Consider the following 72,089-nt stretch of genomic DNA (forward strand, 5'->3'; position numbering starts at 1 on the left):
TCATAGGTGGATAGAGGAGAGAACATATTAGTGTTGGACGCAGTTGGGCTGTTTCCGAATCAGAGACTGATTTCTATAGAAAGAATCGAAGAACTGTTTTCTTACTTTTGAAAGTTCAGGGTTTTAAAAATATTCAATACCAAATGCAGTTTAAACTTGATTTGAATGTGATTGTTGGTAAAAAAAACCATCTGTGTGTTGGATCCAATGGGGCTGTTTCCGAATAAGAGAGCAAATTCTGCTAAGAATCGAAGAATTAAATGTAGTTGTTGTTGCTGGTAATTAATGAAGCTTAGATTTCTTTTAGTTGTTGACATATTGGCACTAAAACTCTTGACCCATTGTGGGAGCCGGTTTTTTCCCGTCGCTCTCTTCTAGAAGCGCAGGATCACCACATCGGATTTTTTAGAGTGGGAGTGTTTGTTTGTCTGCATTACTTGTGAACTCGAGATCGAGGTCCGGATTTCACAAGAAGGAGAGTTTCCTAGTCGCTACCTAGGTTAGGGCTTAGGACCTATGTCTGCTTTTCTGATGAAACAATAATAGATATCCGAAATTCATAGGAGAAGCAGTAACCAAAATTGTACTCTAGGTCTGGGGCCTAAAACCCGTAATTCTACTCTGTTTATTAAGGCTTGGTATTTATAGAAATCTGTGTAAGGGATATGGTTACATTCGGGGAAGGTGTGAGGCACCCCTCATGCCCAGGTAAACTCAGTCTCTTGACTTGGTTTCGCAGCTTAAAAGAATTTTATTAGAAATCTTTTCTTTTTGTCCTTTATTACAATTAGGCTTAATTCCTGCACGTAAATGGAGTGGATTTGAAAAGAAAAGAATAATCGGTTTGGGCACTATCCGGCTTGAGGACGTCTACTGCATATTTCGATTCCCTGGAGGATCTCAGGTGTGACCTTAATCAGGATAGCTAAAACAAACAGAAATGACAAGATGTGAAGGAAAGAAAAAGGTGGGTTTCTGATTCCCTCCATTTGTCCAAAGTCGTCGGAGCACCAGTGCTCTCGTCTCTGTCTCTTTTGTTTATGGTAGGACCGGAGATATGGTAGGACCGGAGACAGAGTGGCGGGATAAGGAGAGGGAACATAGCTCTATTTACAAAGAGAGGTACGGGATTTCTGTTACAGGACTTGGGCAAGAGGAGCCCTAGATCCTATAACTACCCTGCACCAGGTTTTATAACAAAAATGCAGAAAGCTGGAAATATATGTAATTTTACCAAAGGTGCGGGTACGTTCCCGAAAATTTGGCAGAACAGCGGCGCTAATTGAATGATGTAGCTCTGGGTTCTCTGAAAATTCAGCAAAACAGCGGCGCTAATTGGATGATGTAGCTCCGAGTTCCCCGAAAATTTGGCAGAACAACGGCGCTAATTGGATGATGGAGCATCGGGTTCCCTGGGAATTCGGCAAAACAACGGCGCTATTTGAGTAAGATAGCTCCGAGTTCATCGAATTTCGGCAGAACAACGGCGCTAGTTGGAGGGTGTCGCTCTGAATCTTCGGAAATTGGGCAGAATGCCGATGCCCAGTATGAGCTCCCTAAGAATTTCTCTACTTTCTCTCTATTGGATAAAGAAACTAAGGTTTTTAGACAGAGTTTACTTTGAAAATGGTTGGAAAACAGAGAACCAGAGGTTTTTTTTATCTAGAAAATAACTTCTGAAAAGGTTAAATTGGGCAGAATGCCGATGTGTATACCAACTTATTGATGGTCTCTTTGTCTTCTGAATACCCATTCTTTGTTGAGAGCCCCTTCCCTAAAAGAAGTTCCTGGACTTATGTTGACGGCATTGCAACTGTCATCACTGATGAGGTACAATTCTCTTTTGTCTTCAAAAATCTTTTCTATGTATGCTTCTTCATTCTACTACTATGCTACGTTATTGGTGCTATGTTTACTTAGACATGATACTCGTTGTCACCAATAGTGCATTTTGGTGATCAGTCCAATCATTTAGCACCACAGCTTTCGCATCTTTTTGGTGACCCATTGTTTTGTCGGGTGTGTGCATAAAAATTGGTGGTTTACCTTAGGTCTTACTAATTGCTCTAGTGTAAACTGGGCTAGTTGTTTGGACCAGTGTTTAAAAACGCGGATGTGACGCGGAATGCGGACAAGAAAAATCCTTGTCAACTCGGCGCTGATGTGGCCAAGAACGCAGTTGACGCGGTCAACTTGGTCCTAACTCGGGAGAGTCAAAAGAGTTTTTATTGACTCTACAGGGCAAAACACGGAACGCAGATGTGTGCGACGCGGAACGCGGCCAAGAAAAATCCTTGTCGACTCTGGCGAGTTCCTTGTCGTGTCAAGGAGTTTTTAAACACCGGTTTGGACTCCTTTTGTTCAATAACTGATTTCTGCATTTTTTTTAAGCACTTCATGTGTTGGACAAGCAAGAACAACCGATAGGAAACATTTCTTGAGTTGAGTATTGCTTCATATTTTGTTCTTGTCTGAGTTGTACTAATACTACAGTTTTGTGCATTATTAAAGACTCAATGTATCTGTCATTTTTCACTCCTCTATTACAATTATCCGTAACCAGAACAGAAACGTTGATGTCAACTGCCCATTCTTCCAGGAAATGCTTATGTATGCACTTTTTGTTTTATAGTACATCTTATCGGACCAGCAAATTGTGTGTGAATGCACAGAGTTTGTATAATAACAGTTGCATGATATTTTTTCCGTAAGTAGTTTATTTGATCCTTGTTAAGAAAGTGATTCTTCTTGGTATATATGATTTGATTTGAACTTTTGAAGGAGGGTGTTGAACATACACATGAGGCATGTGTATCTTTGCCCATTGTTAAGAAAGCAGAAATAGATTAATAAGATAAATTATTGGTCAATAAGACAATCTTAAAGATGTTGGATGGGTAATCATCCAACAAAGATGCCTTTTGGTAAGAAGAGACACCTATATCGAAAGATAGATAAATGGGAATAGATAGATTGTTGAGATGAAATTTTTCATTTTGTTTAATTTTTTAGCTACTAAAAACAGGTAATAAGTTGTAATGGGCGTTAAGTTCTAGGCAGATAGATCTGTTGATCACTTGGAAGCTGAGTCGGCCACCAATAGAATTGCACAGAGCGATGACATTAACTAGAAGACTATTGGCCTTGAAAGTTACAACTGTTTCATGTTGAACGGGCTAACAGGTAAATTGTTTAGATAATTTGATACTTAATTAATCGTTTAGATAGTATGATGACTTAATTCATGGAGGTCAGGGACCTTGCGTAGGAACACATGAAGAATGATGAATCTTCCATCCTTCTCAAGAGAATGGATAGAGACCTGATTGGCAAATTTCAGATAACTTATATGGCCTTTAACAAGCTCTCATAATTTGGTTTGTGCTAATCATCTTTTGAGCGTTTTTGAATTGTAAAAGAAAAGAAAATCCTTTCCTTCGTATCTTGGATGTTATGTTAACAGAGATATCAGATCTATTAGGTGAACAGTATTGGTTGACAAAAGCATTTGATTTTAAAGGACTTAGGAAGTTAAGGGGGAAAACGGAACAGTTTCAATGAAGTCCACTAATAAAAATGGACAAAAATGGAAATAGAATATGCTCTAGATTATTTCCTTTGTGATATGGTACTTTGGAAAAATTTCACCTGCAAGCTGAATTTACAAATGAGATGACTAGCTAGAGAATACCCCCATGTAGACCTGATGGAGAAAAAAAAATTTATCTTGCTATTGATTGACTAGAGTCCTAGACATCAATAGTCAATCAAAAAGATCTTGGGCTAGTAAGATACAATGTAAATTTTTGTATTCCAATGAAGAAACAGATTATGGAGTTGTCACTTACACCCCCACAAGCTAAAATGGTTTATATTGTTATAAGTTTGACTTTTGTCCCCTTAGCCAAAAACATGGTAATCAGGCTAATATTGACATTGCATGTATTTATGTTTGCAATACGATCATGGTCACATTTCTTAAATTTTCACATTCTCTGAGACCATAGGTAGACAAGAAAAAATAATAAACTAAAGTACCTTCCATTTCAGCAATGGCCTTCTTTATCATGAGCTGTTGGCTGTATGCTGTCATATTCTTGTGGTGTCTCTGTTTGATGAATGGGAACTGGTATTGACACTCACAAATTCAAGCACTTTCTACAATGTAAGTTTGTCTTATTTGATTTGCTCGTGGAACGTAAGCTTGGAAATTTGGAATAATACAAGGATTAAAATTTCAGCATGTAAGGAGATTGGCTAACAGAGAGACGGATAGTCTAGCTCGCTCAGGAATGAACATGCTTAGATTAGAGCTATTTGACTCGCTTCTCCTTGAGTTTCTCTTGTTTTGTTGATCATTATTGTTGTCTTTTTGCTTCTTTCTTTTATCATCCATCTCGATCGTAGTTTTTTATCTTTAATAAAATAATCTATCATTCAAAAAACAATACAAGAATTAAAATTTCCATTAATCAATCTAGGTTTTTAGAAGAATATGAAGGTGTTTTAGAAATTGAAAATAGGCCTCTAAACAAGGTTTTTAATACTACAATGATTTCCTTTTTTGTAGGGACAATATGATACAAAAAGCCAAGAAACTAAAAAAACAAGAAGAAAAAGATTACATTTGGAAATTGAGAATCAACTAGAAAGCCCATCCCATTCAAAAAAATACTCCACCAACATAAACCAAACGTAGAGCACTTCACCAATGCTTCCTCATGTAAGCCACAATATAGAACTCCAAACCCAAATGAAAGAAGAAAATGCTCCCCTTAGTCGTAGTTCAACTAAAGCTCCCCTTAGTCTTAGTTCAACTTGCTCGTATGTGCACGCCAATGGCAATGACCAAGATAGTCATGATAATAAAGAAGAAGACAGAGTGAACCAGGATCGAAATCCCACTTGTGCACATGTTCCCACATTCAATCGCCCTTATCCTCGCTGGCATCTGTATCAACAGCCCCGGCGATAGGAGAATGAAGAGAACAACCGCTATAACTATCGGACCCCAGTCGGTTCCCATCACTTCAAAGGGAGATGAGCTCTAGTTCTCTGTCTCTCTAAATCTCCAACAGATTCAATGGGAGAAACAAAGGGTGATATTTTATGGAGGGATGGTGATAACAGCTTTTGTTCTTTAATATGGAGAGGATGTAAAACTTTAGGAGGAGGAAGACAATGGCCCCAGAAAGTAAGAGATGTAATGGAGTGGTTGCTTTTTTACTCTTACAGATTCAATGGGAGATAAGCAATTTGTGGAGGGATAGGTGATATGATCAGTATCAATAGCTTTTGTTCTTGAATATAACTATGGTGCAAAACTTAACGAGGAAGAAGACAAAGGGCTGAAAGGAAGAGATGCATGTAATAGGGTGATATGAGTGTCAACGGCTTTTGTTCTTGAACAAGGGAGAGGATGAAAAACTTAAGGAAGAAGAAGACAATGGTCCCAGAAAGAAAAAGATGTGATGGTGTGGTTGAGTTTTGTACTATCTAAAAGAATCAATGGGAGAAACAAAGGATGATAAGTAATTTGTGGAGGGATGGGTGTCAATAGTTTTTGTTCTTGAATGAGAGGAAACCAAACCAGGGGATGAAATAAAATGGTCTCAAAAAGGAAAAGAGAAATGTAATGGGGTGACTGCTTTTTGTAGTCATGGAAGAAGACAGGTGCCTTCCACTAATTCATATGTTTATCATCTACTTTAGATCTCTTTTTATTGCTTATTCCTTTGCCTGGCTTGCTCAAAGCGATGGAAAAGAAAGGAAAGACGAAGAAAAAGAAAAAGAAAAAGGAAGGCGAAGCTTTTCATGAGATTGTTAACAATAACAGGCATGTGAAAAGGTGCAGAGGTAAAGCTTAGTGGGAGGTTTGGAATGCTTGCTAGAGTGGTTTTCCTTGGGAATGCTACTACTGTGTGTGGAAATATCAGGGTTCATAAAAGGTAAAAGAGAAAAGTACAAATGAGGGAAATAGTTTTGAGGAATTACGGATTTTGGGTGCTATTTAAAACAATCATCAAACATGGGTGATTCTTCAAAATCGGGTGGAAAAAAAACCCCAATACCCTTCTAACATGATCATAGTTCTCGTATGTTGCCCTTCCTGACAAATTCACTACCCAGCATCAATCATTATCTTTAAATTAATATTTTATTATTTATCACTTCTTTTTTGGCTGAGAACGACTAAATTATTGAATAATTTATTATTTACACATCTCTTTTGGTTGAGAAAGGCGACACTAATGAATATTTTATTATTTATCACTTCTCTTTTGTTTGAGAACGGCGACGTTATTGAATATTTTATTATTTCTCACCTCTCTTTTGGCTTAAAACGGCAACGTTATTGAATATTTTATTATTTCTCAAGTCTCTTTTGGCTTAGAACGGCGACGTTATTGAATATTTTATTATTTATCACGTCTCTTTTGGCTTAGAACGCCACCGGATTCTAGAGTACGCCGTCGGAATATTAAGTATGCCGCCGGATTCAAGAAACACCCACCATTCAAAGATATTAATGCAGGTGAATCTACGTCGTTCGTAGGCCGAGCATATCAAATCAGTGATCCAGTTGTTTCGGACTGTGGGATCACAAAATTTTATGACACGTATCGACGATCGATATCGAAATTATGCAAGATCATATTTTTCTGAGGGCCAAATAAGTCAAGTTCACAAGTTCACAAGAGTTCTAGACGGCCCGCAAATCCACAGCTCACGTTGATCTATGGAACAAAGAGTTTTAGTTTGATTAGAATTGCTTTAGAAATTAGTGGAAGAGTTGGACGTTCAAAGTTTAGTTATTTTAGGATTTGAGAGAAATTTTAGGATAGTTTAGAGTGTTTACTTTTTAGTAAGTTGTATTTGTTTTCCTAGTTTCCTTGGAAGTAGAATACGTCCACAGAAACTCTATAAATTAGAGCATTGTAATACGTTTTGGGGGCTGCCTTTTGTGAATAAAATTGAGTTTTTTTAAGGAATTTATTCCTTCTATCTTCATCTTCTTCTTGGATTGAATTTACAATTGAAAAAATTTCAGTTTTGTATCTTCTTTCCCCATCTACTTCCATCTTGTTTTATGCAAGATTTCACCATTGAAGTAGCCCCATACCTGCTACTATTTATCCTCAACTAACTCCAATTTGTTTCAGCCTTCTCCTTCATAGGTTTCTTGGTAAAACCAGTCCCTTTTTGCAGCCCTTTATTATCAGCCGAACAACCCTTTCATCCCTTAAAATCAGCCCCTTGATATAACCTGTACTCTCCCTTGATTATCACCCCTTTGATTAACACCATATCCTCTAGTTTAACCGCTTTCTCCTTCATCCCGGATAACAACAAGCACTTACAATCCTTCTTGCTAGCCTAGAACCCCCTAGCAATTAACTCATCTTTGCTTCCTTTCATTAACCAGCTATTGAAGTGATAAGCAGAAACTTCACCTATTTAATTTGCAGCCCATTAGCTAATAGCCATTCCTTTTGTTTAGTCAAAATTACACCAAAATCCAAGCCACCCACTAACACCCTAAAAGCTTCTTTATTATTTCAATTCGCTATCCGCCCCCCCCTCCCCCTGCGTCAGATATCAAGTACGCCGCCGGAATATCGAGTACGTTGCTGGATTTTCTGGGTTCAAACATGTGTTCCAAACGTATCGAGTACACCGTTCCGTGCTTCAGATACTAGAATGAATATCTGACGAGGCAGAACCATCTCGATCGAGATGACAGACCCATTCTTTGTACTATCAATAGGATCAATTATAACAAGTCACACACACTCATATTCTGGAAATACCGAAAAAACGGAATTCAACGGTCGAACTACCGGAATAGCCTAGAAATCTAATCCCTAAGTAATTCATTTTTTATTGAAAACTAGCACTTCATGGTTCTTATGGACCTAACTCTGGAGTATGCTGCCGGAATATCAAGGGGTATGCCAGCGAAAATAGGGTGTACGGCGGCGGAATTCATGGGTACGCCGACGGAATCCCATACAAAGAGATGGCAGTATTACTAGAAGAGGCCACCGTTCCATATTGATGTTCACGTGTCGTGGATCCGACCGTCTATGCATATTGGCGATGGCCAAGATTTAAACAAACCCAAGGACTCTGGGTTCAAAGGAAAATTTCAAATTCAAACCAAACCAGCTGTGAATAAAGGCGTCAACGTTCCAAAAAGTTTTTTAACACGTGTCAAGCATCCTTCTGTCTCTAGTTATTTCCGACGGCCAAGATCCAAACGAACCCAAGGTTCTATCAGTTCAAATACATATTCAGACGAACCAAATGAAGCCTTGTGCAGTGCGCCAACATAAATGAGGTGAGATGCATTAAATACAGGGGGATTTTCTCTAAAAAGAAAATACTAAATTAATGAAAAGGTGAATCATGAAGGACCAAGATATGAGGACTCCATCTTGGTTCTGATAATGTTAGAAGGGTATTGGGGTCTTTTTTCCACGTTATTTTGAAAAATCACCCGTGTTTGATGATTGTTTTAAAAAGTACCCGAAATCCATAATTCCTAGAAACTATTATCCACATTCCGTACTTTTCTTGAGCTAAAAAGGAGAATGATCATGCTAACGAAAGATATAGTTTGCAAAGAATGCTTTCCATGCAAGTAAGCTAATAATATATGATTTTTGTATTAGAGAATGATACTTATATATGATCCATCCGTAGTGGTGCCCAACGTGGTATTTTAGCCCATGTCTGGCAGCTGGGATTTTTTTTTTCCATGAATGATAATTCGCCCCTTTTCTTTACGTGGGGAACACCCAACTTCCCGTTACGTGCAATCCGGGCCGTTGAGTCTTTCCCAAGTGAAGTAATTCAGACCTCTGTGGTCATTGATACACCGGATGTGGCTGTTCCAAGTAAAAAAGGGGGGACAAATATATCACTTCCCTGATAAATTAGTGTCTCCAAGCGGGTGGGAGGAGAGATTTTAGAGGGCACGGTTGAGTTGAGGGTGAGAAGTGGCTAAAAAATCAGGAAAAAGTCGTTCATATTTTGAGTGGAGTTTTTTTTTTCGTGATTTTTCAGGATTTTCTTACCCTTAGTACCACGTAAATGCAGATTTCAGTCATTTTAACATACCAGCCCCTCCACGGTACACAAAGAGGACCAGCTTGGGCGGTCCAATATATATAGCTACAATTTCATATCATCATTCCAAACCCTTATGCCATGTTTAGCCGCCATGAAAGTTTTTTCCATGAAATATAAGTTATCAGAAGATGGGAGAGCATCGAGACGGTTGCAGAGGGGCACGGAAGTTGGGAGAGGGAAAGAGTTGAGAGGGCTTGAGTGAGAAAGGACTTGAGAGGAGTAGCGAAGTTCAATCCCAGCTTACCTATATAGAAGGGCAGTGATAAATGGACCCCAAGTATCTTAAATCGGCCCCCTATGTGTCTTTCTCTCTCCTATGGGTTAGAGAGAAAGAGGAGAGGGAAAGACACATAGGGGTCGATTTGAGATATATGGGGTCGATTTATCACTCCCCATATAAAAAGATTTATTACAGTTCCCAAAAAGCACCCAGAAGGCAATTAAAAAAGAAAAGGCAAGCTGAGCTTGAGCAATTATTAAGCAACGGTAGTGCAAATATCAATAGCCTTTTATTTTTCAGCCCCCCACTTGCTTACACTCTTAAGGCTCTGTTTGGATGCAGATGGTTACCGTGTAGATTAGTGGGTGTGTCATTATCAATAGGTAGGACACAAACTTTTTTAATGTTTGATCCACCTAGGATTTACCTGGTAGAATAGTGGTAGGTAGTGTTTCGTTGCCAATATCGTATAAGTAATTGTGGGTGTGTCATTACCAATATATAGAAAGAGAAGCGAGAGAGGGAAGAGAGAGAATGAGAGAAAGTAAAATTCTACCTGAAGAATTCCACCATTTTGGAGAAATGAGGCATGGAGGGTATAAGGAATTAAGGAGAGCTCATGGGTGGCATGTCACTAGTCAAGCCAGACAAACCAGACAAGCAATAATTAGCCATCATTCTTGTCTAGTGGTCTCCGTGAAGTGTGATGCTAAATTTGCAAACAAACACCAAAAAGTGTATTTTTTTTTGCTTGGAGATTAATCATTCTTTGGATTGCAGGATTGCTTGGGAAAAGTTTGGAAAGGAAAAATATTTCAAATATTTCCTACTTTTTCACACACAATAATTAGTTGAATCAACCGATTCAATTTTTACTATCTTCAATTTATGATGATACTCCTCTAAATTAACCACAATCATATCAATTTCCCTCTAAATGGTGGAATGAAGAAATTTCCCAGGAAAAAAATTCCCATCAAAATGTTTTTCTTGCAATCCAAATAAGGCCTTGGTTTTTTCAGAGTAAAGCATATGCAGCCATGGAGAATTAGAGACAACATATAAAACTTAGAAGCTCAAGATTTAATGCAATGATGGCAGTGGTTTCACTCAATAAGTTCGTCACACCAGAGAAGCAGGAAATTAACCATAATCATATCAATCATTCCCCTCTAAACCGTGGAATGAAACAATTTTCCTAGGAAAAAAGTTCCCATCAACAATGGGTTTCTTGCAATCGCAACAAGGCCTTCCTTTTTTCTTTTTTTTTCAATTTAAGAAGGCATCTGCAACCATGGAGAATTACAGCGAAAATATAAAACTTAGAAGCTCAAGATTTAATGCCATGAAGTTAGGGGTCTTATTCAGTCAGTATATCACACCAGAGAAACAGTGAGCCCTCTTACAAGGACAATATTTTACAACAAAAAGTTAACTGGAGATATACATTGGTGAAGGCCCATAAAAAATCATTGAGAGAAACAGTTGCCTTACAGATTATATATTTGCTTGCATAAACAACTGCATTCGTTTCTACAACCCAAATGGATCGAGGAGAAAAAAAATAGAAAGGGGGTTTTGTGATACATAGCAAGAACCATTCACCGATTCAAAGCAAAAAAAAAATACAACATATATAGTGAGTGTCGACGAGTTGGATCGGGCTAACCTGATGGTTCGCTCGGACTTAACTGGTTAGGGAATAAGACGGAGCGATAACACACGCAGGAGCTTGGTGTATTATCCCTTGCCAAATCTCATTTAAAGAATTGGCAGCTTGGATAGAAGTTGGCCTGCAAAACACATTCATCAACTCAGAATGCTTCTTTCACTCGTAAGTAATCACAAGAACAATTAAGCATTGCTGCAGTTCATAAAAAGAATCGTTGAAATACTGAAAATGTTGTATTCGGACAAGCAAAAAATGTTGGTCCAAAGAGAACCAAATAATTCGATTAAAGAAGCTTTAAAAGCTTAGTCCACCAAATACAGTCATCTGCCATTCAGGGGAAAAAAGTAAATACAGTCATCACCTTGATACCTTCAGATCTCTAACCTAGGCTTTTGAACGAGTGACAACTCAAGTATCCTCCAGCAGGAACATTGTTTTTTTTGTTTGGAAAGATGGAAATTTTTATGAAGAGAAAAAAGGGAGAAAAGAGCCCTGTAACCGAGGCTTATGGATCCCATCAAACTAGTGCGCAAATCTCCATAAATGGGGTGGCTCCCTTTCAGCCATCTGATGACATTAAGGGAGCCACCTTGGATAACCACCGCTCTCACCTCTGCCTTGTTAGAGTCTGATCCCAGCAGGATCTAAAAAAGCCTATCTCTTCAATCCATGCTCATTTCTTAGTACTCCGCTAACTCCTGTTGGCCCAGGATTGCCCAAACTAGATCCATCAAAGTTAAACTTCATCTTGCCCGGACCTGGTGGCTCCCATCCAGGGATCGCCACCTGCTCACCCCTAGAGCAAATCACTCTCCATCCATGCCAGATTTAATAGGCTGAAACAAATCTATGGCTATTATCTTCGTGTTAACGAATTGCGACCTCTTAACGCAGCTCTAAAATACCCGTGCATTCCTTTCCTCCCAAAGGACCCATATTGTGGCCAGCAAGACCACTTTCCAAAATAGTGTACCTCTTTTCCTCCATGGAGCGAAGAACCAACACTCCAATAATAGGTCAGTGAGTCTTAATGAGAAAACCCACTATAGTCCGAATCTATCGATAACTCTACTCCATACTTCTCTATCCATCTTGTTGTGAAGGACCATATAGTCCATTGACTCACCTGATTCCGCACAAAGAGCACAATGGTCAACGATCAACATATGATGACTAAGCAGGTGGTCGACTGTAAGTATCCTGTCAATAAATGTGGTCTATCCAAACGCACAGATCCTGAGGGCACTAGCATGGCCCACACTCTGGCTAGAAGCAAGGATCCATGACTGGGACAAGCTGATGGTAGAATGATATGACATTGAAGATCCCAAATGAGCACCAGATCCAAACCCTCCTATCTTTCACCAGTTCTCTTGATGTAGCAGGCCTCCCAATCCAGTTCTCTGTCGAAAAGGTTCCTTTTGAAATTACTCTTCCACGATATCCTTCCATTCCGTCCACTCAAAACAATCCTTAACAAACACATCCTTGTATGTAACCACAAAAAATAAGTCTGGAAATATAACCTTCAATGGGTCCTCTTAACAATGTGCCAAAACAATCTATTCCATGTGCCCTTTCTATATGATTTTTTCTTGAATGGTAACATAGCAATAAATACAACCTTCAATGGGTCCTCTTAACACCACTTATGGTGCCAAAATCATGCCTCCAGTGGGAAAATACACTCAATAATCTATTGCATGTGCCCTTTCTATATGATTTTTTCTTGAATGGTAACATAGTATTCCCATAGGAGCTGGTCAGGAATGTACAAGTAACCAGAAGTATACATTATAGACCACAATGCACCCATCCCATATTGGAAATCGTGCCTACAACTATCAAATCTCTATTAACTCCATTCCGCACTATGGTCTGCATCTCAGCCAAACTGATTATCAATGAGAAGGTCCATTACTTCTTCAATCATGTTAGCTAAGTGCCAACAATTATAATTGAAAGAAGAATAAAGGTGAAAATATCCTCACCACAAAGTGGACTTGGTTTCTTGGGCAAGGAACGAAAAAGTGTTTATCGCTTTATAATATGGGCGACATCATAAGGGATTGGGAACTGTTATATTCGAAAGAGAACAAAAGGTGAAAATACCCCCAAAGTGGAAACCTCTCCCCCGATATGGGTAAGAGCAAGATTAGCGGATTGTTTTGGGATGAATATGGCAGTACTCTATTTCATTTTCCGGACCAGCTAGGATTTGCCGCTCAAATGAAGCAGAGGCGCAACCTCTACTATGGGGCTTAAGATTGGTTCGTAAAGCACAGATTGAGACCCTTAAATTAAAGGAGATTCATCAAATGTTTTGGAATGGTTACGCAATCATGATTATATATTCGGCCAAAACCAAACTATTTCAGCAGAAATTTCGTGTTTCCACCAAGACCAAAACAGAATTCGCATGGAATCATTTTTTTTACAGGAATTCGATGAAATTCCAAAATTTCCTTCTTACAAGATTGTCACTGAAATTTCCATTGAAATTTTACCACGAAATTTGGCTGAAATTTCCACCAAAAATGAAATATTTTGATTTCCATTGTGGCCGAAACCGAAATTTAAAACCTTGCGTACAATAAATCATCGGGATGTTAGGAATTGGCAAATAACATTACAGAAGTGACTGTCATTTGCGCGATGTTTCAACACGAGCTTATGCATATGAAGAGACCGGCTAATGAGACAGCGGATCATTTTGCAAAAGAGGGAGCAGAAACGGTCAATGTGGTAACCATTGGCCCTTGAGCGTCGAGAGGCACAAGGGGGGGTGCATCAATAGGATACGAGTTCAAGGGGGTTACAGTGGTTGTAAGCTATGTGTGGGACGCCTCGTTCACTAGTATGTATTATGACTTCTGTTATTATTCATTAAATCGTTATCTTAAAAAAACGGCCATTACCCTTCTAAGCTCATCCATCTAATGACATTGAGGAAGTCTCCCTCAATGATAACTGCCCCGCCAAAATCATGAATAGTAACATGATTTCCAGCCAATGCACCAATGGTTCAGCTTCATTAGAATCCTTTTGCCTCGCCAGTAGGGAGAATACCAATCTTGGGATTTGGGAATAATTCATGTCCTAACTATAGTTACAAAGTTGGGATTTGGGAACAATTCAATGAGGGTGAGAAGTTTAAGGCAGGAAGCCTCAAGGCTACCACACCTCCCACACGAATTTCAAGAATCCTCTCCTTCCAAGGCCAAAGCCCACGAATGAGAGAACTCCAAAAAGAAGAAGAATAGGACTCCCGTCTCCATTAAATGTTCGATCCATGATCCAAAGATCCATGGATTGAAAAGGAAACCCCAAGAAAATCCTCACCCAAATCTTTTGTAGTCAATCTTCTTCTATACACAAGAACATAAGTTTGACTTGTGTTCTTGCGTATGACCGCACCCATTCAAAAAATAGGAAAATAAATAAATCCTTACCCTATCCCAACAAATCTGTCAACTCTTTAATTCTTATCAACTAATGCAAATATGACCGCACCCAAAATTGCAAGATAGGCTTCGCATTTCAGAAAATGTACGGATGTCTCCCAACTCCCAACAAATCTGCCAACTTGTGCAAATCCATATGGTAAGCGCTACAGTTAAGCAAAATGTGCTGACACATTGAAATATGCGAACATCATAAGGGCAACACAATAAAGGCGCTATTTTCATGTATCACTCATATTCTGTTTAGGAATTGATGTGGGGCCATGTGTGGGGAGTTTTGGAGCTGCAATTTGAACCACTATTAAGAATGTTTGAACCACTATTACACCCTTTGAACCACTATTGAACCACTAGTACAGCTAATAAGCATGTTTGAACCACTAATGACACACTCTCAAACACTATTACACCTATTAAGATTGTTTGAACCTCTATTGACACACTATTATACCTCTTAAGAATGTTTGAACCAAGGTTGCCAAAGCGGGAATCGAAAGCGGGAATTGAAGGCTCCCAGGGAAGAATCCTACTCAAGGTTGCCAGAGCGGGAATCGAAAGCGGGAATCAAAACGGGAATCGAAGGCTCCTAGGGAAGAATCCTGCTTCCTTGGTTTGAACCACCATTGAACCACTACTACAGCTAATAAGAATATTTGAACCACTAATGACACCCCTCTCAAACCCTATTACACCTATTTATAATGTTTGAACCACTATTGACACCCTCTCAACCACTATGGCACCTATGAACCACTATTGACACACACAATACATCTATTAACTATGTTTGAACCACTATTGACATCCTCTCAACCACTGTTGGGACCTCGGAACCACTACTCTCTGATCAAATGGGTATGTTTGAAGTTTGAACCACTACTTACAACCTCTGAACCACTACTCTCTGATTTCACGGAGGGTATAAATAGTGGTTCACACTGATCAAATACGGGTTCAAAATGTTGGAATAGTGGTTCAATATATTTCAAATAGAGGAAATAGAGTTTTCAGATATATATATATATATATATATATATATATATATATATATATAGAGAGAGAGAGAGAGAGAGAGGGGGGGGGAGAGAGAGAGGGGGGAGAGAATAAATGGATATTAACTCAACTTTAATGGCAATGGAAGCTTCTCCTTCCCTCTGTTGTGAGAGGGACTTGGGATCCAGAGGGGAAGTAAAGGTGACGAAATGGTGGTAAAGGGGGTAAGTAAAAAGGTAACTTTTGGAGGAAGCTTGGGATCAGGTTTCTCGGGAAACTCAATCATGCTTTTGGCGCTAAGGGGTATTCCCGCCACACTTTGGCCACTCTCCGTACCAACCCCCTCATTTTGGTCATTTAGAAAACGGTCCCTCATGCATGCCATTTGAGGAATAAAAGCCATTTTTTAGGTAATTTTCCCTTAAAAAAGAAAACAATCAATTTGGATGCATAGAAAAACAAGATCGGAAGAGATTTTTTTAAAGGAACCAACATCCTCACAATAGGATAAATAAAGCAAAAAATACATCTAGCAATCAGTAAAAACCTGCAGCAAATCTAGGTGATACAAAGAAAAAGGAACAGAGTATAAAAAGGAAAAAAAAAATGTCAAGCAGAAATAAATAACAAATATCAGAACAGAAAACTTCAAGTACAATAAAAAAAACACAAAAATCTAAGCATATAAAAATAACCTAATATTCCATTTTATCATAAAAAAAACAATCAATTTAGATACATAACAAAACAAGATGATAAGGTAAACAGGAACCAACACTATCACAATAGGATCAATAAAGCAAACAATACATCCAACCATCAATCAAAACCTACAACAAATCTTAACCCTAAAGAAGCAAATAGGCAATACAAAGAAAAAAGAACATCAATACCAAAAACCCTCACCAGGCACTTCTTTCCGCGCAGACGCCGCTCTCGAATCCGACAAACTCCCCGCGAGAATCGATCGCCCCAACCACGAGAGATTGGAGACGAGCCCAACAAAGTAGAGGACCATCACCAATCCAAGAACCCAAGGCATCAACATAAATCCGATAAGGAAAGTCACTGATCCACAGAGCATCAAAGCCATAGAGATCCCAAGGAGGAGTGCGGCAAATCCAGCCGGAGAGATTTCTGGCCGCCTCATGGATGGGGTTACAGACATGGCAGACGAATTGGAGTACGTCAAAGGAAGAGGAGGTGGGCGGAGGGTGCTGAATAGCAGAGCACATAGCTCGTAGAAAACCCTAGATTGCTGATCTTGATTTCTCATCTTTTACCAATCTTTCCAAACCCTAACCCTAGAAAATCCAAAATCCCAGACAAAGAGGTATTGAAAGAGGAACCGATCTTTGGAAACCCTAGAAAATCCAAAAGAACAGACAGTGAGAGAGGTTTAAAAGAGGAATCGATCTTTAGAAACCCTAACCCTAGAAAATCCAAAATCCCAGAACAAAGAGGTCTTAAAGAGGAACCGATCTTTGTAAACCCTAACCCTAGAAAATGCAATATCTCATAGAGAGGTCTTAAGGAGGAACTGATCTTTGGAAACCCTAACCCTAGAAAATCCAAAATCCCAGAGAAGTACAGCAAATCCTCGTCTGCATGTTTTTATTGTTGGAATTTTCCTTATCCTTGTCATATCCCATTTCTCTCTCTCTTATCCAAGAACCAAACAAAAGTTCCAATCAATTAAATCGAGGTTACCTTGTTTTTGGACGCGGGAAAACAGGAAGAAGGAAAAGGAAGATGTGGATTAGATAATGAAGAGGGGATTAAATGATTTTTTATTCTTTTGTAAAAGGACTGGTATTAAAAACATACGTGGCATTCTATTAACTTGATCTCAACCGTTCATCTGGTGATCTCGTTAGTTAATGTCGGCCGTTACTAAATGGGTTTTATTTACGGTTGTGGGAATGTGTTTCAGGTAAAAAATCTAACCATCACTATCTTTTCCTCGTTGGGAATGGGATTACTCGCCAAATGGGATTTGCTATGGAATTTCGCGGAAAGCCATTTCGACCATATAGGCTCACTATTCATGGCTGATCTCTCATGCAAAAGTCATCTTAACTAAGTAGGAGTGTTATTATCAAAACAAGAGAGTGTGGGTATAATCACTTGCATGATCCAACGGCTAGGATCGCCAAGTTGGGTTTATGTTCATGTAGTTGTGGGTGGGATCAAGAAATCCAATCACGCACACGCAGCATATATGGCCCCAAAAAGCGGTTGTGGTAAGGAAAGAGCCTAACAATGGTCTTTTTAGCATTTTCCTAGTGTAATCATATATTCACCCCTTTTTTCTTAGGCCCATCCACCGGTAGTATTAAAGGGTAGGTGGTCATAAGCATAACTCATAAATAGGGGTGTAAATGGATATTCGGAAATTCGATTACCGTCCGCATCCGAATCCGTTTAAAGCGAATACTATCTGAATCCGTTTCAAGCGGATATTATCCGAATCCGTTTATGAGATATCCGGCTCTTAGCGGATGCGAATCTGGTAAATGATATATCCGAGCCGTTTAACATCCGAATCCGAGAAGTAAATCCTTTTTATTTATTATTAATAATATCATTAATATTTATTTTTAGTAATGACATACTATCTTTTGTTTCTATAAGAAAAGTGAATATTCTTTTTAGAAAAAATAAAATAAAAACAAAAATAGCCCAAACCCATTCCATCAAAATAACCCAAACCCATTCCATCATATACAAAAAAAAAAGGAAAAACCCAAAGACTACTACCAACACTATCATCCATCCCCATCGCCTTTCTCTCTCTCTCTCTCTACCTTCGTTTTAAAAGGAAGAAGAGGATCTCATATATTTTAGGGTTTGAGAGTTAATTTTGTGAAGAGAATGTAGAGGTCTAGTTTTAGGATTTAGAAAATTCATTCGAGTAAGTAGGAGAAAAAAGATAAAGTGCTGCAATAAAATATTCGAATTTACCGGATAAACGGATACGGATAATATCCGAATTTGAACAATATCCGACGGATACGAATTCGGTAATAGATATTAAATATCCGTCGAATCCGAATCCGAATTCGGATAGTGTATACTGTAATCGAATTCGGATATAGCCATATCCGCTCCGAATTCGATCCGTTTACACCCCTACTCATAAATACACTAGAGGGGCTGGGCCAGGGAAGAAAAGGGGGCAAATATATCAGTCCCTTTTTTTAAGAGTGATGATCATACGCGCCAAGTGGCATGGAAGGGGTAGCTTTGTTTTAAAGAAGGAAACAAAACTACAATAAATGGCAAGTAATTGCCAACGTGTAAGGGTGTCAATTTTGGCTCGAGCTCGGAAGCTCGCTCGAGCTCGACTCGGAAAGAGCTCGGCTCGAATCCTTAACGAGCCGAGCCTATATATATATATATACTAAAAGGGTTGAGTGAAAGGGGGAGGCAAAATATGTCACTTCTTTTTTGGAACCCCATTTGTTACTTGGACCACCCCCCTAGTGTAAAAAGAGTAGTCAAATTACACTAGATAGGGCTGTCCAGGGAAGATGAGGGGTGTGAACTCAATATAACCCGAGCTCGGTAAGGCTAGCGAGCCTGACCAAGCCGAGCCGAGCTTTTGAGCTTAACGAGCCGAGCTTGTCGAGCCGAGCCTGGCCAACGGCTCGGCCTGACTCGTTTACAACCCTACCAACGTGTTAAGAGATTTTTAGGGATTTACTATCAATTCATAATTTCACATGTGATAACAACTATATGCCTGAGTTCTCTCCACATGAGCTTAAGGTGAAGGATCCATCAATAGCCCAATAGGGATGGTACTATTTTGTGGATGAGTTAAAGGGTAATATTTATCGTATTTCGATGAATGGTGTGAATGGAAATAAGGCGTAAGCATTCTTTGGTCAGGGAGCATTTGGCACTAACATTTACTTTATCTAATGAGTTAACATCACTTAACATCTAATGAGTTAGGAGCAATTAAGGAGCTCTTTTCCCACTCTTAAGCAACTTTTGCTCTATGTTGGCTAGTTTATTGCTTGTATTGGCTATCTATGGATGATGAAGTAATAAAAAAAAGTATGAAGAAAGGAATGACCTTTGCTTTAAAAGGTATTATGCCCAATTAGGGTGCTAATGGTTTTGTTCAATAGTTGTAAATAGTATTTACTAGCAAATGAAAGACATGGATTCTTAATTATTTCCTTTATTAGTTTCTCTAGTGTTTCTTTCAAAAAAATTTATTCTTAGAGGTAAAAATATATTAGAAGTTAATAACATGCAATTTTAGCAATAAACAAAAAATTGGGGTGATTTTGGTTGAAGAAATTTGGTGAAAGGGTGCCCTAGTAATTTTCCTAAATTAATAATTTTAATCTCTACAAAGCTTTAAAAAATAGAAAATCTCTTATAATTTTATCTTTTTCGACTTTCTAAGTTAAACCTAACAAAGGGATTAAAAGTATTAGACAATGAAATGATTTTGTCACTTTCTCACCTTACATCCATAACCTTCACTTTTTTTCCTTTTTCAATGTTATTTTTAATTCTTCGAAATTAAAATTAATTTATTTTTGACCTCAAGTTTCAACTCAATAAAAAAAAATGCATTCAAGCCTTTTTTTTTGAATTCTTTTGGTTCAAGTCACTTTTTTCTAAGGAAAACACTTCCAAAATGAGATTTCGTAAAGTGGAATTAACCAAGCTATTTGGTCAATTCCACGACTTTTTTTGCATTTTGTGGGGCTTTCCCTTGTCTTTTGCGCATGTGTCACAACATGGGATTTCGTCTTTATCTTCCAAACGAAATCCTATTTTGCTAGCAGCCCTCCTTTTTAATATGGAAGCAAACAATGGATAAACAAGAAATATTGGACAATTTTTCTTTTCCAAACTCTGCCAGAAAATTCTTGCAATCTAAACCATGGTTTTAAATTTCGACTGGAGACCGACACCAAAATCACCCAAAACCGAAAAGGTCATTTATTTCAGTCAAAATTTCGGTCGAAATTTCGTTTTTTCCGAAATTTGACCCAAAAAATCTGTTTTTTTAATATTAATTTAATATTTCACCGAAATTTAATATTGAATAAAATATTGGTTTTGGGTTTTGTACAAGATATCGACCGAAATTTCGAAATTTCAAGGTCCGAAACCGGTACCGAAACCGAAATTTTAAACCTTGATCTAACAGGGACCTTTTAATTTAAAATGATATCCCTATAATTTTTTCACTTCCCTATACATTCTGGAAAGAAAAAAATTCCAAGAATTTTTTTATCTGGAAATACTTTTCCTGCAATCCAAAAAGAGCCTAACTGACTTAATCACCCTTTCAACCAAGCCCTCTCTCTGCTATACATTTTCTTTTCCATAGCTTTCTCTTTCTTTTCCTTCTCTAACAAGGGGTGCAAGAGTGTTGGGATGACACACTGGTGACAATGTGATAGTTGAGTGTGCCTAATACAAAACAAATATGGCCTAAATAGTAATTTTTCCTTATTATCCATCCTTGAGTTTTAACAAATGGAGAACCCTTGGGTCTTTTTGGTTTAGGAATGTTGGAGTGGGACTAAGAAATTCCATGATCCTACACAGTCTAGTGTTTGCTTATGCTTTTAAAATCATGGCAGGAATACTATGGGATTCGTAGGTAGAAACAAGAAAACAAAACTGTCATGATGTAAGGTAAGAGAGAGAGAGAAATTAGATCATTGGTGAATTTAGGGGCTATTTGGAAAACTTTTCCATCGAAAATGAATTTTCCGGTGGTAAACTCATTTTCACAAATCCCTCACCATTATCAAATGGTTGGATGGGAGGCACTCACACCCTTGGAAATTCTCAGAGTTGATAGATGAGATTTTGGATAGCATGTAGGGCCACCCGGTCCTCTTCCAACATGTACAGGAGATTGGCTAATGAAGAGGCAGCCCGTCTTGCTCATGAGGGAGTGAATTCTCTCGACCCCCTCGTTCGAGGGTTTTTCTCTTTTTAATAAATTCCTGTCATTTCAAAAAAAAAAAAAACTCATTTTCCATGGAATTTTTTTTTCAAAATAAAAAATTTACTTATTTTTGAAGGAAAATTGCAAAACCAACTTGACTTCGAACTTTATTCTCCGTCGAATACTTCTTCCATGGGAATTATTTCCATAATTTTCTATAGCCAATATCTAATCACCCCTTATTGCACACCATATGACTTGGAAATGATATTTCAATGTTAGAAGTGATGTAACGTGAAATTCAATTGCTAGTAAATACTATTTACAACTATTGAATAAAACCATCAACACCCTAATTGGGCATAATACCTTTTAAAGCAAAGGTCATTCCTTACTACTTTTTTTATTACTTCGTCACCCATAGATAGCCAATACAAGAAATAAACTAGCCAACATAGAGCAAAAGTTGCTTAAGAGTGGCAAAGGAGCTCCTTAATTGCTCCTGATTCATTACAGGTTACGTGATGTAGTCCAAAAACTAGAGGTACCTTGTTCATAGCAACAAAAGCAAAATAGATAAAGTAAAGAAGAAATGGTATTTTGATCACCATTGTAGGGAATGCAATACTTTGATCACCGTCGAAGGGGATGATAGTTACTCCGATCCCATCAAAGTTGAGTTTCCCAGAGTGAAACTAAAAAATATTCTTGTGTTTGATAATTTTAGCATCCCAAAAGTTCTCAAAAAAACTCAAATGCTTATTGGCCAATTTTCATATAATAATTCAAAGTAATCCCTTACATAATATCTATTTATAAGAAAAAGAAATCTTAAAGGCTAACTTACGATACATGCAATTAATCTCAACTGACCATCTATAGTAACATGAATAAAAGTTAAAAACTTTACAAAATAACCCTAAAATAGAAATCCTGTCATGGACATGTAACATGTTCCTAAATCACTCATAACTTCCTCAGATAATGCCCAAACAACATGATCTTGTGATTCGTTAGATAGGTAATCGAAAAACCTTTTTCTAGCGATACCAAAATCAAGCTAAATGAACAAGATGTGATGCCTAAAAAGTTGTATACAAATAAGAAGATAAAAAATAGACTTGAACAAAGGACTCATTCCATGTTTTGTAGTCAATGATAAACCTGTTTTTTGCTTGCATCATTATACTACTCATGGTATGTTATTTAGGTGGGATACAAAATACAAAACAGAGTTTTTGAATTTCTATGGACATTTAAACCTTGTTTGGATTGCAGGGAAATATTTCTTGTGCAAAAAATTATTTCATTTCCACGATTTAGAGGGAAATGACATAGTTATGGATTATTTAAAGGGATATCATTATAAATTTAAGGAAAATCTTGTAATCCAAACAGGGCCTTAGGGCTTTTTTGGATGTGCTAGCAACTTGCATTTTAGGTATAATTTGAGAGCATATCGCAACCTAGGAAGCCTTTCTAGGTCATTTTTGGACGGACAATACAATTGGATTGTGAACTTGGCTTGCAATTTTCACATGTAAATTGCACTGTCAATCCAAAATAGAGTTCACACCATAACAGTGCATGAAGACTTTGGATAGTAAAATGTAATTATACTTGCATTAACTAGGAGTTGTTATTATTCCCCCTTCTCTTCTCTTGATAACCACTCTTTGTTTTTTACTTCTCAAGTTGGTTGTTTAAAGCATTTTGGTATTTGCTAAACAACAAACGAAATAAACTCAAAGTAAAAAAGTGTGCTAATATATAAAAATAAAGGGATGTGAATGTCAGTTTGCTAACTAGAAATGAGCTTTCCTCCCCATTACGTTTCATCTTCTTCACAATAAAAACATGAAAACTTTCATATATTGAAATAACAGACAAAAATATGAACTAAGAAACAGACTAATCTATGTCAAAAATGATTTTGAATAAGTAGTTATACCATACATGTGACACAGGATACAAGTGGGCAGAGACTCAAAAAAGAAAGAAAAAGGATTAGGGGATTGGAGTCTCTCATCCATGGTGGTTCTTAGACCTCAGTGTTGTAGCTTGCTTTATATGAATTAAAACTACATAGACCACTGAATATTCTTTCAATATCTTAAGCTAGAAACCCCACTTCTAAAGGAAGAGATCTTATTCTCTTTATTGCAATGACGAGAATTTAGTAAGAGGAGCCCTTTTAACAAAACAAGATGAGATCTTGATAATTCAATTGTTAGTTGTGTATGACTAGGTTTCCTTAATGACCATCCAATGCTCTGACCGAAATTGTAGACGATATCCTTGTAGTTGGGGTAGAGAATTCCATGTCGGGTATCACTATTAGCCTCGTGGGTTTGTCCAAGACTCTCGTACTACATCTGATGACCCATATAAGGACCATGATTAGATAGACTAAGAATATAGACCGGGCCCATATACTAATATGACCCCTCAGGTCTAAGGACATGTAAAGGGTCATGTCTCGTAAAATAGCCTTACTAACTCATGTCCACAAGCTATTCTAGTTTGATCATGTTCAATGCGCGATCCTATCGTCGCACCCACTCTTGTTGTTTAGGGTCCACTACCCAAGTGACTAAAATAAGCCACTCAATGACACGTTCATGTAGGTAAGACTGGTGCTGGTTGTGTACAAGAGGAGATGTCCAATCTCGACTCCAACCAGGAACCTTTAAGGTCTGCAAAGAACTGAGATTCCATATCTCCCTACTCCCTAGTATCCCTGAATCCTTGAGCATGATATTCCTACTTTGCTACCTAAAGACGAATATGTGACGAATAACAAACACATCATACATATTCAATCATATATTACCCATTAGATGTCATGAAATTAAACCTTTATTAAAATGAATGTGACAAGATATATGAAATGTGCTAGCTTTAAGGGCACTAACTCTAACTTTCCCTACACCATACTAGTTACCCAAGTTGATCTCACGCCACTTCTAGTGGAGGAGGCACACCATACTTATGGTGTGTACAAGTTCATTAAGTTATTTAATTAAATATGTGCACAATAGAAACTAAAATTCTATTGAAATTCTATTGGTTGAAAGTTAAATGAAATCCTATTGACTTATTTAAACAAAATTGATATTGGTTGAGAGAGAGAGAGAGAGAGAGAGAGAGAGAGAGAGAGAGAGAGAGATTTTAGAAAAAGTTTATAAAATATAGAAAACTTGCTAGGCAGTCAATTTTCCTATTGAATCGAAATTTAAAATTGGAAAAAGAGATAAATATAAAGAGATATATTAACTAGAATAGAAGAGTTTTTCTAAGATTAGGATTTTACTTCAATTAGGAATCTAAAATAATATAAATAGACATGTAGTGTGAGACATCAACACTAATTGTGCTTGGACACCCACCACCACTTTGCACTCTCTTTCTTTCTTTCTTCTAGTTTCATCTTCTCTATCTTCTAGTTCAAAAGCCCCTAGAGACCAAAAGATTTTTGCACCTATTTTTGAATTTCGGAATTGGATTCCATCAAGAAGAATAGTTTTTCTTCATTCTTCATTCTCTGTACAACCCAAGGAGCCACTATTTCGACTTTCGGAGTGTATGGCCTTGAGAAACGCCGATTACCAAGCGGGTAGTGGATCAAGCAGTGATTATCGTCCCGATAATCTTGTGGTAAAGTTTTCTAAAACCCCAAAATTTCAATTCGTGACCATTGGAATTTAGTAATTAGGATCTTGGTTTAAGTTCGTGAGAAGAATTTTTTTTGTTTTCGTATGTTTAAAATCTTACGTAGCGCAAAGTTCTAGCCACACCGACTTTCAAGAGAGGGATAGACACGAGAGGGACTGAGGAGAGGGTAAGAAAAGCCTGAACAACATGGAAACAAAAAATAACCCAAAAATATGATTGTCTTTTTCATTTTTAGCCCCTTCTCACCCTCTACTTATTCGCGCCCTCTCAAATCTCTCCTCCCATGAGCCCTACCCTCTCTCACCACTTGAGAAACTAATTTATCATGAAAAATAATTCATGGTTGCCAAACAGGGCCTATGGAGATTGGAGTCTCTCATACATGTTGGTTCTTAGTGTTGCAGCTAGCTGCGTATGAATTAAAACTGCAAAGACTACTGATATACATCCGAAGCTAGAAACCTCTTTTCTAAAGGAAGGGATCTTATTCTCTTTATAGACATGATGTAAATTTAGTAAGAGCAGCCCTTTTAACAAAACAAGATGAGATTTTGATCATTCAATTGTTAGTTGTTTATGACTAGATTTCCTTAAGGAAGTATGTGTGAAATATAAGACCCTTTCATTCATGGGATGAATTGAGTCTTTATTATCTCTACAAATTGAAATAATTTTCACTATTTTCCCCATAATAAATTCCAATAGTGACATGTTATATTATCTCCATCACCAATATTCACAGAACATTTTTTTACAAGAGACAGGGATGATGAGATGGATGACTCTAGAAAAGGGCAAAGAGGTGGGTCCCATTTTATAAGATTTTATAAGAAATTCACACACGGCACCTCTCATGGGGCGTGGGGTATCTTTTTGGGTGGTCTACTTTTAACCCATTACCCAAGTTGATCTGACAAAAATGGTTACCCACCCATGGGGCTTAACCTAACTTCATGGTTAGAAGTCCCACATTTTAAAACCTCAGGTGTGGGCCCCACATGAACATTAATACCATTTTTATTTCTACATATATTTTACAATTAGATCTCACAAGGAACTTTAAAATTTATTATATTACAAAAAAAAAAAAAAAAAAAAAAAAAACCCATTTTCCCCTAATTTACTATTTTAGGCTAGTGGTAACTAACCTAGCCCTTGGGTTAAAATTTAACCATAGTTAGGGTTTCAATTGGTGGGCTAGGGTTAAGAAAAATAGTAAAATAAGCCAATCCATCCCCACCCAAGCCTTTTTTTTCATTGTCATTGGAGTTTTTAGTGTGGGAGAATTTTGTTTAGGTTTTGTGGGGTTTTGACATAGTGTTTATTTTAATTTTTTTTTTGGATTTGGGTGGAAAAAAAGGAGAAAAAAAAAGGAAACAAAACGAGGTCCTTTCCATGGCGGTCCTGGGATTCAAATTCTTCAATCTGCATCGTTTTTCGCTAAATGGGTAATTTCTCATTTATTTACTTTTTTATCGTTCTTTGTTCTGAAGCTTTTTTTACCGTCTGTCGTGGAGTGAAGACCGAGATCAGACATTCTAGGGTTTCAGTCCAAAGTACTGAAAATATAAATCCTTGAAAGAGATATCCCAATTGTCAGGACTTCTTTAAATCTTAAATATCTGTAGATCCATGTCTCAATACAGTTTTTTTGGTTTGGGTTATTAAGTAATTTAAGATGGTTAATTCTTCTTTTATGTTGCTATTTCTTTTTCTTCTTCCAATTTAGTAATTTAGTGGGGTTTTAGGGTTTTGGTTCTCCTGAAGGATTTGCATGTTCTAGGCCTTTTCTAGGGGTTTGGAGGGAGTAGAGAATGAACAGAATTGTGCTCTTGGGGGTGGGCATGGACTTTTTAAAATGTGGGTCTGTTTGCACTCTTTGAAATGTGGATTTGTTTCTTGATAGTCTTTGTTGGTTTTGAATGAATTATCATAGACCCATTTGTCTTAATTCATCATGTCTTGTTGTCAATTTGAGGTTGCTCACAACTTCTGAGCACCCAAACCGTTTTTGTGAAGTTCAACTTTTCAATTTTGTTTTCATTTGTTTACTCTAGATACATGTTTTAGATTTTGGTCTGTTTCATAATTTGTGTTTTTTTGTCTGAGTTTTTATTTACTTCTTATGTTATTTTGTTTAAATATTCTTAAATTGGTTTCTGGTTGTGGTGTTTTTTTGTGAATTAGGGTCTGAAAGAGTGAGAGGAAGGTTGGATACTGGTGGAATGGCAAAAATGTTTTGTTGTAGGATCTGATTGCATTGTGGTTGAATTGTAGTTGGTTTTGAGGTGGGTTAGTTCTTAGGAGGACGGGCAAAAAATAAAATTATATATCAGAAAAAAAGAGAAGGGAATATAGAGAATGGAGTGTAATAGAGATGAGGCCACTAGGGCAAAAGAAATTGCTGAGAGAAAGTTTATGGCAAAGGACATTGTAAATGCCAAGAAGTTTGCTCTGAAAGCCCACAATTTGTACCCTGGCCTTGAGGGTCTTTCACAAATGTTAGCTACTCTTGATGTGTACCTTTCCGCAGAAAATAAAATAAATGGGGAGACGGATTGGTATGCGGTTCTTAGTGTCCGTGCCACGGCTGATGATGAGACAGTGAAAAAACAATACAGAAAGCTAGCTCTCATGCTCCACCCTGATAAGAACAAGTCCATAGGTGCCGATGGGGCATTTAAGCTTCTTTCTGAGGCATGGAGTGTGTTGTCTGATAAGGGGAGGAGATTGGCGTATGATCAGAAAAGGAATGTGAAAGGATTTAAACACAAAGTTTCACAGCCGAGCAGGGACCCGTCCGCTCCAAATGCTAATAATGGCTTTTATAATTTTGCAAACAGTGCATCCTCTAATGCCAAAAATATGAAAAGTTCTTTTCGTGCACCTCCCCCAGTTGCTCCCGCTCCACCCCGTCCGACAAAACCCAATACATTCTGGACTTCATGCCCTAGGTGCAAGATGCAATATGAGTATCTTCGAGTGTATCTAAATCACAATCTTCTTTGTCCCAAGTGCCATGAACCATTTTTGGCTTTAGAGACTGGGAGCCCGGCAAATGGTTCTAATGCCCCGGCCCCTTGGTCTTTCCCTCAACAGAATGTGAACCATAAGGCAGCGACAAAGAATGCCCATGTGCCAGGTAGAAACACCGCCACTATTCCAAATATAGGAACTACAGGTTACCCACATGGAGTACCTCATGATAGTTTTAATCAACCGAACTTCCAGTGGGGCCCATTCTCCAGAACAGCCGGTGTTGCGAGTGCCACTGCCTCATCCTCTGCTGCTGCCCAAGCTGCCAATGTGGTTCACCATGCATATGAGAAAGTTAAAAGAGAGCGTGAGGAGGCACAGGCAGCAGCTAAAAGGGAGGAGGCCATTCGGAGGAAGAACCATACTTCTAAAAAGACTCCAGTGAATTCTAATGTTGGTTGTAGTAGCTCTGTACCTGATCGAGAGCGTCCTATTCCCAAAGTAGAAAGGCCCGCGAAGAAAAGAAGGGGCGTAGATGATGAGTGTGGAAATAATTACAGGGAAGATGTGGGGGGACAAGCTGTCATGGGAAATGTTAGAACGCCAACTATGCACAAATATTTCAACACTAGCACTGGTGCTTCTGATATGGAAAGGGCTAATGGTGTTAAAAGTACTATGAAACATGGTAGTGGTTATATCAAGGAGTTGTCAGTTCAAGAGACTCGAAATATGTTAATGGAAAAGGCTAGGATGGATATCCGCAATAAACTAAATGAAAGGAAATCAGCTGCCGCTGCCAAAAATATGGGAAAAGGAAAACAAAAAGAAACAACAGTGAATGTTGATACATGCGATCACGATCAAAACAAGTCGGAATCCACGAGCGGGAAGAAACAAATTCTTTCTAAGAAGCCTTCATCAAGTGATTTTGTTGCTGTTTCAGATAAAGATGCACCTGAACCACTCTCAATCAGTGTTCCTGACCCCGATTTTCATGATTTTGACAAGGATCGTTTGGAAATATCTTTTGAGCCGAACCAGGTATGGGCTGCGTATGATGAGGACGATGGGATGCCTCGTTATTATGCCATGATTCATAAAGTTGTCTCTTTGAAACCATTTAAGATGCACTTTAGCTGGCTCAATTCCAAAGACAACAGTGAATTAGGCCCATTGAACTGGGTTGCTTCTGGTTTTACCAAGACTTGTGGGAAATTCAGGGTGGGAAGATATGAGGTCTCTGACACAGTCAATGTTTTTTCGCACAAGGTTAGGTGGGAGAAAGGTGTACGCGGAGTTATCAGAATCATTCCCAGGAAAGGTGAGGTTTGGGCTCTTTTTAGGAATTGGTCACCAGATTGGACTGAAATTACGCCAGATGAAGTGATACACAAATATGACATGGTGGAGGTTCTTGATGATTATAATGAGGAGCAAGGTGTGTCAGTCACACCCCTCGTCAAAGTTGCTGGTTATAAAACAGTGTTCCACCGGCATATGGACCCCAAAGAAGTTAAGAAAATCCCTAACAAAGAGATGTTTCGGTTTTCACATCAGGTTCCTTCTTGGTTGCTTACAGGGGAGGAAGGCCCAAATGTTCCAATTGGTTGCCGGGAGCTCGACCCAGCAGCCACTCCTTTGGAGCTTCTCCAAATAATAACAGAGTCTAAGGACGATGGAATTGTGGAGACTGGTATACAACAACCAAATGATGAAGTGTTGGAGACTGTTCAATAGCGATAAGATGTTAAAGTGGCGAAGACTGCTGAACACTAACCAGCTAGTTAAATCCAGGATCAGGAGGACAAGTTCTAAATGGAAAAGGGAAATTATACATATTATTGATTGATTTCTTGGTGTAAAACCGGACCGGGTCTGTTCAGGAAGTTCTGGGGTTTTCATGGTTGTATTGCAACTTCTTTGTTCACAAATGACTGGGACTCTAATATCGGGAGTAAATGGTTACATTTGCCATCACTTCAGACATTCCTCACCACAAATTCTCAGGATTTAGCTGTGGAGATCAAGTATTTTGAAGGTGAAAGCTGGCTATGAAGTCCTCTCTTGTAAGTAGAACTTTCTGACATCAGTGAGGTGAGTGCTGCTGCGCTTACCTTTAACGCAAGAACCGTTTTTTTTTCCAATGAGAAGTGGTCTGTCAGTTGCCGCTAGTATTTTTTGATCAATGCACAGGCTACAAATCTCTCTCATGTATCATTACGATGCTTTACTTGCTCAATTTCTTGTTCTTGTTTTCGACTGTGAGGCAATTACATCTTCTTTTCCATATGTTAAAACCCATATTTTGTTGGTTTTGATTACAGATCCAAAGGCATAGTAGAGGTTCTATGTTCATGTCAATTTATTGCTCTATTGATGCTTCTGGCATTACCGTATTAGAAATCACGTTATCATTTTGCTTTCGATGAACATTTATTTGTAAAAAAATGGCAACATCAGCCAGGAGTTAAAATGCAGGTTTAATCTTGATTATTATTTTCTCATTCATGTGAAACTACAATTGATGGGGGACCATCCAAGATACAACTCAACTAAGCCTTTGTCCCAAACAGGGGACCACCCAAGATACCATAGAGAATTAAAGAGTTAAGAAAATGGGGCCCATCATTAATGTTACAAAAGTATTATTTAGTTTTTGGAGTGTTACTTAAATCTTTTTAAGTCATGTTGGGGTGGGGGGGGGGGGGGGGGAGGAGGATAGAAGAGTGATGCGAGAGCATCCCCTTGGCAAACATCAGTCCTCCATGTCTCCCTAGTGTAGGTTTGTTTTTGTTCCATTAGTAGTCAGGTGTCTTTTTGGCTAATTTAGTAATTTTTTGTAGTTTCTTATCTCCTTATCATTTTGCTTACTAGGAGTAGTGAAGTCATTTTACCTTATAATAGGCTGTTCACAAAACAGACAGGAACATAATGGAATTCTGACCTGAAAGTTTTGCCCCCTATTGACCCCCCTGTTTTGTACTGAAATTGGTATTGGTACAAGATGGTTCGTCCATTCTGGAATAGCTAAGACTACAAGTCTAAAAGAACATGTGATAATCAGGTAATAGTGCATTCATCATTTTGTTTGAGGATAATAAAAAATATTAATTAAAGAATGTTTAACTTTAGAGTCAATCATGATAGGAATTGGAAACAACCTATGAAAGTGTAACAAAGGAGGTGTTGAGGACAAAATTCTAAAGGCCGAACACTGATTTGGCGTGATGGTGTGGGGCCCATGTGGGAGATCCCCTAGTTGTGGCAGCATTTTTCCTTTTCCCTGATTATGAGGGTAATTGGCTCTTTTGCCTTTTAATTCACTTAATTCACTTTAGTGAATGAAGAGGGCCCACTTAAACCTGTGGCAGAGAAAACCCCCAAAAGGACGCAATTCGTGTGTTTCTTGTATTTTGCCCTTGTTATGCTCGAGTCTATTAAGAGTCTATGTCTTAAGTGAATTAAGGAAGATTTGATTTATTCTTCATGAAAACTTTCTAAAGGATTCATTAGCCGACCCCAACTAGTTTGGGACAAAGGCTTAGTTGAGTTGAGTTGAGTAGTGTTGTAGTCTAAGAAGCACGGGTACGTAATGGGGTGCGGGTACGACACGACACAAGGGTACGTGGGTCTTGATTTTCCAAAAAAACCGGGTGCGGGTACGTTGCGGGTACGCCGAATATAATTTACTTTCCAAAAAAGTGTTTCTGAGCTCGAGCTCAGATAAGCTATCTGAGCTCGAGCGTCAAAAACTCATGTGGGCCCATATTTTTGGGGTGATCCAAAGCATTCATTTGAAAGGCCCTTACATGGATAGGGTGTGTACCAAAAATCAGGTCCATAGGATCATCCTAACCCATCCAAAAGTGGAGGGAAAAATGAACAGATACTGTTTCTCCACAGATCTGCCCTTTTTTTCCCTCCACAAATCAGGTCCATAGGCCCATATTTTAGTTGTTTTAACTCCCCCCCCCCCCCCCCACCCGCGCCCCCCCCACCCGCCGCCCAATATTTTAAAAACCCACCCCCTGTTTTTGGTTTTTTTCCCCTTAAAAAAATGGTTTAAAACGTGTCGGGTGCGCCGTCCGAGGTGCACCCGACACGGGGGGCTCGGGAGAGTACCCGTGCGTCCTAGGTTGTAGTAGAAGTGGATTCCTACTAGCCCACAACCACCTGGTCGTGGGACTATTAAGTCTGTGTATGTAGGACTTTTGCCTCTTTTATGAGATGATGAATGAGACTTCAAACGGTTGCAGCCATTGATTGCTTTGGAGTGTGATTATTCAGCCCTAGGAGTGATTCCTAAGATCCCTATAGTGATTCTAGGATCTTTCTTTCACTATCTTCATTGTAGTTAGCACTTAGCATTTTGTATGATTAAATTTTCTTAGTTCAATTAATGTATTGCAATAAATTTGATGTTTTGAGTAGGAAAATGTTTTTTTTTTTGTTAAATTTGGTTGATATAATGATATCTTATATTTTCTAGTATCTCATTTTAAAAAAATTTAACTATTTAAAAAAAAATCTCCAATGGGAGATCTCCCTAGTTGGGGTGGGATTTGTAATTATGTTGATAATTGGGTTTTATTTTTAATTCACTTCTCACTTGAGTGAATCTAGAGGGCCCACTTAAACACTGCCACGAAGAGAAAAGGGAAATAATTTTTGGGTTTCTTTTAATTAGAGTCCTTGTTAAAGTGTGGTCCATTCTAGCGCTGCCCAGGGCATGTGCATTTACGACAATGCTGGATAAGATTCTGATGGTGAACCATCTGTGAAATCGACATATGTTGATTGTTGACCACTACGCGCTTTGCCTTTGACGCGGGTGAGACAATGTATCATTTGACGCTGCATTGTAGGATCGCACGGGAAGTTTGGAGTCGAATCATAAGTCGATTTGGCTTATCTTGGGTATTACTACCACAACTGTTTAATTTGGTAGATAATTGGTCAGGAGCCTCATGGAGGAAGAAAGGCAAAATCTTGTGGAATGTGACCCTATTGGCCACTATCTGGATGTTATGGAAAGAAAGAAATGCAAGTCTTTAAAGGAGCAGTAAAAATTCTCAATTCATATTCAGAAAAGTAATTGCTTTAATAATATCTTAGGTCAGGATCTTAGAAGTAGGAATCTTCCCTCATGGGTGCCGCTCCCACCCAGGAACCGCGATTCGGTGCTCCTTAGGAAGGAGCTTTCGGGGAGCGTGACCTTGAAGAGACGGAAACCGCTCCCATGATGCTCCCAATGCTCCCAACTTTCTCCTATTATCCCATCAGTCCCGCCATCATCAACTTCTTTGCATCAAACTCCCCCAGCTCTTCAAGGTACTTCATTGGAGCCAGCACAAAGGCATCTTCAGAAGGCATGGGGAAAGAGGGCATGGAAATGAAGATCGTTAGAAATTATTGCTTTTGGACGTACTTAAAATTTGAAAGATATATTTGAAGATGGATAGAGATTACTAATTTTTGATGTACTTGAATTTTGAAAGATATATAAATAAAATATTACGTACACGCTCCCATGGCGGTCCCAAACTTAGGCTTTTCTAGACCCATGCTTCCCCGCCTCCGCCGCCGCCCCCGCACCCGCACCTGCTTCGTGCTTCTAAGGTCAGAATTCTTCCCAGTTCAGGTTTGTCTCAGCTTATGATTTATGGCATGGTTGGAGGGGGGTACGCTCAGGAGGTCAGGTTAGGGAGTGAGTCCTTAAAAGATGGGACCCTACCCCTACTGGCTTTATAAAGCTTAATTTTGATGATTCAAGCTTTGGAAATCAAGGTGCTGCATGAGTTGGAGAGGTATCTTAAGAAATCCGGATGGGGTCACTAAGCAGGCATTTACCGGACCCATTGGGATTGCAGATTGGAGAGGTATCTTAAGAAATCCGGATGGGGTCACTAAGCAGGCATTTTCCGGACCCATTGGGATTGCAGATTCAATGACGCGGGGATCAGGGCAGCATTACTGGGCATAAGGTTGATTGATCCTTCCATTATGGATCTGGTGATAGAGGAGGATTCCGTCAAACTGTAGGAAGGTTGAAGGGTAGTTTATCTCACCCCTGGCGGTTCTCTCACTGGATTGACAAAATCGGGGATCAACTATAGGGTTCAAACATCTCTTTCCAGCACATCAAAAGGTCGGCAAACACAGAGGCTAACATGATGGCTGGGGAAGGAGTAACAAGAAGGGATTTAGAGCCCTTTGATTTTCTTCCCTCTTGAGGGGTATTATTTTATTGTTTTTCTTTTATTGGTACTTCCTTTGTTTCAATGATCTCCTCGATCGGTGTTGTATTTTTTCTTCTTGATTAATTTTTCATTATCATTCAAAAAAATAAAATAAAATAGTCCTTGTTATGTTTGAAAGTGAATTAAGAGTCCATGTTTTAGTGGGATTAAGAGTCCATATTTTAGTCTTAGTCTGTCAGGAGTCCTCATTAGTTTCTTTTTTCTTTTTCTTTCCTTTTTTTTTGAAATGATAATGAAAAAATTATTTAAGAAGAAGAAATACAACACCGATCGAGGAGATCAGTGAAATGGCGGGAGCCTTGTGCACTGGGCCGCCTTTTTTTTTAATGGTGAGATATATATTAATAAAGAGGGTGATAAGCCCCAAACAGAAGTGAGAAAACAAAGCAAGCATAGCTCATGGGGGAAGAAAATCGAAAATCTCCAATGACGCCCGATTCATCCTATCTCTTGCCAATGGGTCCGCCTCACTATTAGCCAAGCGACGAACGTGCTGAAAACAGACAAGATGGCCATTGACAAGGTCTCGAATCTTGTCAATGAACTTTGTGAATCTCCACGGATGAGGCCTACTACCATCCATTTATTGAATGGTATTTAGAGAAGACCTTCATATGTTTTTCATTGATTTGGAGAAAGCGTTTGATAGGGTTCCTAGGAGTGTTATCTGGTGGGTCCTTGAATGGAAAAAAGTGCCTAATAAATATGTTGATCTGATTAAGGATATGTATGGTGGAGCAGTAACTAGTGTCAGAACCACGGATGATACGTCTAGTGAGTTTCCAATTACAATAGAACTGCACCAAGGATCAGCTCTAAGCCCTTATCTTTTTATACTAGTTATGGATGAGCTTATGGAGGGTATCCAAGATGAGGTGCCGTGGGGTATGTTATTTGCAGATGACATAGTATTAATCGACGAAACCAAAGCAGAAGTAAATGCTAAGTTACAGTTATGGAGAACTACTTTGGAATACAAAGGTTTTAGACTGAGTAGGACTAATACAGAGTATATGGAGTGCAACTTTAGTAATGTAAGGAAGCGGGACGAGGATGTAATAAATATGAACAAGAGGTACCTAAGAGGGATATCTTTCGCTATCTTGGTTCAATTCGACATAAGGAAGGAGAGATTGAAGAGGATGTTAACCATAGAAGAAGAGCAGGTTAGTTGAAGTGGAAGCTTGCCTCAGGAGTTCTGTGCGACCGTAAAATCGCTACCAAGTTGAAGGGAAAGTTTTATAAGACAGCTGTGAGGCCAGCCATTCTGTATGGCTCAGAATGTTGGGCCACCAAGAAGCAGCATGTGCATAAAAGATGAGTGTAGCGGATATGCGAATGCTTAGATGGATGTGCGGCCACACAAGGTTAGATAGAATTAAAAATGAAGACATTCGTAAAAAGGTGGGGGTGGCACCAATTGAGGAGAAGATGAGAGAGCACTGCTTAAGATGGTTTGGACATATCCAACGTAGGCCTTTGGATGCTCCGGTGAGAAGAGGGGACTCGTGCCAAATTGATGGAGTAAAAAGAGGTAGGGGCAGATCGAAAACAGCTTGGATAGACATAGTGAGGAAAGACTTGATAGCCAGGAACATAACAGAGAACATGCCCTTGGATATGATAGAATGGAAGAAAATGATCCACGTAGAAGAACCCAACTAGAGCCGGGATTAGAGCCCGGTAGATTCCTTGCACCTTCTTCATGAAATTTTTCTAAAGGATTCATTTAGCCGACGACTATTAGCCTATCCAGAACAATAAGTTCAGTAATCCTGATGCCCTAAAGCACCGCTCTAACCTCTGCGTCATTGAAGTTCGTGACCCCAATGGGACCCAAGAAGACCCATCTAGTGGCTGCCTCGTCTCTCTGCGATCCTCCCACCTCAACTGGCCCCGGGTTTCCAATACTAGAGCCATAAAATTTAACTTGAGCCACCAAGGGTCAGGCGGCAACCAAGAGGAGTATTCGACTGCACCCTCTCAGATCCATAACAATCTCCTTCCAGGATCTATTGAGGTCAAAATCAGAGTAGATTTTGAAGGGAGAACCCCTCACCCAAGAATGGGCTTTTTTTAACTGATCCCAAGAATGGGCCTTCTCGGGTCATAACTCCAGTAGAATTTGAAGAAAGGGAGAACCCTCGTTAGTCTTTGTCCAAGCGGCAAGATCTTATTTGTTTTTATGCCTCAGGGTTGTAGTAGAAGTAGAGACATTGACTAAAGCAGCGATTGACCCTTCCCTTAGTTCCACTCATCCAGATTAGAGACATTGACTATAAGTACTACTAACAGCTTAACCAAAAGACCGAAAGCCCCCCCAACCCCCTCTGGGGGAACATACAGGAGAGTTTTTATATCACGAAAAGCCCAGCGCTTGCGCTTCTTTCGAGGAATCCTAATCCTAAAGGATATAATAATGAAAAGGCTACAACTGTATGGCATTACACTCTCTTCCTGTTTAGAGGGGTTACAGGGCTATGCTCATTCCAAGAGGCAAAGGCTGTAATCAAGTAGGGCGATTCTTCTTCCTGTACAGTTCCATTTCCACATCCAGTTCAGGCTTTAGTTCCTTCTCCGTCCACTAGTGCAGCTTCCAGCTCTATGTATGGTAGTCGCTTTAGTCGCTTGACTCGGTCTTCTGAATCCCTTTGCCCAACTAGCTCGTCCGTGCCTGGCAGTTTAAGCCTTGGTCTATGTAGGCCTTTGCCCCCTTTTATGAGATTATGAATAAGATTTCAGACTGTTGCAGCCATTGATTGCTTTGGAGTGTGATGCTTAAGCCCTAGGATCCCCCCTAGAGTGATTCTAGGTTTTTTATTTCCCTTTTTCCATTATTCTTTCTTCTTTAATTCAGTTTCCTGATTGCTTATACCTGTAATCTTTGTTTGCTGAACAAGAACCCAGCCAACCACCACCCTCACCCAGTCAATAATCACTATTATTCCCATCTTTTCCCAACACGATTTCTAAACCTTTGCTTAGCCGACCACGCTAGACCTGCTCCTTTTCTTGACCTGTCCCATAAATCCAACAGCCGTAAATCCCATACCCATAGCCCTAAATCACCCCTTTCACATCCAGTCAGCCACCCTAAAACCCTAAAACTGCTCTATATACAATCGGCCACCCTAAAACTGCTTCATATCCAATCGGCCACCATAACCTAGTCCCATCTTAAGAGCCCTATTATCATTTTATCTCTAGTATTGTTTGTGAAGATCTATTGGATTGTTTGGTTAATTGTTCAATTCTCTCTGGCAAGTTTTTTGACTGTTGGTGGATTCGTTGTAGTTAAATGGCATCAGCACGGCTATAACTCACACAGGCATTATTTGTAGCTTCCTCTGTTTGCAGCTCCACAGTTGACTGGCTACATATCACTGTTTTTATTTGTGGATTTGGTGTGTAAGTTGATGGATTTAGGAAGATGTTGTTACATAGGATATCACACAAGTAACAACATCTTCCTAAATCTTTTGGGTTCTTGGAACAGTTAGCCTATGTGTTTGAGTTTCAACTTTCAATAAGCTTGAATGTTGCTGGAGGTACTTCATTCACTTTTGTAGGGGTCTGGATTGATTGAGAATACCTAATTCCACCCATTTTTCTGTTATATAGTTGGTTACACATTACACCTCTCTTTTCCATGTTTGTTTTATTGGGATATGGTGAGTGGAGAATCTCTCATCTTCTCAAAAGTACTTCTAACCATGATAAAACCAGAATTATGGCCAAAGTTTCCTGTAACATGCTTTTTAAAATTTGACTGAACATTCAAAACCTCATAAGCTACTTCAGTAATTGAGTGTAGCCTTGCTGATTTCTGTTACTTTCCAAGATAAAATGATCCTCTTTTACTAGGGATGCTCATTGCAAAAAATATTGGTTAGTACAGTATCTGATGGCCATTTCGATTTTCAACCTGGTTTTCATTGGGATTTATTGTACATGAATAAACTGTGATTTTGATCTGTGAAACCATGATACTGTGATTAAATTTATTTGGAGAATATTGGCGAGACTTGGAGTAATACGAATTATTGAATTAATAGAAATAGACATCATTAATATGGGAGGCTGAAGGAAAATATGATATCTATTGCAAAACTGTTATTCAGATCAATTTGTGTTGGTGTATTCACTCCTTACTTTGAGTTTCTCTCAAGGTAAGAATGGGGATAAGTGTGGATCTCTTTCATGGGTCTTAAGCTGATGGGAAGAGTCATCTAATGTGATCAAGTGAATTTCCAATGGAAAAAGAGTTCCTGTGGTGTTTGGTGGATTCCATGGAGATTTTTTTATCTTCTTCCCTCTTATGAGGTTGTATTTAGTGGTTGAAACCTTTTATTTTGTTTATTTGGCTGTCTTTATATCCTGTAAAAGAAGGCTGCACTACATTATGTATGAGATGGAGAAACATAGCAGGGAGTAAACACTTTCTCAATATTCCCTTTATTACATCATGAAGAGAACAAAACAACCTCACCAATTCTAATGGAAATGTTCAACTTCTCAAGACATATTACCTTCATTTCTTTTTCTTCTTTCTATGTGCCACTAGTCCTGTTAAAATTTAATGGTTAACAACAACCCAAAACCCTAAAATCTTGATATAGCAATTGTTAATGAACTGATCCTGTTGGTTTGCAGATTGGGTTGGTTCTATAATTCAAAATTCAAAAAGCTTATTGAGTCGAGCCTTAAGGATTGGGATCAGGGTTTTAAATTTCTGTTTCGGGGGTGATTCAGGTCCTCACCGAAACCGAAATTTTAGCCGAAATTTGGTAGATGCGCTTGAAATGTTGGATTTTTGGGCCGAAATTTCGGCTGAAATTCTGTAAGGGCCCATTTGGATACCTCATATTTTGTATTTGGATTTAGAATTGAGTTTTTAATACAAAACGAATAGATCCGCCAGCTCACGTTGAGGGACACAGAGAGGTAGGGGGTACTTCCTTCTTGAAGGGAGAGGTTGAGGAGCAAAGAGGGTGAAGGAAACTGCCAGATATGAGGATTTCCAATTGCTAATTTCCACAGCATATTTGGAAATCTGATTTTTTTCACTGTCAGTCGCTGATTTGGAAATCAAAGGATTTCATCCGGATCTAAATCACAACACAAAAAGGGCTGCAAATGTGAGAAATCCAAATCAAAATCTTCTCGGCATCCAAACAGGTCCTAAAGAAATAAAAAATTAATATCATAGCAAAAATTTTGTTGAATAATTACGGCTTCGGAACATTTTGGTTTCGGTCCTGACCGAACTGAAATTTCGGCTTTAATGGTTAACAACAACCCAAAACCCTAAAATCTTGATATAGCAATTGTTACTGAACTGATCCTGTTGGTTTGCAGATTGGGTTGGTTCTATAATTCAAAAAGCTTATTGAGTCGAGCATTAAGGATTGGGATCAGGGTTTTAAATTTCTGTTTCGGGGGTATTTCAGGTCCTCACCGAAACCGAAATTTTAGCCGAAATTTAGTAGATGCGCTTGAAATGTTGGATTTTTGGGCCGAAATTTTGGCTAAAATTCTGTAAGGGCTGTAGACACCCCATTTTGACCGGACCATTTTCCCCAAAATCGAATAAATTCTCGAAATCGAATAAAGTCCCAGTCTTGAAGTTGAGTCGAGGTCCCGAACCGAATCCTCAAATCCCCAAAAAAGTGGGCCCCGAATGCGAAAGAGCCCGAAATATCCTCATTTTCAAATAATTTTTGAAGTCCCATTGAAATTCAGATAATCACCAAGTCCCATTTGTACCCTCTGTTTGCAAGTCCCAACCTTCCCTTGCATTTTCAATAAAATTGAAAATGTACCAGGATGCGTCTCGCATTTCGGTGTGGGCGCCCCTCTATTTAGATTCCCCGAGTTTTGATGATACCCCCACACCATATTTTTTATGTGCGCCAAGTCACTTCGTCTTAGTGTTTAAAGAGCTGTTAAGAAGTTATTACATCTCCCAAGATAGCTCTTGCAAGCTAATTAAAGGGGAAAAGACGAACTGAGTTGGTACTCATATCAAAATATGGTTGTGTCAATATCATTTCCCTAAATATATAATAATAATAATAATAATAATAATAATAATAATAATAATAATAATAATAATAATAATAATTAACTCTTCCCCGGTCCTTGCGTAGCCCCCCCCTCAAGCGTAGAAGGTACGCTAAAAAAGGTTGTCCATGGAAGAAAGAGAGGGCAAATATGTCTCTTTGTAAAAAGGGGTGGGATAGCCGAGCATGGGTGCCCATTAAAGCAAAAAAAAAGAAGGGGTAATAGGGATGTTGATAAAAGTGTAAAATCCTCCTCTCAGAAGGGCATTTTTGGAAGCTTGCATTTCTTTCTCTACAAGCCACAAGCATAGGCCATTAGATCAAGGAGGTGAAGTGTAGGGCTTAGATCAACTAGAATATTCTAGGTTTTAGGGTTTCTAGGAGGGCATTAAGGCTAAAAGAGAGAGATGGATGGCTGAGATGAGAAGGGAATGAAATGGATGGCTGAGATTAGAGGAGGGTGGCAACCCTAGCTATAAAAATGACAAATCTCGTGAGATTAAGGAGGGATTTTTTTAAAAAAGAGGGAGGATAGCAGAGGGAGAGAGCATACACACAGAGAGAGGGAGAGAGAGAGAGAGAGGAAGGCCGATCGTCTTCCCCGGTCTCCCCATCGCCTCCACCCGGAATCCGGCCAGCCATCGCCCCATCTTGTCTCCGAATCTACCCCGCCAGTCACCTCCGCCATCATCTCCTCCTTCAAAAACCCTATCCATTGAAACCCCAACTCCGGCTACCACCTCGGATTGTCCCGCCGGAATCCGCACCTTGTCTTCTTCCTCGGAATCCGACCACTCCTCACACCCCCTCTCTTCATCTCCACCACTAGCCTTCACCTCCATCACCATCTCCAACAGCAACCCTCCCCCATTTACACCCTCTCCTCACCATCATCTCCTCCTTTCAATCACCACCTCCGGTGAAGCCATCGCCATTAATTCAGGCGGGAGCACCACCATAACCACCATCCCCATTATTTTGAGCTTGAAACCCACATCCAAAATATCTCCTCTATTACAACCCAATCAAACCCTCATCCATTTCTCTAACATTAAACCCTCTCTTTAAGCCTCATCCTCCGGCCGGCCTTCACCCATTTCCATCTACACCACTACCATTTTCTGCTGCCCCATTACCATCATCTTCATCATCCGGCCCTCCCTAGCAACCCATTTCAGCACCATTTCCACATACCCCATTTTCATTACCCTTTACCGATCCATTTTCGGCCACCATTTTTCCAACCATCCATCTAGCTACCATCAATTTCACAAGAATCAGCCACCATAAATTCATCTTTTGTTTGAATTTTTATTCATCCCATGGTCTGTGAATCAAAAAGGTATTTGGGTTAGGTGAGCTTGAGCTTCGCCATTAGGATTTGAAACATCTGGAACTAAGAAGAAGGGGAAGAGAAAGTAATTTCGAGGATTGATCTTTTGAGGTTTGGGTAAGAGAAAGATAAACAAAGAAGGAGGTGTCATTTGGGACTCCCACGCTTAGAAGTTGGCTGAAAACCAGGGGAGAAGAAGACTAGAGCTGACAAACATTGTCAAAAGCAAGGTATCCCTCTAGTTTTCCTTTGCCTTATGATTTGTGCTTTTTATCCCTAGATTTTATAATTCAAAAATGGTTTTGATCCCTGATTTTGAACCATATAAGGAGTTTGAAATGAGCTTTGGTTGTGGTTTGTATCTGTGAAGATTTCTTATTGAATTTTTTTTACGTGGGTAGCAACTAAAAGGTTTAGAATAAAATTAGAATTCTGGGTTCATTTCTACTAATATGGAGATGGGGTTGTCTATGGATCGATCTCATAAGTATTTGTTTCGATTTAACCCCAGTGCTTTTGATACTGTGACCTTGAAACCCCACTTCAAATCCTTTTAATTCAACTCATGAACTCTCGGACGCCTTTGTTTTCTCTTAATCTCTAATTCTCCTCTAAACCCCTTGTGTTAGCTATTCTGTATAATTTCTTCTTCCAACCCTCCAATTTTCATTCATCTCTAAGATTCCCGTTTCCTCATGACTTTAAGACACTAGCTTTCTTTAATGCCCAGTCAAGGAGGATAGCGGGATTTCTCATCATTAATAAACCTTGGGTATTTTATTTTATTTTTCTAACCAAAGGTCATGAGTCATTCTTTATGGACAGCAGGACCTTTGGTTTCCATTGAATTCTTGTCATGTTGGAACATGGGCAGATTATATGAAAATGGAGATGTTGTCGGTTACTTAAGCAATCTTGCCCGTTGCTTTCAAGTACTCTAAGCGAATCTTCTTCATTGTGAGAGCTTATTCTCTGTTAGCCGCCAATGTTAAGCCAAAGTGCCAGAATCGTTCATTCGATCTTAAAATGATACCCATCAGCAGCACCTGTGTTATGGCAATTGTATATTTCATTGGTTTGGCTTGGTTTAATTAATTTACTTATGGCTCATCCATTGTGTCGGTTTAAGTCCCTGTACTTCCAAAATCAGCCTATAGGTCTCTAACAAGTGCCTTGAGCATGATGTTGGAGATGTATCTTCTCTGATATGTGTCTCATTGAGGATTGATGTCTACACTCACTTCCTTCCATAGCACTTGCAGTTTTCATTTCCGTTTGCGCTTACGTGGTTGTAGCTGAGAAGAATTATAAGACATTCTTTGATTCGCGGCGAATTCCTTAAAATTGCCACTTGGTGTCAATGTGAATCCTCAGCTTGCCTCCTTTTGGTTAAAAGAGTAGATGAAAAGAATCTTGAGCGAGACATCTCTGATATAGACATTCCACTTCTCCATTTCTCTGATATAGGCATTCCATTCCCCCTACACTTAGTTTCGACATTTGATTTCTTTGTCGGGTATGTAAATTCTGCCCTTCCTTGCATTTGGGCCCGTTGGACTTCGTTCCTTGTGGAACAAGCCAGCAACAAACACCTCACTATTTGTCCTTTGTCATTCCCTCCGGCTCCGCCTTAGTGTTCAGGATCTTACGCAAAGCGTTTATGATTTTCATCCATTCGTGATTCCTTGGGATTTTCAGGATCATCTCTATCTTTTGCGATATACTTCATTTCTTCGAGATTACTCTTTATATGTTTTCGGGGTCCTTTTATGCCTAAGGGTTCCATTGATTTTGGGAATGTTCCTCTCAGGTCCAGGTGATGACGGAATGTTTCTTGAGCCACCCCTTGGCCCTTCATGCCTCTTTTCTTATCTCATCACTTCTCATGAGGCCTAGGGGTTTCCTCTTCTTCGTGATCATTATTTCTGACAGGGTTCAGTGTTTCTTCTTCTTCGGGTTCATGCTCCTCACGTTCTTAGGGATCCTACTCGAGCTTCGGGATTCCATCGATTATAAGGACATTTTCTCGGTTTTTTTTCTTCGTTCAGAGTCATTCTCCTTACGTTTCTTGGGATCCTCTTTGAGTTTCGGGATTCCCTCGATTATAGGAACATTTCCTCGGGTTTAGGCGATGACGGACGGCAACCTCTTGAGTCAAAACCCCCTTTCGATCAAAAGGGATAAAAATACATAAAAATCAAATAACAAAAATCCAAAAAATATAAAAAAACACTCAAAGCGTATTTTGAAATGCTGTTTCGAACTACGTTGGCTTGATCCCTTTCCACAAGGTACGTAGGCAGCTTGGGATTTTCGTCTCAAGTTCAGTCAAACTTTTCAATAAAATCATTTAAACCCTTCAAAAAAATTATTTCAGCATCTAAAAATATCTTTCAAGCTTTTCCCAAAAATACAAAAACCAAAATAGGCAAGGATGGTGATTGCCAGGTCACTCGGAGCCTTCTTTTCATTTCATTTCCGATTGCCGGTTTTATCGGTTTTTCGACGTTTTATCGGGTTTTGGGATAGGCGGCGACGTAGCGTGGCCCCTTTACAGGGATTGTCCTCGCTGAGCCCAACGATAGGTTATGACGATCGCGAGACTTGTCCGATCTTTAGCGGATCAGGATCACTGAGCTCGATTCCTTTAGAACGCTCCCTGAGTCTATCGTATGTCCCATTTTCTTTTCCCTGGCATTTTGGGTTTGCGCATACCGTCTATTTTCTGATTCATTTCTTTCCTCGCATCTTTTAGCTTATCGTGTGTTTGTCTTTGGTTCCTTGTGTGTTTATTTTCAGCTTGCTTATTCCTTGTGCGTTTAATTTCACATGCTTATTTACATGCTTAGCTGTGACATTTATTTGCTTACTTATCATGATCATATGCTTAGCTGTAGATATTTACTGCTTTTCTGCTTATCATATCTACTATTACTTGCTTAGCTGTAGCTGTGCATGCGGATGTTGTTGCTTTCCTAGATGTGATGGGTTAGGCGTAGATGCGGTGAGTTAGGATTTGGATGTTTATTTTCTTTTACCCATCCCTGGGTCATGCATGCTTAGATAGACGTTTCTTCGGGGGTACTCGTTCCCATTTCACATGATTTTAGCCCAAAACTCTTCAAAATTAATTAAAAATGGCATAAGAGACCAGGTGCTTGCACTTGGGCGAATTGGGAGCGCTTAACACCTTCCCCATTCATCATCAGGCACGGACTTTTGTATCTCTGGTTATCCGTTGTAACAGAGTATTTCATGGGATCCAGGGCCTACTTCCTTGGATGGCGACTCTTCTTTGTTATAGGTACATCTTGGTTCCGGGCTGATCCTTGAATCGAGAGGTATCTCATTTATATCGCTACCCATGCTGTGAGTGGCATCATTTCGAGAGTTCCTTGGTAGAGCTCTCCTTCACATCGTGGAGATCTTAGAGGACTGACGTGGGATCTGATGTCCCTCGCCCACCGTCCTCGGGATCAGGGTCCACAGGCTGGCGACTTTGCTGGGGAATTCTTGGAACATTGCCTAACTCTGTAAAAATGCCACTTTAACTAATTTTGGAAGAAATTTGGACTAAAATCATTTTAGATGGGAACCTTTTCCGTTAGAATGCCAGGGGCACCAAATAGGTGCGTAAATTAAGACAAGGGATTCACACACTGCACAACATGCATTATCATATTCTTTATTTCTTTCATTATATTTTATTTCTTTTGTTGTTTTTATTGTTGGCTCCACGGGATAGATTTGGCGCGTACCAGACGGGATGTCATTACCCTATGGGCCGTTGAATCTATTTCCAAGCTATGCGCCAGTGCTGCAGCCGTAAACACTAGGCGTACTTGTGTTTACAGCAGCCGATGAGCAATGAAGCATACTATGTATACCATTTGGGCGTACTTTTGTTATACATATTAAGTATGGTTCATACGCATAGTGCCCGATAGATTGAGTCCGGAGCCTTACTTTGTTTTATATATTATGAATATACTTACTGACTTAGTGAAATCCAACTAGGAAGTGCCCGTGTTTATATATATATATATATATATATATATATATATATATATAGAAAAGTGTTGCTGAGCTTAAGCTCACCATAAGTTTGGTGAGCTTAAGCGCCCAATCACATTGGGGCCTACTTTGTTAGGATGATCCAAAGCATTCATTTGAAAGGCCCTTACATAGATGGGGTGTGTACCAAAAATCAGCTCCATAGGATCATCCTAACCCATCCATTTGTGGAGGTCAAAATGGACAGACATTATTTGTCCACAAATCTGCCCATTTTTGTCCTCCACAAATGGAGGGGTTAGGATGATCCTATGGAGCTGATTTTTGGTACACACCCTATCTATGATAGGGCCTTGCAAATGAATGGTTTGGATCACCACAGAAAATGTGGGACCCATGTGATTGGGGCGCTTAAGCTCACCAACACTTTCCTCATATATATATATATATATATATATATATATATATATATATATATATATATATATATATATATATATATGTATGTATTGCATTCATATGGGGATGAACATGTGTTGCTTACACATGTAGAGCCTAGAGTTAGGAACCTTGACCCATTTATAAACTAGGGTAGTTCACCTCGTGTGGCTACAAATGCGATCATAGTACACTCACTTGTCTGTCATGAGTCGAGACTTTCTTGATTCCGTAAGATTAGACTAGGATTGGTGCCCCTGGTTAGGATGTATATATATGTATATATATATTTATTTACTAGATTAGGGTCTGCTTAGTTAGATTTTCTTTCATAATCTAATCCATTCTCCCTATCTATCCATCTTTTGGATTATGATCAGTTCATTGGTTTCACCTCATTATCTTTCTAGCCATGATTTATCTTCCCTGAGCCGGACCCTTTGATTGATCATGATCAGATCGCGTTTCGCATGCCAATTATGAGTCTACTTTGCCATTATCACTACCAGAGTGTGTGTTCTTGCTGAGAACCCTGTTTCATCTTGACCTTGTCGGCATATTCTTTATGCTTGGTTGCCGAGACCCTCCTTCTACAGTCGTTATGCTGCCGGATTTTCTCCAAAAACCTTAAGCGTAACCATATCCTTTAGGGTTATTGATAAACCATGTGCTTACCGTACCATATCTCCTAGTACAGCTGTCATGCTGCCGGATTTTCTCTAAATGTCCTGAGTGTGGTCATCATCTTCTTAAGCTTGTTGCTAAACCATGTACTTACCTTACCACATCTCTTTGAACAGTCGTTATGCTGCCGGATTTTACCCAGAATATATTGAGTGTGACTGCTATACTTTAGGGTTAGTGATAAACCATGAGTTTACCATGCCATGATCCTTTTGTAATGTCGTTATGCTGTCGGATTTTTATCTGAAACACTCTAAGTGTGATGGTTATCCGTTTAGGTTTGATGGGCCGTCATGACCCTTCTTACAATTGTTGTACTGCTGGTTCTTATCTAGAGGAGAGATGTGTTTGTATTATCTCTTGTTTCAATTTGTGCATAACATTCTTTCTGATTATCTTAATTTAAATTAGTGTTCTTACTTCCATTTCAGGAGTCTGAGTTAAGCAAAAGCCATTGCTCCGAAAAAGTTACCATTTTGCAGCCTACTTGGTCCCGACAATCTTCTACATCTAGACTAAGTCGTAGATCTTCTTCACCTATCTCACCAGCTGTATTTCCACTTGTCTCCCCTCGTCTTAACCAAATGGCCGAGTCAAATGAGATGTTAGCTGAAATGAGGGACATGATGAGGAACCTCACAAGAGAGGTATCTACCCTAAAGGAAGAGGTTACTCAGTTGAAAAGTGAGAAAGCCACTTCATCGAAACAACTTGTCGTCCAAAATCCTCCCAATGTGATTCCAGGCTTTGTTCGGTTTGTCATCTCTCCCGAAGATTATTTCTATGACGAGCAGTATGTAGAGGAGAACTGTCTCCCGCAATCAGTCAAGCCAAGCAAAGAGAAAGAATTGGTCGATAAAGTTGAAAAATTGACCCAGCAAGTTGAAAGCATGCAAGTTAAGGGCCCAAAGAAGATCAATATGTCTGACTTTTCCCTTTTCCCTGGTGTCACTCTTCCTCTAAAATTCAGAATGCCAGATTTTGATAAATATGATGGGACGGGGTGCCCGTGGAGTCATCTGAGGTCGTTCATTTCAAATTTAGAAGGGTATGGGCTGAGTTCAGAGCAGATCACCAAGGTGTTTCCGATGTCTCTAACAAGAGTAGCTAAGAAGTGGTTCCTTCATCTGAAACCCGAAGAACTTGAAACTTTAGACGAAATTGCTAACAAGTTTGTTGAGCAATGTGGACCCCGATCCGAGAGAGTCGGTGAGGGACGTGCCCCCACGCGCGAACAGTCTCAAGATAATCCACGTGAATGGAGAGCTATACCAAGGAACTCTCGAAAGAAGTGCCTCTCACAGCATGAGTGGCGATATAAAAGGTGAGATACCTCTCGATTCGGGGACTAGCCCAGATTCGAGGCGTACCTTAAACAAAGAAGAGTCGCCATCCAAGGAAGTGGGCCAAGGATCCCATACTATGCTCTGTTGCAACGGATAACCAGAGATTATAAAAGAGGGTTCGTGCCTGGTTACGAATTTGGAAGGTCTAAAGAGCACCTCATCCGCCCAAGTGTAAACACCTGGTCTCTTATGCCATTTATTTAATGATTTTGAAGAGTTTTGGGCAAAAATCATATGAAATGAGAATCAATATCTCCGAGAAGACGTCTATCTAATCATGCATGTCTCGGAGATGAATAATAATCACACATAAAAGAAATGAAATAAGTGTCATCTGAGAATAACTAGGTTATGAATGTCAAACCTAATTGATGTCTAAGTTCTGGTGTGCAAACACATACATGCTACAGCTAAAAGCATAGGATCGGTACATGAAAATAAGAAAACACATCAAAACACGCAACACAAATCAATTCTATACATGACTGGACAAGATGAGTCCTAAACTCTAATGCGACCTGACTCGGACCAAGATGGCCGTCCATCCCAGCTGCTCTACGTATCCCGGCCTTGGGAAGAATCAGAGTCAACGTAGTTCGATGTCCTATTCTAAACTACTATGCCTAACCATCTAGAACCGCTATCCTAGACTCAATTCCACTAGACTCGACTGATTTTTAAAGCTTTTTTGTACAATTGCTTAAGTTCATGTGAATTGTGATTTTTAGGACTCTCTATATGCCCTAACTAATGCAAGTTGATTAGCTTTAAGTTAATGCAGGTGGGCCCTACATCCTATGTGTAACTAGGCTGTGCAACCTAAGGAAAACTATGGTCTGACTATATGCTTCCTAGTCTAGCCATCGGTTCGACTAGATGTCTAACCGATCAACTTGAGGCCTCCTAACTCTAGGGACACTCACACGACTGGACACACCATATCAATATAAATCAGGATAGACTCCTAACTCTAAAACACCCCAAACAGCTACGACAGACTCCTAACTCTAGGGGAAGATCTTTTTGAAAAGGTTTTGAAGTTTTTTATATTTTTTGGAAAGTTTAAAATGTTTATTTTGAAAGGTTTGGCTGGACTTGGGATGTGGATCCCAAGCTGCACTACGTACCTCATGGAAGAGGATCAAGCCAACGTAGTTCGAAAACGAATTCCTAACTACTCTCCTAATGACTCAAGATTTTTGAGATTTTTTTGGTTTTTTAGATGTTTTTGATGTTTTTGACACGAGAGAATTGAATCCTATCATCATAAGAGAAGGACAGACTCCTGAAATCCCGCAAAGGTTGGACAGCATCCTATGCTTTGCGGGGAAAAAGACAGAAACACGACTCTGCAAGGGTTGGACAGCATCCTATACCTTGCAAGAGCGGATAGAAGAACATGATCTGATGAAAGGTTGGATAAAATCCTAACCCCTATGATGATAGAATTTGAATCCTGAACAAGAGGATTGACTCTCTAGACTAAGGACGGATTCCTATGCTAGTGGACTATCAAACTAAGATAAAGCTCACAAGTAATAAGGAAAAAGAGACCTTGTGCATATTTGGTAAAGGTAAAACACCCAGCCGGGCCGGACAGCTACCTAGCCCTAGGGTGCAACAAATGTGCAACCCAATACCCATAAGGGTAGGGGTATGATGCCAAGCCGAGTAGGGTGTTCTCCCAAAACCAAAAGACGCACAAAGAGGAGGTTTACAAGAGAATGAGACTGGGTAAGTCTCTTAGACACAGAGGTAGGATAGAGAAAATTGCTAGCAAGACTGGGCAAGTCTCCTAGGATGGACTCACTAATGAGACAAAGCTTGTCTCTAAAGGATACAACTTTCTCTGTCTGAGACATAGCCTGTCTCCCTGAGAGGGCTCTAGAGAACTCTTTCATTGCCCTTGCAATAAATGGGTTTCTAAATGTCTAGGGGATACACACCATAAAGACTGGACAAGTCTTTTAAGTAAAAGAAGGGGGTGATATTTGGACTGAGTAAGTCCCCTAATGATGGGCTTGGGCTAGCGCCTTCATCGCCCTGGCGATAAAAAAAGAGAGTAAGTGTTCAAAGAATTTCTGAAGACTAGATAAGTCTGCAGAGAAAGAAGAAGAAGTAAAGGAGTATTGAGCAAACAAAACGAATTTATGCATTTACAAAATCATCATAGTGTGGGACATGATCCCGCGAGAGGGGCGTGGGGCGCGAGCCGCCGCGCCTCTCTCTCTCTTGGTCTCTCGTACCCACGCGATTGGCGTGTGCTTCTTAGTGTTGATTTAGATTCGTCTTTTATGTGAACTTGGGATCACTAAGGCAATCCGAATTCCACATAAAAGAGACTGACAGAGTCGCCACCTAGATGTGGGATCTAGGACCCGTAATTAACCAGAAATCTAGACTCGCTACCTAGTTACAAGAATGGAAGGTATGGGGAGTTATCCACCACATGCACCATTCCTGCCCGATAATCGGTCTTCGATTCCAAAAGCTAACTCTTTTAAATTTATTTTAAATGGCTCATTCAACTCTATGTTAATGTGCGAACTAAGTGACATGCATCCTAGAATCTAATTTCAATGTGAATCCTAGATGTGTATCTTGATTTATTAATTTGTCTGGATTCATTCTAAGTGAAAGTTCTCCTAGAATTCTAATTTCATGGAAAACCCTAACTGATTTGATTAAGTATTTACAAGAAAATTAATATACAAAACACCACAATTTGTTGTGGTGCCGACTCGCGGGTGGTATGCCGTCAGACATCCAAGCTGCCTACGTACCCAAGCCTCACTGGGATCAGAGTCGACGTAGTTCGGTGCACCTAAGCTAAGCTACATATGCCTAACTCAACTAGGACACCGACTTAGACGGATTTGACTGTTTCAACAGTTTTAAAAGAAGTTATTTAATTCAAGTTGAGGATTTTATTATCTTAGGATTTCATCTAAGATGCTATATGATTCTTATCTGAATGCAAGTTGTCCCTTAGACTAATGCAGGTTTGCCTACATCCTAGTTTACTAGGCTTGTCCTAGGGAAAGATCGGGTGACTAGTGTAACTAGACCTATGGCACGGTTGCTATACATAGCAAGCGTCCGTGATGAGGCTGGACTCCTAACTCTAGGACTCCCTAAAACCTAAGACTCCCTAAAACCTAGGACACGACATGACGTAAGTGTTCCTAAATTGGGATCTAAGGGTTCTTACGACGGAAACCGTGATCCAACGGTTCCGAAAGACACAAGACAAATCGATTTAAATTCTCGAGGTTAGTGAAAAAAAGGATGGAAGAGATGATGAAATAGTGTGAGGGAATGAGAAAGATAGAGAAAGGTGCGACTGAACTTGGGAGTGCCAAATTGCCTACGTACCCCGCGATGGGGATCAAGCCACACGTAGTTCCGAACAGATTTTCCTAACTACACTCTAATGACTCGAGATTTTTGAGATTTTTGATTTTTCAGATGTTTTTGATTTTTTTTTTCGACACAAGAGGACAAAATCCTATCATCACAAGTGGAGGACAGACTCCTGATATCCCGCAAAGGTTGGACAGCATCCTATGCTTTGCGGGGGGGAATGAACAGAATAACAACTCTGCGAGGGTTGGACAGCATCCTATACCTTGCAGGAGTGAATAAAATCACGTGATTGGATGAGGGGATGAACAGAATCCTAACCCCTATGATGATAGGACAGACCCCTGAAAGACTGAATGACTGACTCCTATGCTGAAGACTGACTCTGAAAGATGGAAGGACGGAATCCTAAACTCTCTATGACAGACTCTAGAAAAAAAGAAGAAATCCACAGAAACGGGCCCCACACAAACGGGTCCCACATCAGCGGGCCCCACATAAGCGGGTCCCACACACAGCAGGTCCCACATCAGCGGGTCCCACACAACCGGGCCCCACACACAGCGGGTCCCACACATCAGCGGGCCCCCCACATCAGCGGGCCCCACACATCAGCGGGCCCCACACAAGCGGGTCCCACACACAGCGGGTCCCACACATCAGCAGGCCCCCCCACATCAGCGGGCCCCACACATCAGCGGGTCCCACACAAGTGGGTCCTACATAAACGGGCCCCACACACAGCGGGTCCCACACATCAGCGGGCCCCCCCACATCAGCGGGCCCCACACATCAGCGGGTCCCACACAAGCGGGTCCCACACACAGCGGGTCCCACACATCAGCGGGCCCCCCACATCAGCGGGCCCCACACATCAGCGGGTCCCACACAAGCGGGTCCTACATAAACGGGCCCCACATCAGCGGGTCCCACACAAGCGTAAACAGGTCCCACACAAACGGGCCCCCATAACTAGAAATATCAAAATCTCAGAAAATCCAGCGAAGACTTCCTTTCACAGTAGTTTTTCTCTTATTATTATTATTATTTTTTATTTTTATTTTTTTAACCAAATTGTTAGGAACATCCATTAAAACAACGAAACCAGATTCCTAATCAAATCTACTCAAATACAATCAACTGAAACATAAACTTTGTATATATAAAAAAAATCACACAGGAAAAGCTAACATCCAGAGAAAACATGATTTAAATTTCCAGTTCTAAGCATAAGCATTGAAAATAAAATGAGAAGAATTATGAAGGGAAATACCTTCTTTTAGTCAATTCTAGCTATGCTTTGGTCCAATCTACTCTGGTTCTTCCTCGATCAACAGTAAGAGAATAGGTTTTGCAGTAAATTGAGGAGATCGCGACGGATTACAAAGATCGGAGAAGACGATCGGAGCTAAGGTTTGGATCGGAAATGAATCGGAGATGGATCGGAGAAGTATCAGAGAAGGATCTCAGATCGGAGCTTAGATCGGAAAAATGAATCTCAGATTTGCAGAAAAGGCCGGAGGAAAATGGGGGAAGACGATCAGAGCACGGCCGGAGAAAATGGAAGCCGTAGGATTGGAGGTGTAGAGGTTGCCGGAGAAGGCGGTGGTGGCGGCCGGTGAGGGAAGAGGAGATGAAGGTTGGATCTCCGGCGGATTTGCCGGAGATGATGAGCTCTCTCCCTCTGCAATTCTCTCTTTCTCTCCCTCTTTCTTTTTTTCTTTTTTTTCTCTTTTTTTCCTTGGTCTTTCCTCTCTTTTTTTCCACTGTCGTTTTTTCTCTTCCCCTCTGTTCTCTGGTTTTTTCTTTTCTTTTCTTTTTTCTTTCGTCTTTTCTCTGGTTTTTTCCCACTGGTTTTTCTCTCTCGTTCTCCCTTCTTTTCCCCTCTGGTTCTCGTTCCCCTTCCATTTTTCTTTTTTTTTTTTGGTTTTTCTTCCTTGCAGAGAGAGAGAGCTTGAGTGGGGAGACCATCATGAGAGAAGAACTCATGATGAGTTTGTCCCCCTCATGTCCCCCTCCCATTTCCCATTGTTTTTGCAAAATAATAAATAAAAAAATAAAAAATAATTTTCAAATGGCATTGGATGCCATGCGAAAACCAAAACCACTCATTACGCTCACTTTAAAAACAAAGAAAATGATGACTGTCCTTATTCTCTCTTTGACCACATAAGCGGGTCCCAAAACAGCGGGCCCCACACAAACGGGCCCCACACAACCGGCCCCACATCAGCGGGTCCCACACACAGCAGGTCCCACACCGGCGGGTCCCACACAAACGGGTCCCACACAGGCGGGCCCCACACAAGCGGGTCCCACATTCTCTTTTGCTCGGATTTTCATGAATAACCCTTCTTACCCTTAGCGAGAAAATGCGAAACACAGCAGAAATGATCGGAAAGATTGAGAAAGCATAAGGGACAGACACGGGAATGGAAAACATTGGAAAATACTGATAACAAGAACACTAACTTCTTTGTTGATTAAGGCGGAGCAAAATGGGGTGTCTACAGATGCCCCTCTTTGGTAGAGATGACGTAGTCATCGAATATCAAAGTCAAAATGACAGAACCATTTTGCGTAGCTTTAATCGAGAAAAGACTCTACACAAAACGGAACCTAGACGCAAACATTTACTACGTAATGCAAGACCCAAAACGAAGTCCTAGAACTTGAACATATATTAAAAATCTTTTATTCTAAACCACTGGAGGACTCGATTATCAGAGGATTAGAGGCTTAAGGGCTTGAGAATTGGAGAACTGAATAATCGGAAGACTGGAGAAGTAGAAAATTTAGGGACTGGATATTTACAGAGCTAAAAATTTGGAGAACTGGATGATTAAGAGACTCAATAGTCAGATAACCGGAGAATCAAAGAACTGAGAAGTTAAGGAGCCAGTTCACTGGGAATTGTAGAATTTGATTATTGGAAAACTGGAGAGTCAAAAATTGATAATTGGTGAACTGGGGATTAGATTGGATTGACATTTTGATTGATTCAATTGGGATTGGAATTTGATCACTGGATGTTAGGACTGGAAACTGGAGACTAGAATCTTAATCTAAATATCGGGAACCGGAACTCGAGAACGAAGACATACCGGATACTAGAATTAGAGTATTGAAACACTGGATTTTCGGACACTGGAACTGGATGTTGGAATTTTGGAATACTGGATACTGGAACTGGTATTGGAATTTTGGAATACTGGATACTGGAACTGGAACTGGAATTGGAATTTTGGAATACTGAATACTTGGAACTGGAACTGAAATTTCTGGAAAGGAATGCCTCGGGGGACTTTGGAAAGGAATGCCATGGGAAGGCGGTTGAATACAGCTTGTCTGCGAAATTGACCTGTCTGCGAATGAGACGCGGCCAGCGAGACTGAGGGTCAGCGAGACGGGAGCTAAGGAAAATTTGATTTGTCTGCGAGATTGACCTGTCTGCGAAATTGACCTGTCTGCGAATGAGACGCGGCCAGCGAGACTGAGGGTCAGCGAGACGGGAATCAAAGGAAAATTTGATTTGTCTGCGAGATTGACCTGTCTGCGAATGAGACGCGGCCAGCGAGACTGAGGGTCAGCGAGACGGGAATCAAAGGAAAATTTGATTTGTCTGCGAGATTGACCTGTCTGCGAAATTGACCTGTCTGCGAATGAGACGCGGCCAGCGAGACTGAGGGTCAGCGAGACGGGAATCAAAGGAAAATTTGATTTGTCTGCGAGATTGACCCGTCTGCGAAATTGACCTGTCTGCGAATGAGACGCGGCCAGCGAGACTGAGGGTCAGCGAGACGGGAATCAAAGGAAAATTTGATTTGTCTGCGAGATTGACCTGTCTGCGAAATTGACCTGTCTGCGAATGAGACGCGGCCAGCGAGACTGAGGGTCAGCGAGACGGGAATCAAAGGAAAATTTGATTTGTCTGCGAGATTGACCTGTCTGCGAATGAGACGCGGCCAGCGAGACTGAGGGTCAGCGAGACGGGAATCAAAGGAAAATTTGATTTGTCTGCAAGATTGACCTGTCTGCGAAATTGACCTGTCTGCGAATGAGACGCGGCCAGCGAGACTGAGGGTCAGCGAGACGGGAATCAAAGGAAAATTTGATTTGTCTGCGAGATTGACCTGTCTGCGAAATTGACCTGTCTGCGAATGAGACGCGGCCAGCGAGACTGAGGGTCAGCGAGACGGGAATCAAAGAAGACTGGCCTTGATGGCCGGACGAAAATAGCTTGTCTGCGAAATTGGCCTGTCTGCGAAATTGACCTGTCTGCGAATGAGACGCGGCCAGCGAGACTGAGGGTCAGCGAGACGGGAGCTAAGGAAAATTTGATTTGTGTAGATTCGAATTGAGAATAGGATTTTGACTGATTCCATTGGGGATTGATTGATCATCTCTTGCCGAGAAAATGGGAGTGTGAGTTCCTTGCTGAGGACTTGACTCACATGATTTGCTGGGATTTTGGGTATTGACCCTTTTTGAAAGAATTGGATTCTGCTGGGAGTTGAATGCTTTGAGCAGTTGACAACAGACTCTCTGGTATGTAGATGTTAGAATCCCTTGGGGAACTGGTTTTGCTGGGAGTTTAGAGGTTTGGCTCGAGATGTGCTTGTACCTCTCTTATCTCAACTTGCTGGAGACATTGGCACTGATTGCCTTGTGTGCTTGACATATTTTATGACGCAAGTCATAAAAGATGCCCCTAGTGTACTAGTGCTTCCATGACGAGAGTCTTAGGGAGGTAAAACAATGGCGGTTGAAGAAAAGATGTTTCTTTCTGTGAAGGCTTGAGATTGCAGGTTTTTTTTTTTTTTTTTTTTTTTTTCTTTTTTGAACTCAATGAAATCGGGGATATTTTAGATCGTGCCCAGTAAAGATATTGGAAACCAAGACTTTGGCAAATGATGAGACGACCAACCTTATGAACGAAGAACCATTAGTAACCAGAATGGATTAGGAACACTTTTATGAAACTTCAACAAGATTTTTCTCAAAAAGACTGCTGGTCCTGTCTTCTGGGGATTTTGATAACTGAAGCCTTGAACAAGATATTTGAAATTGGTAATCTAGAACAACGGCTCTCTTGGATATTAACATAGAAAAAGCGGGATTTGCTTCTTGACAGGTGTTTAGATAAACATTTCTTGACCAGGATAACTAACCGGAAGGAAATTCTGAATTTTAATGGTTCATCTTTCTGAGAAATTGGCTCAACCACCATTGCATCTGAGGTTCTGCCAAGCTTAAGGTGCCTTCTTGGGGTATGATCTTTTTACGGAAGCTGGGTTTTCTGATGCTTCTACCTCTGAATTTTTTTTTGAGCTGATCTTCTTTGAAATGAAGCTGTTCGACTAAATTCTCGAGCTCTTTCAGGTACAATTGAAGGGAGCTGCCTAGGCCGGGCCTCCTTCACCAAGACAGTTACATCATTTGGACATAGGAACGACGATTGGCTCTTTCTAAAGAGAAAACTTAGATGAAAGGCACTACTCAAAGGATTGAGCAGCTCTGAAGGAGTGAACTTAGAATGACAAAGAATGACTAACGACACTGACAGACACAGTAATGCTTCTGACTTAGTTAACGTTTTATTTGGTAAGTCTATCCTTTCGAAGAATGCTTTTTTTTTTTTTTTTTTTTTTTTTTTTTTGAAATCGTAAACACTGGACTTCTTCCTTGAAACAGTAATGCCTCAAGAATTTAATTATGACCCCTAAGATTGCTTAGCTTCAATGCCCCCAGTTTTGAGGATATCACTTGCATTTGCTTGAACTTCACTTGATCTTCAGTCTTGATACCGGCTGTAGCCTTCTTATACTGATTCTCTTACCATGACCAAGTCACCTCTTCAGGGTTTTTAACTTGGCGGACCGCGCTAACCTTAACTTTTGCCTGGACCATCTTTCTAGGTTTTTGATCCAGCAGGCTATCCCCTTAGCTTTTGCCTAAGCCGCCCTTTCGGGTTTTCAACTTAGCAGGGGAATGATCTTAAATTTTGCCTAGACCGCCCTTTCAGGTTTTCAGTCTAGCAGATCTTCAAACTCCGTTCTTTTTCTTATTCATCATCATTTCATTTTTATTTTTATTTTTTCTCGGGACCTAGCTCATTAGTTCTGAACACCAGAAGGACTTTTATAGGTAGGATAGGGCTTTTCAAAGAATGGCTTAAGGCTCAACAAAGATTTCGACCGAACCTGTGAACAGGTTGCCTACATATCCCAAGGTAGGAATTAGGTCGTGTGTAGTTCAGGGCGAATGCCCCTAGTTTGAAGATAAATTGCTTGAAGGTTAATTGATTTTTCTTTTTTCTTTTCTTTCTGGAGTAATTAACTTCTCTTCTTTTGGAACTGGTCTCTCTCTTTTTTTTTTGGAACGATTAAATTTCTTTTCCTTTTTTCTTTTTTTGAATCGACCGAACTCGGTTTAACCGAGCTGCCTACGTACCCCAGTGTAGGGATCAGGTCTCGCGTAGTTCGGGGCGAATGCCCCTAGTTTGATGGGTTTTCAAGAAAATTTTATTTAGGCTCGAAGGGTTTGCAAACCGGTATTCTTTTGACCTTGGGTTCTGATTTTGGGATTTATTCGGCCAAAGGAGGCCTTCCGATGTTCAGATTGAGAATCGATCTAGGTTACTAGAGTCCCTCTGGTACTAATTATTTATTTTTTTTTTCTTTTTTTTTCCACAGAGCTTGACGGCATTTCCAGGTAAGAGATAATGGATCTTCTTCTTCCAAGATTCTTATGCGTGCTTTCGACTTTCATAGAGCGAAACTTGTTCTTTGACATCCTCCATCTATGGATTCGTACTCTTGATATCTGATGATCACTTTTCAATGCTTGCTCTTGAACTTCTTATCTTGAATTTGTTGGCTTTATGTTATGAATTTGAGAACCAAGGTCATTGATTGGAAATATGAAAGTTGTTTCCACTCTATGCCCCTTGTATAGCATATATCTTCTCACTTTCTTCATTTCCTTTGAGCTTTCCATCAATGTCTTGCCCCTGGTATCAGTTGTAGCTTTTCTAGACAATCTTCTTATTCTTGAAATAATTTTATCAATTCTTCACACTCTTCAGAGGGTAATGTATTTTCAATCAGCATCCACTGAATCAAAGTTTCAGTGCCAGTGTTTACCACTTCAATTTCATCTTTTAGAAGCTGGGCTCGGTGCTCCTTCACTTGTTTGAGCATAGGCTGCAACCTAAGAGGAGTTTCGTCAATTTTGTCCTCATTTGAGGAGGGAGTCTTATTTTAAGATCAGAAGCACACTTAAGAAACAGACACCAATGAACTTTTGGAACTGAAATTTTTATTTAAAGAAAAGGCTATTACATCTGATGACCTATCCTGAACATTCTCAGGATTCACAACTCTAAATAAAAAAGAGAAGTAGAAGATATCTTGCCTGGACTAGGCATTGACCTTGAAATGTAAGACCGGACTCAACAATTGTACTGACCATGATTACTGATTCGCATAGGGGAATGCCCCTAGTTCAAGGATTATGATAGTGAACTCTGAAGGACTTAGCAAAATATTCTTGAAAAAGGTTGTCCTTAGAGTAAGAAAAGACCAAGGGTACAAGCAAGATTGGATCATCTGGACCAGGCATGATCAGATCATGAGATTGCATAATCGAAAGATTGTGAGATTCTGCTCCTGCCAGTTAGGGGATGGCATGAAGATACGATCGAATCGTATGACAGAAGAATGAAAGACGCACGATCAAGAGATTAGATGAGATAGTATAAGATTGCTTTCAACGGATAGATCATGAATGACTAATCCTATGAGATCTTTGAAAATGATGGGATTTATATCCTAACCCCAAAGGGAAAATTTTTAATCTTCACACATTTTATCAGTGTTACCTGAAGGCATCAACCTTACTCCTAATCTAGCGGAGTGGAGAGAGGATCTCGACTCATGACTTTGTTCGTGTATCTAAGGACCGATCGTAGCCATTGGAAAATGGACTACGGCCTAATCTAGACACAAATGGGTAAGATATCCTAAACTAGGCTCACACACGTGATGCACATGTGTTCGTATACTACATGCATGTGTGGGTTAATCTAGGGGTAAGGCCAAGAGTTCCCTTAGCGCGAATCCCTGTTCGATATACTGTACCAGTGTCCGGCGTATCAGTACGTGAACAAGAGATCCGTTTACGTACCATAAAGGTACTAGGCTAAGGGTGGAATGCTTCTCTAGCACAGAGGCACCAGGTGATGAAATCCCAGTCAACCATGCTAGATAACACTCCGGGTTCCTAAAATAGGACGTGTGTGCATGTGAGATGCAGGGGTTTAGATGAAAGTGATGTAAGTGTGTGCAATAAGTTCGCGCAATCTATGATGCCTTCAGGTTTTGTTAGATTAAGTTTGAGTATATGTGATGAGAAAATAAAGCATACAAACTAATCTAACAAGCATAAAAGAGATAGAGTTTTCATGAGCCAGTTAAAATAGATTCAAATGAGTTATCCTTTGGAATTGAAATGAAGTTAGGTGTTCCCCAGCAGAGTCGCCAGACTGTGGGACATGATCCCGCGAGAGGGGCGTGGGGCGCGAGCCGCCGCGCCTCTCTCTCTCTTGGTCTCTCGTACCCACGCGATTGGCGTGTGCTTCTTAGTGTTGATTTAGATTCGTCTTTTATGTGAACTTGGGATCACTAAGGCAATCCGAATTCCACATAAAAGAGACTGACAGAGTCGCCACCTAGATGTGGGATCTAGGACCCGTAATTAACCAGAAATCTAGACTCGCTACCTAGTTACAAGAATGGAAGGTATGGGGAGTTATCCACCACATGCACCATTCCTGCCCGATAATCGGTCTTCGATTCCAAAAGCTAACTCTTTTAAATTTATTTTAAATGGCTCATTCAACTCTATGTTAATGTGCGAACTAAGTGACATGCATCCTAGAATCTAATTTCAATGTGAATCCTAGATGTGTATCTTGATTTATTAATTTGTCTGGATTCATTCTAAGTGAAAGTTCTCCTAGAATTCTAATTTCATGGAAAACCCTAACTGATTTGATTAAGTATTTACAAGAAAATTAATATACAAAACACCACAATTTGTTGTGGTGCCGACTCGCGGGTGGTATGCCGTCAGACATCCAAGCTGCCTACGTACCCAAGCCTCACTGGGATCAGAGTCGACGTAGTTCGGTGCACCTAAGCTAAGCTACATATGCCTAACTCAACTAGGACACCGACTTAGACGGATTTGACTGTTTCAACAGTTTTAAAAGAAGTTATTTAATTCAAGTTGAGGATTTTATTATCTTAGGATTTCATCTAAGATGCTATATGATTCTTATCTGAATGCAAGTTGTCCCTTAGACTAATGCAGGTTTGCCTACATCCTAGTTTACTAGGCTTGTCCTAGGGAAAGATCGGGTGACTAGTGTAACTAGACCTATGGCACGGTTGCTATACATAGCAAGCGTCCGTGATGAGGCTGGACTCCTAACTCTAGGACTCCCTAAAACCTAAGACTCCCTAAAACCTAGGACACGACATGACGTAAGTGTTCCTAAATTGGGATCTAAGGGTTCTTACGACGGAAACCGTGATCCAACGGTTCCGAAAGACACAAGACAAATCGATTTAAATTCTCGAGGTTAGTGAAAAAAAGGATGGAAGAGATGATGAAATAGTGTGAGGGAATGAGAAAGATAGAGAAAGGTGCGACTGAACTTGGGAGTGCCAAATTGCCTACGTACCCCGCGATGGGGATCAAGCCACACGTAGTTCCGAACAGATTTTCCTAACTACACTCTAATGACTCGAGATTTTTGAGATTTTTGATTTTTCAGATGTTTTTGATTTTTTTTTTCGACACAAGAGGACAAAATCCTATCATCACAAGTGGAGGACAGACTCCTGATATCCCGCAAAGGTTGGACAGCATCCTATGCTTTGCGGGGGGGAATGAACAGAATAACAACTCTGCGAGGGTTGGACAGCATCCTATACCTTGCAGGAGTGAATAAAATCACGTGATTGGATGAGGGGATGAACAGAATCCTAACCCCTATGATGATAGGACAGACCCCTGAAAGACTGAATGACTGACTCCTATGCTGAAGACTGACTCTGAAAGATGGAAGGACGGAATCCTAAACTCTCTATGACAGACTCTAGAAAAAAAGAAGAAATCCACAGAAACGGGCCCCACACAAACGGGTCCCACATCAGCGGGCCCCACATAAGCGGGTCCCACACACAGCAGGTCCCACATCAGCGGGTCCCACACAACCGGGCCCCACACACAGCGGGTCCCACACATCAGCGGGCCCCCCACATCAGCGGGCCCCACACAAGCGGGTCCCACACACAGCGGGTCCCACACATCAGCAGGCCCCCCCACATCAGCGGGCCCCACACATCAGCGGGTCCCACACAAGTGGGTCCTACATAAACGGGCCCCACACACAGCGGGTCCCACACATCAGCGGGCCCCCCCACATCAGCGGGCCCCACACATCAGCGGGTCCCACACAAGCGGGTCCCACACACAGCGGGTCCCACACATCAGCGGGCCCCCCCACATCAGCGGGCCCCACACATCAGCGGGTCCCACACAAGCGGGTCCTACATAAACGGGCCCCACATCAGCGGGTCCCACACAAGCGTAAACAGGTCCCACACAAACGGGCCCCCATAACTAGAAATATCAAAATCTCAGAAAATCCAGCGAAGACTTCCTTTCACAGTAGTTTTTCTCTTATTATTATTATTATTTTTTATTTTTATTTTTTTAACCAAATTGTTAGGAACATCCATTAAAACAACGAAACCAGATTCCTAATCAAATCTACTCAAATACAATCAACTGAAACATAAACTTTGTATATATAAAAAAAATCACACAGGAAAAGCTAACATCCAGAGAAAACATGATTTAAATTTCCAGTTCTAAGCATAAGCATTGAAAATAAAATGAGAAGAATTATGAAGGGAAATACCTTCTTTTAGTCAATTCTAGCTATGCTTTGGTCCAATCTACTCTGGTTCTTCCTCGATCAACAGTAAGAGAATAGGTTTTGCAGTAAATTGAGGAGATCGCGACGGATTACAAAGATCGGAGAAGACGATCGGAGCTAAGGTTTGGATCGGAAATGAATCGGAGATGGATCGGAGAAGTATCAGAGAAGGATCTCAGATCGGAGCTTAGATCGGAAAAATGAATCTCAGATTTGCAGAAAAGGCCGGAGGAAAATGGGGGAAGACGATCAGAGCACGGCCGGAGAAAATGGAAGCCGTAGGATTGGAGGTGTAGAGGTTGCCGGAGAAGGCGGTGGTGGCGGCCGGTGAGGGAAGAGGAGATGAAGGTTGGATCTCCGGCGGATTTGCCGGAGATGATGAGCTCTCTCCCTCTGCAATTCTCTCTTTCTCTCCCTCTTTCTTTTTTTCTTTTTTTTCTCTTTTTTTCCTTGGTCTTTCCTCTCTTTTTTTCCACTGTCGTTTTTTCTCTTCCCCTCTGTTCTCTGGTTTTTTCTTTTCTTTTCTTTTTTCTTTCGTCTTTTCTCTGGTTTTTTCCCACTGGTTTTTCTCTCTCGTTCTCCCTTCTTTTCCCCTCTGGTTCTCGTTCCCCTTCCATTTTTCTTTTTTTTTTTTGGTTTTTCTTCCTTGCAGAGAGAGAGAGCTTGAGTGGGGAGACCATCATGAGAGAAGAACTCATGATGAGTTTGTCCCCCTCATGTCCCCCTCCCATTTCCCATTGTTTTTGCAAAATAATAAATAAAAAAATAAAAAATAATTTTCAAATGGCATTGGATGCCATGCGAAAACCAAAACCACTCATTACGCTCACTTTAAAAACAAAGAAAATGATGACTGTCCTTATTCTCTCTTTGACCACATAAGCGGGTCCCAAAACAGCGGGCCCCACACAAACGGGCCCCACACAACCGGCCCCACATCAGCGGGTCCCACACACAGCAGGTCCCACACCGGCGGGTCCCACACAAACGGGTCCCACACAGGCGGGCCCCACACAAGCGGGTCCCACATTCTCTTTTGCTCGGATTTTCATGAATAACCCTTCTTACCCTTAGCGAGAAAATGCGAAACACAGCAGAAATGATCGGAAAGATTGAGAAAGCATAAGGGACAGACACGGGAATGGAAAACATTGGAAAATACTGATAACAAGAACACTAACTTCTTTGTTGATTAAGGCGGAGCAAAATGGGGTGTCTACACATAGCAACCATATAAAAGAGTGTTATTTGAAGTTCACTTTATTTCTCCAAATTTGATTAAAGTACTAACTCTCCAAAACTTATGATAAGGCAAGCAAAACATATGACAATGATAAGGCATCTCGAATGTGAAACTTCATTATTGTATTATCACACTTGCAACTAACAGATACTTATCATATGTGGTAAAGCCTTTAGAAAACAGTGAACAGTAAAGGACAATAATTATGTGCAATGGCAAACAGTGAATAATAAAGGACAGCAGCTATGTGCAATGGTAAGCAGCTATGTGCAATGGTAAGCAATGAACAATAAAGGACAGCAATTATGTGCAATGGCAAACAGTGAACAATAAAGGACAGCAGCTATGTTCAATAGCAAGCAGTGAACAATAAAGGACAGCAGCTACATGCAATAGCAAACAGTGAACAATGAAGGACAGCAGCTACGTGCAGAAAAATGTGCTAAACCAGTAACAGACTTGTGTGCCATGGATGAGACAGATTATGTGCCAAAAGTGATAGTAAAAACATGCCATAGGTAACAGGTTATGTGCCAAAAGTAATAGTAATATATGCCATGGGTGAGACAGATTATGTGCCAAAACTGTGGCGAAAATGAACAGATTTTGTGTCTAAAACTATGACCACAAGATGGACAAATTTTATACATAAAACGGGGTCGAATTGTGCCAAAACAGGGGCTGTTTTGTGCATAATCCAGGGCTGAAATGGGGGTATCTCAAACAAGGGCTGACTTATGAGGTTGATACACACAGGTATGACATAGGACTGATACACACAGGCATGACATGGGATTGATACACACAGGGCTCACATGGGATTGACACACACAGGGCTGACATGGGGCTGATATACACAGGGTTGACATGGGGCTGATACACATAGGATTGACATGGGGCTGATATACACATAAAAAATGGGCTTAGATAATAATGATACTTCTACATCTTAACTTCAATTTCATAATTGAATCTAGAATTTTTACCCCTGAAACATTATTACGATTTCTAAAAAGAAATCCTTACATAGCAACTACAAAATGGATAGATGAGTTTATGCCATTATTAGAGCAAAACTGAACTAGTATAACACCTTGGCTAAATGATATAAATAATCAGTGATAAGGATTATAAAGAAATATGTTTGAATTAAAATATTATTCACATAAAAACTACTCTGAACTGTACAAGTAGCACAATATGTCACTGATACAAGACTTAAAAATTTGAACTAAAACATGATCATGCTAATGCCATTTTTAGAAAAAATTCTAAAAATGTAATTATAGGATTTAAATTATGGACATAAACAACCAAGCATCTCGAGCCCACATAATTTCAGTCTTATACAATCTAAGAATTAAGAAGAGAAATAGACATAAGCAAAAGGAAATGATATTGGAAGCCTTGAGCTATGAGGTAACAGAGAGAAATATAAATGAGGTTTCAATGTGGCTGCCAAAACAATGTTATAAGAGATGTTATTATCAGAGAGACAGCTGACAACACAAAACCATAAGGGCTGTTATGATCAAGGGGATGACTGCTACAAATCAAGAGGATAAGAGCTGATACAACCGTAAGTGTGTGAGGGGCTGTTATTCTCAAAGGTATAGGTAATAACAATGGCTACACTCCCATCATAACGTTCATAGCAGGCCCTCTTCCCTTTCAACTCATATTAAATAATGGAAGATGCTTTGATATACGACAGTAGTATCATTTCTACACAAAGGCAAATAATATAGTACATATGGTGATCCATGATTATGCTTGTTCCATCTTATAAGAGACAAACACTGAATAAAAATAAAATAAAATAAACATAATGATTTAAATATCTGATAATTAAGTATTCATCCAATCGGGAAGAATGTACAAAGACTACTCAGTTATTTTCTAAGATCACATCATTTTTTAATATTTATAGGATTTCTAAAGCATGACCTCAACTTAATATGAATTTTAAAGCATGCTTAACATGAATTTTAAAGCATGAATTTCTAAGATTGCCTATTTTATGAATTTCAGAGAAATTGATCCACAGATTAACACTATTCCATGGCACAATTATGAGAAATTGAGATAAAAAAACTTCAAGAATTATATCCATATAATCACAATTCTTTGTATAAAATGAACTTACTTCCTCTGTATTTTTGCGGAGAATTATCTCCGTACAGTGATTGGAGCTGCCTGAAGAGATGATCCTTTTAATTCACCTCTTTGAAATTGCAGAGATTTGCTATCTTTTTTTTTTGAAATTAATATTCCAAACCGGTCTTTCTTCCTTGATCTTGCAGATTTAAGAGTTTTTAAACTAGAAGCCACAAATCTAAGAGCTTCAAAAATTGGATGCAGACTTTGTGAGACAGAAACACAGGTCTAAGGTTCAACAGAAGTTAGGACAAAGGTAAATTGAAGGATATGACGATTTTGGCTACGGATCTAAGTTTTAAAAGGTTAGAAATGAAAATTTTAGGGTTTCAGGTTGAGAAAATGTCAAGCTAGGGTTTAAAATAAGAGTAAGATAAGAAAAACAACTTGGAAAAGGTAGGATCATCTAGTCAGAGAAGGAGAATTTCAGCCGGAGAAGAGAAGAAAATCGAAGATGAGATATGGCCGAGAAAAATGGAAACTCACCGGAGCTCGCTAGAGAAGAAGAAGAAGGAGAAGAAAAAAGGAGATGAGCTCAAACGGCGCTTTTGACCGGAATTATGGCCGGAGATTTAACGGAGAAGATGATCGGAAAAGGAGGGTTTCGGCGAGATCTATTTTCTCTCATCTCAGATTTTCTCTCTCTGATTAGAAAAAACAAAGATTAATTAAAATGAAAGCTTAAGATCGGTATTTATAGGAAAATATAGGAATTGATATTTGCACTAAAATTGATAAGCGCACAAATGCGCGACCCCATTTGGATAATGCACCCTCCACGCTTCAAACTCTGCTTGTCTTTTCCGAATTTTTTCGTCGGATTTTTCTAAAATTTTGCCAAGACATTTCTGAGGTTTTAAGGCTTCTAAGAATGTATTCAAGGGTACTTGGGGCCTTTGGCTAACTTGAATTTTCCTTCAAATACACGGATTTTGGGGTAAAATGAAAAACCTAGTGGGCCACCCCCTCATTTGCTCTACACACACTATTTCGGTCCATTTACTAGGCAAACGAGCTCCGATCTCGATGAAATTTTGCAGGGGGTTAGAAGAGACCCTCATCCAGCCTAGGGTGAAGTTTGGAACCCTAATGCTGAGATTCGGATGGATTTCGCACGAGCCGGAAAGGTTTAGGGCTTAGTCAAAATGGGGTGTCTACAGATGCCCCTCTTTGGCAGAGCGTGCTTGTCGCGCGAATGTCAAAGCTGAACAGACGTCACATTTTGACTAGCCTCAAAATTGATTTAGAGAACGGGATGGAGAAAATGACTTGGTGAAGGTTGGATTATTAGAGGGTTTGGTTTGTTAGGAGTGTTGGTTTTCTGCTCAGAGGCGGATGGTTTTATGCTCAGAGGCAAATGGTTTATACACTGAGGTTGAAAGGTTTTAGCTTAGATGCTAGGGAATTTTAGCTCGGAGGCCTAAGTTTTTGCACAGAGGCTTGTTTCTATGTTCAAAATCATGGTTTTATGCTCAGAGGCGAGGATTTATGCTTGGAAGCAAGGTTTTATGCTCAAAGGCAAGGATTTATGCTCGGAGGCAAGGAATTTATGCTCGGAGGCAGGGAATTATGCTCGGAGGCAAGATTTAAGCTTGGAAACAAGGAATTTATGCTCGGAGGCAAAGATTTTATGCTCGGAGGCAGGGTTTTATGCTCGGAGGCAAGGAATTTATGCTCAGAGGCAGGGTTTTATACTCGGAGGCAATGGGTTTATGCTCGGAGGCAAGGAATTTATGCTCGGAGGCAGGATTTTATGTTCGGAGGCAGGGTTTTATGCTCGGAGGCAAGGAATTTATGCTCGGAGGCAGGATTTTATGTTCGGAGGCAGGGTTTTATGCTCGGAGGCAAGGAATTTATGCTCGGAGGCAGGATTTTATGCTCGGAGGCAAGGATTTGTGCTCGGAGGCAGGGTTTATGCTCGGAGGCAAGGTTTTATGCTCGGAGGCAGGGTTTATGCTCGGAGGCAAGGAATTTATGCTCGGAGGCAGGATTCCTTTTCTCGGAGGCAAGGATTTGATTTGAATGCTTGGTTTATTTATATTTTTGTGGATAGAAACTCCACTGGGGATTATGAGATAGGTTTTCAATAAGATGATAAGAAAGACTCTCAGAGGAATTTGACTAAAGCTCTACTGAAGCTCTTCTTATCTTCATTTGATGAAAATAACTATCTCAATTATCAGAGTTCACTTGATATCTTTTATGACCTGAACAGGTTATAAAAGATGCCCCTAGTATGAATTTACTTCCATGACAAATTCATAGGAGAGCAAATACAGGGAAAATGGTAAAAAGGGTTTCATTTCCTGAATTTTTGAAGTTACAAATCTTTTCATATACAACAGACTGAATCTGATAATTTTCTTCTCTCTTTGTCAGCTGCCAATACTTTGAATGGTCTGAGTACCATCCTTCTGAACTCTGTTCTGCTCTGTATCATTTTCAAGGATCCACAACTTCATCATTTTTCCATTACTCCAGCCTTAAAGAGACATTGACCACACAGGATTCCCCATACAAGATTTTGGAGTTTAACCTTGACTTGAATAAGGAATGAACTGTGGCTAACAACAAAGGAGGGCTTTGACCATGACATGACTTGGGTTCTAAGAGAAACTGAATCTGCTTTTCAGCCTGATAAGTATTTTAAAATGGTACAGTCTACCACTTCTTAGAATCTTTCGAAAACTGTATTTAAAGGTATTTCATCCCTCTTTTCAGGTTTTCCGTCATGGTTATTATCCCTTTGGTTTGCTTAGTCTTAACTCCTTAGCTTATAGAGTGTCAGAAGAATCTCTACCGGCGCTTACTCAGACTTCGGAGTAATGCCTCAGAAGAAATGAAAGTCTTGCTGGCATTCAGAGGTTTTGTCCTTTTGAAGTCACTGTCATGACCAAATCGCCTTTTCAGGTTTTTGATTTGGCGGACTGCATGCCTTATTTTGCCTGGACTGTTTGCCCTTGCAGATTTTCCATCCAGCAGGCTCTGCACCTTGATTTTTGCCTAAGCCGCCCTTTCGGGTTTTCAACTTAGCAGGTGAATGACCTTAATTTTTGCCTAGACCGCCCTTTCGGGTTTTCAGTCTAGCGGGTCTAAGACTCCATCATTTTTTCTTTCTTTCTGTTTCTCTACAAACCCGGACCTAAAATACACCAGAAGGACTTTTAGGTAGGCTTGGGTTCAAACAGGTTACATATTGGTGAGTTTTCATGTATTTGACCGAATCTGGCCCTCCAGACTGCCTACGTATCCCCAAAGAGAATGGGAATCAGGTCTGCGTAGTTCGCCCATTTTTGGGGTTTCAAGGATTGTTTGTTTTGTTCTTTCTTTCATTTTTTTAAGGATTTGAAAGATTTGAAGGATTTGACCGAACCCGAATTAATCAGGCTGCCTACATACCCTGTAAAAAGGGATCAGGTCATGATGTAGTTCAGGCTTACTATCTTTTATGACGCAAGTCATAAAAGATGCCCCTGGTTTGTGTTTGTCAAGAAAAAGGGATTTTTTTCTTATAGGCCCAAAGGGTTTGCAAACGGTATTTGACTTTTGGGTTGTTAGCTTTTGGCTCTGATCAATCAAGGATGGCCTCCTCGTGTATTTAAGCATAGTACTTCTTTAGTTGGTCCAGGTTTGTAGGTTCTGTTAATTTTTCTCCATTTTCATTGAGAAGTCTTACGGCTTTTCTAGGCACGACTTCATCAACAATGTAAGGACCAGACCAGTTTGGCCTGAATTTTCCTCTGGGATCGAACACCGGTGCTCGATAAGATTTCAAGACGAGATCTCCTGGTTTCAGGTCTCGAACCTTGACTTTCTTATTGAATGCCCTTTCGATTCTTCTCTGATACCCTTGGATGTGGTATAAGGCTCTGAGCCTCTTTTCATCAATCGTCTGCAATTCATCATGTCTGGCTTTGGCCCACTCAGACTCTGGCAGATTCGCTTCCATCATAACTCTTAAAGACGGGATTCTCAACTCAACAGGGAGGACAGCTTCCATTCCGTAAACTAGAGAGTACGGAGTTACACCTGTAGAGGATCTGATCGACGTCCTGTAAGCCCACAAAGCATACGGGAGTTTATTCGACCAATCCTTATAAGTTTCTGTCATTTTGCTAATAATAACCTTGATGTTCTTATTAGCTGCCTCTACAGCATCATTTGTCTGCGGTCTGTAAGGAGATGACTTGTGATGCTTGATTTTAAATTCTTCGCACAGGTGCACTACCTCTTTCTTGAAGTGAGATCCATTATCAGAAATCAACTCATGAGGTATTCCATATCTGCAAATGATATTCGCACGGATGAACTTTGCAACTGTATTGGAAGTTATGGAAGCAAATGAAGCAGCTTCTATCCATTTCGTGAAATAATCAATGGCCACCAAGATGTACTCGTGTCCACTTGACGATTTGGGATAGACTTTGCCAATGATATCAATTCCCCATACTGAGAATGGCCATGGCGAGGTCATAGAGTGCAACTCTGACGGAGGCACATGAATAAGATTCGCATAGACTTGGCATTTATGACATTTCTTCACAAATGTGAAACAATCTGTTTCCATTGAGGGCCAATAGAAACCAAGTCTAAGGATCTTCCTTGATAGCATTTTACCATTCATGTGAGGACCACAAACACCTTCATGTGTTTGTTCTATGAGCTCTGCAGCATGATCTTCATCAACACACAGAAGCTGTATCCCATCAAACGACCTTCTGTACAACTCTTCACCACAGATGATGAAGTTGGCAGCGAACCTCTGAAGAGTTTTCCTCTCTTTGCTGGAAGCTTCAGGCGGATGCCCCTTGCCTGAAATGAAATTTCTGATATCTGTATACCATGGTTTACCATCTGGACACCTGGCAGATATTTCAATGGCATTCACATGTGCTGGAGCCCATTGCAACCTTACAGCTAAAGGTTGAACCTCCATCGTCGTAGAAATGTCTAGCATTGATGCCAGAGTAGCTAAAGCATCAGCAAAATGATTCCTTGTTCTCGACAGGTGAGTAAAGGTGACATCTCTGGACCAGAGATGCAAGATAAGTGTGATACGAGATCAACCTTGCCTCTTTCGTTTTTCAATCCCCATTTATTTGACAAATGATTAGGATTGAATCTCCGAATACGTCGATGTCTTGAATTCGCAAAGCCAAAGCTGCTTCAAGTCCTGCGATGCATGCTTCATATTCTGCCATGTTATTTGTACATTCGAATTGTAACTTGATGGATATCGGGATGTATTCTTTCTTGGGAGATACAAGCACTGCTCCTATTCCTTGTCCTCGATTGTTAACGGCTCCATCAAAGTACATTGTCCATCTGGTACTTGGAATTTCTTCTTCAACTTCCATGATCTCTTCATCAGGAAATTCAGCCTTCAGAAAAGCATTCTCCTCAACAGGAGCATCAGCTAGCTGCTCAGCAATAACCCGTCCTTTGACGGATTTCTGAGTGACGTATGTGATGTCAAACTCAGATAACAATAGCAACCACCTTGCAGTTCTTCCTGTAAGGGCGGGCTTCTCGAATAAGTACTTCAACGGATCCATCCGTGAAAGCAGAAATACTTTATTCGATAAGAGATAATGTCTAAGCCTTTGAGTCGCCCAGACTAATGCTAGACAAGTCTTTTCCAAGATAGTGTACTTTATCTCGTACTCTAGCATTTTCTTGCTGATGTAGTAGATGGGCTTTTCCTTCTTAGATCCTGCATCCTGCTGAGCAAGCATACAATCCATTGCCGTATCCGTGATGGACAAATACATCAACAACGGTTGACCAGGAATGACTGGGGATAAGACAGGAGGCAAAGACAAACATTGCTTGACTTTTTCAAATGCTTCCTGACATTCTTCATTCCATTTCTTAGAGGAATTCTTTTTCAATAATTTGAAGATGGGTTCACGCGTCATAGTTAAATGAGATATGAATCTCCTCAAGTATTGCACTTTGCCAAGGAATCCACGAATCTGCTTTTCTGTCTTTGGTGGTTGCATTTCTTGGATAGCCTTGATCTTCTGAGGGTCCACCTCGATTCCTCTTTCACTGACCATGAATCCAAGCAACTTCCCTGACGTGACCCCAAATACACATTTATTTGGG

At 40.1% G+C, this 72,089-nt stretch overlaps 2 protein-coding genes and 1 long non-coding RNA gene across 3 annotated transcripts; 1 reads left to right on the forward strand and 2 right to left on the reverse strand.

Annotated features, from left to right (window-relative positions):
* Positions 1-4,502: 4,502 nt before the first annotated feature.
* LOC143890836 (uncharacterized) lies at positions 4,503-5,547 on the reverse strand. Its single transcript, XM_077395514.1, has one exon. It carries the CDS (start codon positions 5,024-5,026, stop codon positions 4,814-4,816), a length of 213 nt encoding a protein of 70 aa, XP_077251629.1. The 5' UTR covers positions 5,027-5,547; the 3' UTR covers positions 4,503-4,813.
* Positions 5,548-10,743: 5,196 nt separating this feature from the next.
* On the reverse strand, positions 10,744-17,386 carry LOC143890837 (uncharacterized). Its single transcript, XR_013255264.1, has 2 exons — positions 16,391-17,386; positions 10,744-11,148 (listed from the first exon to the last, which is right to left on the reverse strand). It is a non-coding gene; the product is annotated as an uncharacterized LOC143890837 (long non-coding RNA).
* An 8,963-nt stretch (positions 17,387-26,349) lies between these two features.
* Positions 26,350-30,393, forward strand: LOC143889880 (uncharacterized). Its single transcript, XM_077394272.1, has 2 exons — positions 26,350-26,539; positions 27,279-30,393. Exon 2 carries the CDS (start codon positions 27,453-27,455, stop codon positions 29,805-29,807), a length of 2,355 nt encoding a protein of 784 aa, XP_077250387.1. The 5' UTR covers positions 26,350-26,539; positions 27,279-27,452; the 3' UTR covers positions 29,808-30,393.
* The last annotated feature ends 41,696 nt before the right edge of the window (positions 30,394-72,089 follow it).

The sequence above is a fragment of the Tasmannia lanceolata genome, unplaced genomic scaffold (assembly GCF_043159265.1).
Source record: "Tasmannia lanceolata isolate RefF3 unplaced genomic scaffold, GAP_Taslan_0.1 ptg000013l, whole genome shotgun sequence".
NCBI lineage: Eukaryota > Viridiplantae > Streptophyta > Magnoliopsida > Canellales > Winteraceae > Tasmannia > Tasmannia lanceolata.

Bases quoted from the DNA above. Each gene is read 5' to 3' on its own strand.
- LOC143890836 (XM_077395514.1), bottom strand. From the start codon at position 5,026: ATGGGAACCGACTGGGGTCCGATAGTTATAGCGGTTGTTCTCTTCATT.
- LOC143889880 (XM_077394272.1), top strand. From the start codon at position 27,453: ATGGAGTGTAATAGAGATGAGGCCACTAGGGCAAAAGAAATTGCTGAG.